General features: G+C 29.8%; 6 protein-coding genes and 1 pseudogene across 6 annotated transcripts in view; 4 read left to right on the plus strand and 3 right to left on the minus strand.

The window, feature by feature from the left end:
• Window positions 1-4,498: 4,498 nt before the first annotated feature.
• LOC111039678 (DET1- and DDB1-associated protein 1-like) lies at window positions 4,499-9,933 on the plus strand. The gene is made up of 4 exons (XM_022323270.1): window positions 4,499-4,817; window positions 7,200-7,329; window positions 7,855-7,916; window positions 9,475-9,933. Exons 1-4 carry the CDS (start codon window positions 4,815-4,817, stop codon window positions 9,553-9,555), a joined length of 276 nt encoding a protein of 91 aa, XP_022178962.1. The 5' UTR covers window positions 4,499-4,814; the 3' UTR covers window positions 9,556-9,933.
• A 4,376-nt stretch (window positions 9,934-14,309) lies between these two features.
• LOC111039681 lies at window positions 14,310-36,667 on the minus strand. Its single transcript, XM_022323272.1, has 9 exons — window positions 36,312-36,667; window positions 35,366-35,651; window positions 33,947-34,097; window positions 27,246-27,375; window positions 16,186-16,352; window positions 15,860-16,121; window positions 15,652-15,794; window positions 15,386-15,569; window positions 14,310-15,204 (listed from the first exon to the last, which is right to left on the minus strand). The coding sequence occupies exons 1-9, from the start codon at window positions 36,328-36,330 to the stop codon at window positions 14,360-14,362; spliced, it is 2,187 nt and encodes a 728-aa protein (XP_022178964.1). The 5' UTR covers window positions 36,331-36,667; the 3' UTR covers window positions 14,310-14,359.
• Window positions 28,954-29,615, plus strand: LOC111039682 (annotated as a pseudogene).
• A 6,323-nt stretch (window positions 36,668-42,990) lies between the features above and the next one.
• Window positions 42,991-43,338, minus strand: LOC111039674 (craniofacial development protein 2-like). Its single transcript, XM_022323267.1, has one exon. It carries the CDS (start codon window positions 43,336-43,338, stop codon window positions 42,991-42,993), a length of 348 nt encoding a protein of 115 aa, XP_022178959.1.
• A 1,591-nt stretch (window positions 43,339-44,929) lies between these two features.
• Window positions 44,930-47,864, plus strand: LOC111039676 (parkin coregulated gene protein homolog). The gene is made up of 2 exons (XM_022323268.1): window positions 44,930-45,725; window positions 47,803-47,864. Exons 1-2 carry the CDS (start codon window positions 44,930-44,932, stop codon window positions 47,862-47,864), a joined length of 858 nt encoding a protein of 285 aa, XP_022178960.1.
• A 638-nt stretch (window positions 47,865-48,502) lies between these two features.
• On the minus strand, window positions 48,503-51,766 carry LOC111039680. The gene is made up of 9 exons (XM_022323271.1): window positions 51,388-51,766; window positions 50,825-51,031; window positions 50,676-50,753; window positions 50,310-50,595; window positions 50,181-50,245; window positions 49,928-50,090; window positions 49,628-49,834; window positions 49,079-49,165; window positions 48,503-48,981 (listed from the first exon to the last, which is right to left on the minus strand). Exons 1-9 carry the CDS (start codon window positions 51,715-51,717, stop codon window positions 48,809-48,811), a joined length of 1,596 nt encoding a protein of 531 aa, XP_022178963.1. The 5' UTR covers window positions 51,718-51,766; the 3' UTR covers window positions 48,503-48,808.
• A 17,062-nt stretch (window positions 51,767-68,828) lies between these two features.
• Window positions 68,829-72,089, plus strand: part of LOC111039677 — a gene marked incomplete at its 3' end in the record, with an annotated part of 7,245 nt that continues 3,984 nt past the window's right edge. Inside the window, exons 1-2 of the mRNA XM_022323269.1 lie at window positions 68,829-69,357; window positions 69,995-70,104. Of these exons, the coding sequence (XP_022178961.1) occupies window positions 68,829-69,357; window positions 69,995-70,104 (639 nt within the window). The remainder of the gene's footprint in view (window positions 69,358-69,994; window positions 70,105-72,089) is intronic.

A 72,089-nucleotide genomic window follows, 5' to 3' on the forward strand; every position in this document is an offset into this window, starting at 1 on the left:
AGGTGAACTCCAGATGCAGTGTCCTGACCAGTGTTACAGGCGTAACGTAAGCTGTTGAGGATGGCCTCCAGATCACACGCCGCCGACTCGTCGCACACTCCCGCCGACAACCGTTCTCGTGGGCGTACCTTAGATAATCCAACTGACCGTCGGCCACGGCGTATTGACACACCGCTTTGTCATAAGAAAAGCCCCGGCGTGTGAATACTGTATATGCACTCGAGGTGTCCACTGGCAGTGGCCTCTTCGTCCAGTGACACGTGGAGTGCCCGAAACATTGTCAAAAACTGTTGTATGAATAGATGATATATATAGACACAAACGTCCGAAATGGTTTTTGAAAACAATACGTTTATGATCTATTATGTATAGTATAAGTATTTCTTTCGTAAAATACGTATGATATAAAATCATAGAGTGATTGGTATTTAGTTTTCTTTTTCCGAAACCCCAAATAGGTATATTATATTGTTTTTGAATAAATCTCGACTATCATTTAATTTTTTACATAATATTAAAATTCATAATAATTACTCGAATCATTTTCGACGTTTGAGGATCCGATTTTTACCATATCGTTTATTGTTTTCGAAATAATAACTCAAACTTGCGAATAAAAACGACAGATGTATATATTTGAATTGGAATTTTGACACACTAACCTTTTACGCTTTTCACATAGAAATCAATGTTAAGTATATTGGTATCAATGTATTTGTAAATTTATTTTTAAATGTATCAAGAAAAGAAACATGTGCCACTATGATGGTCTCACTGCAGTACACGTTATAGAAATGTAGATTAATAAACATAATAAATAATAAAAATTAAATTTTAAATTTTAAAAAATATAGAAATAATTAAATAAATAATAAACAGCTGTTTATAGTACGGATGATTACAAGAAAAAAATAATAACCAATGCTAATTCTATTGTTTTCAATACTTTTTTTGAGTACAATCATAGCTTTAAATTCCAGAGAATTCTATTCAATTAATATCATGATGGCTTAATTAATTAACTGTTGCTATTATACCTAATATTTAAAATAACGAAAAAATATTTTGTTTATAATTGTTTTTTATTCTTATGTATTCTTATATACATAATATACAAAATAGACCATATATTTTCATATTCTTGTAGTTTATAATAATGATTGGGTTTTATATAATATTTTGTTCATCCGTTATAAACATTTGTTCTGCGACCGTTGTCAATTACGATCTATTAGTTGGTGAAATGTCATTTTACAACCGCACACTGGCTTTTGCATTCACTCAAAATGAAAAACATGGAACAGAGATATTACAGATAATTGAAAATTTTATGGTGCCGTGGCACGGCGGTACTTTAGCTAACGAAAAAAATTCGGTAAATGAATGCATCACAAAGTCCAAAATTTTTACATACTCAGTAATGATAATATGCAAAATCAACCGCTTTGGGATTTTTATCGCTGTTGTGACCATGATTATGAGTTTTCCGTGTTTATTTTATCTGAAGATAAAAAGTACAATAAATAGAAAACAAAAATTGAACAGCATTTGCTAAGAATCTAAATCAAAAACATTTGAAACCATAAGATCATGACACTGTACCTAATGATACATTTATTATTTATGTAACAATATATTCTATGGGCCTTTAAATTTTGTAAGTTTATAAATAAGTATTTATATAGATGATTATTATATGGTATGTTTCTCATTGAAAATCAATTATTATTGTTAATATATGGATTAATCGGTCGTAATTTTATAAACAGAAACATAAGTGGTGATAAATTCAAAACTCAATATTACTTACAACACTTATTTATTGTTGAGATGGAAATTATTTTTCTATTATTGGGCTGCAAAAGAAGATAATTATAAGTATAATACTCTAATGCTTATAATACTATTTTTATTTGAATTAATACTTAGGTACTTTTATATATATTTAGGCTAATTACCTATAACTTACATAAACATAATATGAGTATAGGTATACAGTATACTATAAGTTTAAATATTTCCTCGGGTAAGACATCGTTTAGTTAATAATTTTAAATGGTGGTTATATAACAGTTTGCGGTGGACTTTTTGAACAATTAAAAACACAAATCTCTATATATATAAAGGAAAGAGTACTTAAGCAATAATCAACGCAGAGCCGAACGTATTTGTGTTATAGAATTTAAATTTTGAGGATAGATTAAAATTATAATGTCAAGTACCACTAAGAAAGGATTTTTCAAAATTTTGATTTTAAAGGGTTGAAATCGGCAAAAATAAATTGTTTACGTATAAATATTAAATTGTATATCTGTATACACACTTAGTATTTACCAGCGACCTGTGGGTTTCCATAGAGACTTGCAGCCATAACTTTTTGTCCGTCTAACTATGTGTTTGATCGGCGTGTAGATATGAATTTGTTCCAAGGAGTAAAATTCTACAATATATATATATCTATGAATATAAAAATAAATCCCTATTTCCGTTGGTCAAGGCATCACGCTTATCATTTAAGACAGATCCATCTCTTCTATCTATGATATAAAACAGTTAATTTATACTTTCTTAGTGCTCATTTCACAGTGGAATCAATTGGAAGATTAATGAAAAATTTTTCAGTGAGTGTTTTGATAAGTGTTTGTTCATCGTGGTTAGTTTAAGCAATGTCAAACAAACTTAAGTCACCCGCGGGCCGCCGTGCCATACAATATGCCATATGTATATTATGAGTATACAATTTGCAAGTTTATTTTAATTAATAACTCATTTTCCTCTCAACTTTCTTAATGTTTTTGGTAGAACTTGTTATTTATTTTTATTTTTTGGTTGCCATTGGTTAATCTGGCAGATCAGGTTTAAGAATGCATCAAATCGAACTTAAGTACATTGCCTACCAAGGTGGCTGTTAGTTACACCTAAAGCCGCTCATCGGCATGTACACAATCAAAATAATTAATAAAATTAAAATTAAACATATTATTAATATAGAGTGTGCACCTAGTGGGGTCCGCAAGATTGGTCTACCTGATAATATAGTGCTCACATTATCACAAGCGATGAGTCTCACATAGAGTTGGAATTTTTAAAGGGCAACGAAGTGCAACAGATCAGCTAGAAAAGATATAATAATTATATAATAGATCTTTGTTTCGACAAGACACGATGACAGTTAATTTGTCTACAGACGATCGTAAGTACGAAGCAATGGCTGCATCCGCTATATTTATGACGAAGGAATACTTGCCAAAATTGTAAACTACAAACTAACATAACATTTTTATTAAGTTAAAAGTTGTATGGAAAACACTGAATAGCTCAATTAGTACACCAATTATTATGTTATCGAAAAATAAACTAACTTTTCTTATCGATATGCGATAAACGTGTTTTACTATACAAGTTATAATTATAACTATAGAATCATTTTTTAATAACAACATCAACATGCGTATAGAATCATTAGAATCATTTGTAAACATTATTAAACTATTATTTTTATTTTATTTATAATTCAGCTTCTACTATTTAGAACTTAATAGCATTTAGTAAAATATATTTTTCCTTCTTTAAAACAACAATGTGTGTTTATTTATGAATTTAATTTTGATATTGCAAAGGTTTGCTAAAGTAAGCTAAGTTAAGCTAAAATAATGAAAAATGTTATTTTATTTTAAATTTAGTCAATATTGAATGAGCTACAAATTAAACTTACATACAACAATATACGATAATATTGACAATGTGCTTATAAATTGTCAAATCAGTCACGGTGGTTTTAATTATTGTATGAACTAAACAAAATAAACATTTTAAAAACAAATCATTAAAAAAAAAAATTTTTAATTATTGAGGAACGATTTAGTTCCTTTATATCAAGATGAATGTGAACTAATTTCTTTTCAAAGGGACTTCCCAAATTTCAAGTACTGATTGGGATTTGGAACTCAATTTTTCGGTAAGCTCTAGGTCCGAGTCGAACCGTTCCATCACGTACGACCTGGCACTCCGATGCCGATGACAGTCGACGTATTTCACCCGCGTTCGTTCTCGTGCCCATACACCTGTCCAATCATCCGTGATAGCGCTGGACCTCCACCACGGTAATGCCATGACGTAGTGTCCGCCACATACTTCGCACTTGCACTTGGACCTACCTCCAAACAATCAACTACCTATATATTATATTAAACAATCTAATGTTTATACGAAATACGAATAAAACCGACTAAAAATGTACTGCAACAACTGGTTTGTATCACAAATCTTGTCCAAACCGTTGGCGACACGAGGGAAAGCATTGTATTACGAAATCCTTATAGTAATTAGAACTATACCACTGTTTGATTATCATTTTGATGATACCAAATTATATTGATAATCATATGGTCGTCACCAATGACAAGTGACCATTCACCGCACGGTACCACACAAAGATTGCAGTCAGTTATCAACACTTTTTTAGTTGTTTTTCAGCATTCTCTCCTCCTTATCAAACCTTGGCATTTGGCCCATTCACCTTCATTATCAATAAAATGTTTAATAATTATTGCTATTCCTTCATACCTTAATACCTTATTCAGTAATCCATCAATCATAACCAATCTGCTGACTGACCGCGGGATCGTACTTCATCGGGCGGACGGTGGTGGATACTATTGTTGATTACAAGTATTACTTAACGCTACCTAGGTGTACCTATATTCGCGTTTCTCAGTTTTCCTGGATTATATCAACGTCCCACGTTCTAGAGCAAACGTCCGGTTCCCACACACATTTTAGACTACTTAGATACGTGGCGACTAGCGACCGACATGGTGAGTACTGATATGGTATATACCTCACACAAAATATTGTTACGCATGTTCCGTTGAAGGTTGTATTAGGTTTATATTCTGGTTCAGCAATTCTTGATTGTAGATCGGTTTAAGTGAACTTGAGACAAAATCTGAACCCAGAGCACATAATACGGTATATTTTTTGGCAAAACATTGGTATAATATTGATTAGTCCAGGTCCAGCTCACTTGTTTTCTATTCTTAAATAGAGACTAGAGTTGATATAGAATGTTGCTATTTTTTGTCGTTGTTGTTGTTAGTTAGTAAGTTGTATCTTTCTCATGTAAGAATTAATAAATTTAATAAAATTAAATACATTTATTTATTTATTTCAGCAAAGTCAATATCATTATTTCAATACAATAATCAAATTACAAAAATTAAATTATTACAATAATAGTGATAAGAGCTGATACGTATACCAACTGAGCAAGCTCGTTTCTGGTATACGGAGTTCCTGTACATATTATTTATATAATATAATAAAATAAAAATGTCATGTGTCTTATACAATTGAGAATGATGTATTTTACTTCTCTAAATACCATTATCTTATAATTGCATAACTAAACGATACTAATAGATAATCATTTATATTTACACATAGATACTTTTTAATAATTGATTTTTACACACATTCTCATCAAGGTCATTTACTATTTTAGTAATTTTATTTTTTATACAATTTTTGTTAGTTATATTTTTTACATTTTTTTTATTAGACTGATTTTCACATTCATACTTTATTAGACTCTTTACATATTACATCATTTCCGAAATTGTTGAATATAGTTTTGACCATATAATCGGGAGCACTTTTTGTACTGGATAATGATGTATAAGGTAATTTTATGTTATTACCTGTTCTACTGTCTATTATATCTGTATTATTAAGTATCTGCATTTGAATTGTTTTTATAAGTGTTTGTTTAATGTATAATTTATAGATTGATAGTATGTTAGTATTTTTAAAAATATCTATTGAAGGGTATGTTGGCGGTAACGAGTAGGCTACTTTTATAATAATTTTCTGGGCATTATATACCGATTTTATGTCTGTTCTGCTGGCGCCTTCCCAGCATGTTATACCATATAATAAAAGTAATGTCATATAAATTTGCTGTACAACTGATTTATTTAGAAAGCGAATTTTATAAAATAGAGAAATTAATCTCCGAATTTTATTTTTGATAAATTGTATATGCTCAGACCATTTCAACTCCTGATCCATTATGACTCCTAAATATTTAAATTGTTGTACCATTTTAAGTGGTTTAAAATTGCAGATTGATTGTTTTATTTATAACATTGATGTAATATGAAGTTCACTCCAACTGGAAGCTGTGATCGGTTTGTGACTATCGGCATACTTAACATTTAATAATTAATTATAATGCACCTACCAATACATTATCTATTTTTAAATTCAAACAATCTGAATCTAGAGCATACCATATGATACAGTAGAAGCTTCTAATTAGGAACACGTATGAAGGATACAGTCATGTTTTTGAAACACAATGTCTTGGGTTATACCGGTTATATATTAAAAGATTGTAAATCAATTAGATTATTGGAACAATTAAGGCCATTACATGGTCTTATGTTGTTAAAATCGCTACTGAAACTTATTGGATCAAACCATTTGGCCTAATACTCACCCACTGATGTTTTTTATGCAACCGTGACTGGGCTTTATTTTTGAGCTGTTCGGAACACATACACTCTCGATAGTGACAGAGCCAAAAGGGCAAAGAGCGATTCACAATTATGTGTTGCACCAGTATGAACAAGGAGCAATAACATCGATAAATACATTATATTTTTCATGACATAAAATACCAATATTTTTTAGAAATAATTGGTTAATTGACACACTTCACCTTGATTCAAAAGTGTTTCTAATAAACGGCATCTACCGTTATATATTTTGATGAAATACTGTAGTATCTATACTACCTATCCCAATTCTATTAATGTCTTTGATTTATAATATATGTATATTTTATTACCAAATATGTAACATAATTGTTTATGATGCAATTCAAATACTTAGTATTGAAACAATTATTTTATACAAAGAAATTAAAATCATTTTAATGGTTTTTTTTACTCAAAAAGTAAGATTATATTTAATATACCAGAATGTTTTCCAGTATGCCACTGTGGTGTTGTATCTATATTTTATAGCTATACATCATAAATAATACTTTTAATCATAATTTCATACATAAAGCATTATCTATTTTTTTTCAAAGCACTTGCTATTTTTTATTTTTTAATATTTGCTTGTAATAGAAAATTCATTTCTAATCTTTTAAAGATGAAAACAATATTTAATTATACTTGTATATATTTCAGTCTATAGCCGAATTCTTTGATGGCCTTCCGTCCTTTAAAGAAGGGAATTTTTCCCATTTCAAACCAAGAAATTGTGAAAGCAGGAAAATATCAACATACATAGCAACAAAAGATCAACCTTCCGATCAAAGTTTGTAGTAATTCTATTATTTTATAGTAAATTATACCCTATTCTAAAAGAGAAGGTACTTTAATAAGTACCTGTGCATGAACTTAACCTACCTCCATTCACAGTAAATTCACTCATCAATATGGTCAACGGTTTAAGTCCAACGTAGGAGGGGAGGACTCATGTCACATGCATTTGTGAATGAAATCTATTAATTTATGTGTCTTTTCTTCTTGAATAGAATTTTGGTGTTCTTTGTAAAATTGAATTAGTAGTGTCTTTCTTATATAGTTAATGAATAACATTATGATAATACCTATAATAATTCAAAATATTAAAATATGTATGGATAGATTATATATTTTTTATTTTCACTTTTTTTTCTAATACTTACCTAATAAATATGTGTTGAGAACTGTTAATTTTAACTTAATTTGTATACATTGTAGAAGAAAAAAATAAGAATTTCTGTAATATATGAATGTTATTTAATATAAGCCTACAATATCTTGTTTTAAAATTAAAATTTTTTTTTTTTAATTTCAGTTATTGTTAATGACAATTCTCATAAATTACTCGAGTCTGTGCATAAACATTGGGATAGAAAGGTAAATGTATAATTCAACATACTAACATGCTAACTGGTTTTAAATTATATGATCTTATTTTAACATATTATAATACTATTTGATATATTTATAAAATTAAAAAAAAAATACCTACTGTTCTTACATTAAATTGGATATAATCAATGATAAAATATTCAAACAATAAGAGAACATTATATAATCAATGATTTTTTTACTGGTAGATCTAATTTATGTAAGACTAGTTATTTCAAAAAACTATTTTTTTTTTTTGAAAGTATTTTTTACGTAATTATTAGTGGTAAAAGAAAAAAAATTTCTAATTTCATATTTGAGCACTTTTATGTATAAAATCTGATTTTGAACAAGTAATGAGCTTAAAGTATTTACAATTTAGATGTATCCCTGGTATTCTCAAAAATATCCATTACTTAGCTTATTTTAATTATAAATACTTACAAATTAAGACTCACAAACTAGTTGTCCAAAATTTGATTTGTATAGATCATAATACTCGGAATAATAAGCTGTTTCGGAATATAAAGTTAAAAATATATCATACCATTCAAAGGAGTAGAACACTTTTGAAAATAATAAGACAAATAATTGTTTCTAAAAATGTTCATTTTTAACTCGTGGTTAAGTATATTTTATTTAGCTATGATTAAACTATAAAAAAAAATTTTGAATTTTCTGAAATAAAAAGTGTCTTAAATAATCGTATAATCTATACATTAAGCCATAACAGTATAGGTTATTATTAATAATTTATTAGTAATAACTTATTGCTCATCACTAGAGAATGGATGTTTATGCATTGATCATAGTTTTTTGTAACATCTAAATTAATACAAAGCAAGATAGAAATTTGTTTCATCACTCAAAGAATTCAAAATTATCAATTTAGTTTTGCATATTTGTTCGATTTTTACTTGCTTGATCATATTTTATCTTTATCATGCTCTTAGTGCAGATTTATTGCCGTCAGCAGATTTAACATTGATTTTTATTAATTAGGTGGTGTTATAGCCTATAAAGTATTAGACAAATCTGAGCCCACCCTGCCCGGCCCCCTTAATCCGTGTTTGCTGTTCTAAATGTTTGACAAATAAAATAAGTTGAAATAAAGAATTTTATTGATGCATATTTTTAATTTTTTTGTAGCATAAACATCCACTCTACTTACCACTTGTAAGGATTTCCAAGCATAAATTAATAAACTATTTTCATCAACTTTTAAGTTGTAACAATGTAGACTTTTCAAATGTAATGATTCAATTAATAGCTGCTTGTAATTACTTAACTTTTATATTAATTCAGAATATAATAAATTAACAACAAAATCACAGAAATATTACTTTGTTTTTCAGATAGCCATAGTTATATATTTAATTTTTTTTTTTTTAATTTTAATATGTTAATTTGTACCTTTTATATTAACTAATTATACATAAAATATAAGTTTGTTCTTTTTTTAATTCCGTTATCCTTTTTTATATTATTATAAATAATTGACAAATCTAATGTTAGTTACACTAATATTTATGTTGTTTATCAATATATACTATTTATATTTTAGCATGGATGTATAAAAAGGGCATTAGAAAAAAGTGAAGAATCTGGCTCAACTCGAAAACGTGCAAAACTAACTATCAATTGACTTTTTCTTACGATAAAATGATTCCAATGCAAATACCTAATATTTTTTTTAACTTAAATTCCTGATACGACTCAAATATTTTTATGGAAAACAAAATTCAATACATTTCTAATTATGTTGACATGTCATATAAGTGTATTATGGTATGTTAAGGTGGACTCCTTTTTGAACATTCTAAATGCACAATACAAAAGAATAAAACAAGAGTACATATTTGTATTTAGCTTATACCATGTCATTTTATGTTAAAATTTATAAGCTCAATGTAATTGAATTAGGGTTGCCATTCGTCCCGATTTCGCCGGGACACTACCGGTTTTTACTACAGAGTCCCGATATTTTTCATTTCCCGGCCGGGAAGTGGATAAGTACCGGTTTCTTAAAATAAGTCCCGAATTGTTCACGTGTGAAATGTGAATAACAAATAATAAATAATTGTCGGAAATTTCTGAGATAGCCGAGGACCGATTTAAATCATTTAAACAGAATAATATTGATTATTCTATGTTATTAAAAATTGTAGAATTTGTATTTGCATTGCCTGGATCTAACGCTGCAGTAGAGAGATATTTTCATTGATGAACAGTTGTTGGACAAAGTCACGAGGTAATTTATGCATCAATACAATAGAAGCTACTTTAGTCATTAAGACTAATTTGGAAAATAAACCATGCCAAAAATTTTAAGAAGACATTTAGAAAAATAAAGATTTGCTCATCCGAGTTCATAAAACTGCAAAATATTCAACAACAAATCCAAAATCAGAAGCTTCTGGATCTCATACATGAAAAAAATCGAAAAATGAAGTTAGATGAAATCGATAATGAATAATGATGCATATTTAAACAATACATATATTAGTAAATAAGTAAGACCACTCTGTTTTAAATTAAAAATTGTGTACCTAATTAATTTTTTTAGATAATTTAAAATTATATTTATGAATAATATAATAATAATACTATTATTACATTTTGTGCTATTTCTAATTTTTGGCTTTTTTATTTATTATAAAATATTATAATATAATAAAAATATTAAATAACGTTGGACTAAAAAAGGTATTATTAAAAATTCCAAAGAATGTATTGTGGGGGGGGGGAGGTATTATAGTGTCCCGACTTGTATTTTTGTATAAATGGCAACCCTAAATTGAATGGTTATTCAGTGTTAAAAATAAATAAATTAATGATTTGGGTAAAGAATATTGTACAAAATTCCATATTTTATACATTCTAGTAAAACCAATGTGTGTTGTTTTTTTGTGTTGCAAATTAGATATAAAAGTGAATTTACCTATTATAAAATTTTAAAGAATGAATATATTATTATTATATTATTAAATTAGAATTTATTTTTTAATCATTCCTACTAAAAAGATGGTATTTTTTGGGTTTTTATTGATATTTTAACTTTTAAGTGGTTTATGAGCATTCTAAAATTGTAATTACATTTACTTTTTAAGATAGAAACACAATATTAGTTTTTATTAATAATAATTTGATATATTTTTTATTATTTGATATTTTTACCTTTAAAAGATAGAGACTAGTGTACAACTCTTGTTTGTGTGACGTTTTCATAATAATTAAAACTGTATGGACTACAATAATATTGTACATAACATGTTTGTTTATTGCTTTATAAAGTCTTATTGCTATATCATATAGCCTTAGCCTATATCCATTAAAACTAAAGCATATATTATTATAAGTAACGTCTTGTTATCCTTTAGTGTTATACCAATATAGTGTACTAGCTATCCCATCTGGCATTGTCCAGGCAAATGTTATTTAAAAAAAGATGTATATGCAATATTCATACAAGGAATTGAATGTTTTGGTGCCGTTGCGTATCCGGTGTTTTTTATTGTATGTAAAAGCCAATAAGTGTAAAATTGAAAACCTGATTGAGTTTCTAGCAAGACAGTAACATTAAGTGAAAATCAATTTACCTGCAATTAAGTCACTTAGAAAGGCACTCCGTGGACAATATTCAAACAGTAATCTCCCTTTGGACACACAATGAGGAACTACAATATTCCAAATTTCAAGTTAATAAATTTTGGCATTATGTGAAAAATTAAGTAAATGCGTTAAAACTGGGTTTTTATATAATTTTACTGGACAGACGGTACCACTGTTGTATTCTCACAACTCCTATTTCCTTTAGAGGTTATATTTCCAAAATTCCTTCCTTAGCGGATGTCTTGATAGCCATATCCGTATGCCAAATTTCAGCCTGTTCCATCTAGTGGTTTGAGCTGTGCTTCAAGCCTTCAACTGATCAGTCAGTTAGTCACATTATCGTTTTATTTATACATATAAAGAGATGAAATTTTAAAATCTACTGTAGTTTTTATACTTCTTAGCAAAATTGATTATTTTTAAACTAAATACTTTGCCAAACACTATAAACGAATAGCAACTAGAAAACATACATATTCACTATTCAGATTTGTTTGAAATAAAAATATAAGTCCAATGTATTATGAGGAAAATTTTAATTTGTTTTGGGTTGAAGTCTGGCCTATACCTCGTGGGGTACAATAAGATTGACTTGTATAGACACTGTACGGTAGCACTTCATGGACAAATATTTCACTAATAGAAGGGAACATCAAAACACACTCTTAAGTAACATGTATAGGATACAGTGGTTTCTTTTATTTAACAAAATAAAATAGTAAATTAATATTGCATTTAATGACTAGGTTAGGGATAATTAAATACAGTATTCTACTTGATAATAATTTGTGATCGTAAAAACTGCACACGATAACATATTATTTAATATCAATTATCATCTCTTATTCAGTAGATTTATTCTCTAAATTTTGTTACCTAGCTAAAAGTAATTTGTTCTTATAAGTTTTCATTGCTTAACTTTATTATATTACATACAAATCATAATAAAAAACAAAAAAAATATAAAATGTGTAATGTACCTAGTGGCTAGTGTTGTGTATAGTATCATATTATAAATTATATAAATTATAAAATTAAAGATGAATACAACTTTTTCAGCACTTTGTGTATTCAATTTTTATCATATCACAATCAGCATAATATTTTTTTGATGTACAATACACTCACAGTTTTAGTAAACAAAAGTAGTGAATTATATTTTTTCCCAGTAAAAAAACAATAATATACAGTGAAACCTCTGAATAGCGGACACTCTCGGTCTCCGAAATTTTGTCCGCTATTTAGAGGAAAACATTTTTTTCAATAGATAAATAAATTCAATAATTTTATTTTATATTATTTTTACATTAATTAAATAGGTACACGATAAAAATAAAAACTAACATTTATTTTCTGAATAAAATCTGTTACTTTAGTTTGTTTACTAATGGCAGGCGTAATTAATTCGTGTGTTAGGGCATTTTTTAATTTCACTTTGTTTAAGTACAATGAACTATTCTGTATCTCGATAGAAGAAATATATTTACGTATGCCTTCTACTGCTAGCAATGCCAAAACGTTCGTATATTGGCATCATAAACACAACTAAACGCACATAGAACAATGCATTAGTTACAATATTTCGTTGACGCGATAAAGTGACTGAACGGAAAAAAAAAGATTTTCATATACAGTTTAATAATGTACACATAAGATAATTTAATAATTGAGGTTTTTATTCTGGTATTCCAATATAATTCATGATTTAAGATAAAAATTATTAATATCAGTGTCATAAAAATGTCCGTTATTTAGAGTGTCCGGTATTTAGAGGTTTTCCTATACATAAATAGTAAAAATGTCCCCGTCCCCGAAAAAACGTCCGCTATTTGGAGGTGTCCGCTATTTAGAGGTGTCCGTTTAGGGAGGTTTCACTGTATACAACCTGTACAATTGTGCACAATTAGCATATTTGATAAAGGTTACACAATACATGAAATACGCGATAAGAAGCCACTCACCAGTGGCAATTGACTGGATGTTGTATGAATCTAACTATATATTATATAGGTATAATGATTTTTTATTTATTTATTTTTTTTTCTTCTTTCATATTAGTTCGCGAACAAGTCACGGCACCAGCTCCTTTTTAAATGATGGCTGGGGTTGCCAGGTAATATTTGGATGGATAGGTTTTTAATGAGTGGGTTTTAGTGTTTGGNGAGAGAAATTTTTCTAATCTAAATATCTCAATCATGTGATCTAAATATATTATTTGTATTTTTTTTGTGCTATACCTATAATATTTACCTACTTTATTAATTTATTTTACTTTGTATAATTTAAAAGAGTTAAATTAATACACCATTTGTATTATATTATGGTTTTAATATAAACAGGTTAATTATATTTATTATAATTACTATAATTAAGTCAAATATAAAAATAATTCTCATCCTATAGAAATATAACTAAGTCACAAGTTGTAATGAACTTGGTTTGTCATAACAATGAGTAAAACATTGTTTTTACCTTTCAATGTGTTGTGTATAAATAATAATAGTTTGCAAAATCAACAATAATTTCATTAATTGTTCATACTTGTTTGTACATCAATTTTAAATATAATAAAAGGATTGTGAAATATGGATATAAATAAATCAGTGTGTTGGTTTGTGAAAACTAGAGCGCAGATTTATATGTATTAAAAATCAACTAAATATGAGCTGAAAAATCTTAAATATGCATAAAAAATTAGCAAAAAAAATTTATTTTTTTAACATTTAACTAATTCAATAAATTAAAAAAATTATCAAACATAACAATGATTACTTTTCTTAACTTTCATTATTTTGTACATAGTTATAACAATTTACAAAGGTTGATTTTTCAGTCCTCTAGTCCTGATTCCCTGTACCAGTAGGTCTAGAATACGAAATGAAATTTCTAGGATCTCTTGATGCCCAAATATTAATTCTTCTTTCACATTTTGGCATAAAATCTTCTTTGGGTTGGATTCTCTGACTATGTTGAGGCTGCAGACTGTAAGGATTATTATGTACAATGTTTGAAAACCTTTGATCTTGTTCCCACTGTTTAGGATGTTTCCATTGATCAGATTGTTTTATATTCCACTGGTTTTCATTAAAATTTGGTTTATCATTACTCCACGATTGGGAAGTTTGTTTCCATTGGTATGTAACATATGGTACATTTTGTTGGTAAAAATGCATTGGTAGAAGTGGTGGTGGTAAGAGTACAGGATATTTTTGATCTTGGTGTGATTTAGATTTTTCATCACCTTCACTCAAATCCACATCAACACTTCCTACAGTATCTTTAACATCATTGTCACTCAAATCCATATCAACAATTTCTAAATTATCTTTTAGCGGACTACTGACAGCTTCTATAAGCAAATTTGGTGGTGAAGATGGTACAAGAATATCACAAAATGCTTGGCAATCAGCATCAACAGATACCGTTAATGAATTCATACTAGTAGGATGTGTGGAACTATTGAAGTTTCTGTGTTCAATACAGGAAGTTTCATTTATTGTTTTTGGAGAAACTGTTTCATCACTATCTATTATTTTTGATGGTAAGACACAGTGATCAATTCCTGACTCTCCATCAGTTTTATTGATAATGTGAGTATTTTGATAGGAGATTTTCTCATGAAGAAGCGAAGATGCTGGCGTGTCATTGGTTGTCCAATCACTTTGTAGAGTTACATCGCAAGCTAAAAATGTTGGAAATACTTAATGATTTTTTCATGATTTGAAGCTAAAGTTTTTGCTCAATATTTTATACAAAACAATAAAATAAAAAAAAACTTATTTTTTCTTGCAAACATTTTTAAACATTGAACAACATAAGAAAACAAATATTTAAGAAAAACTATTTTAATGAAATGAAATTACCAGTTTGTGGAACATGAGATCCTGGCATAGTACTTTCATTTACAATTGATGACAAATTAGTAGGAGATACCATATTAATGGAGAATTCAGAAGTTATAAATTGATGAGTAGATGACATTGGAGTATGTTCATAAGCTTCATTACTACTTGCAGAATATGTAGTACTTTTATTATTGTTATTCATCTAAAAAAAATAAAAATAATTATACATATCATAGTACAATAAATGAATCATAAGTATATAAGTATTAATTAGCATACGATACCTTTGTTTGGTTAGGAAATGCAAAATATGATAAAGTCTCATCTGGGGGCAGTGATGGAGCATCATTTAGGAACTGATTGGTTAATGATTGTTTATCTTGATTTTTTATTGCTGGAAAATTCATAGAAGCTGGGCCATAAGGTTCTAAATAAAAGGTAATATTAGAAATAAACCAAATTAACATAATAAAAAAAAGTGATTTTAAGTACCTTGAACCGTAGTGAGCGCAGCAATATCAGTATCATTAATGGTATTTATCATGGAAGAATTCATAGTATATTTATCAGAGTTTAATACAGCATTATTGTTCATATTATGTATGTTTAAGTCTACAATAGAAACAGAAGATGCTGAAGGAGGTTGCCCATTAATGTGAGGTAAAGACATTGGATTTTTTATTGGCAAATAACTAACCAATAATTCCAATACACTTTTTAAAAGTTTTACTCTTTCAGTGTAGTTGAAATATTCCTGAAATAGTTTCTTATATAAGTTTTCTGTTATATCATATTAAAAACAAATATATTGGTTTTACTTGAGCAACAATTTTCATTTCTGTATTTTTTTTTTTATAATAAGATTTAGCAACTTCTATAGCATCTATTAGTTGGGCACGATCAATAATTTCTCGTTTTAAGCATTTAATATAACTTTCAATGTTTGACATATTATCATTAATTAATTCATGGCTCAATGTTCGATCTAAAAAAACATAAGTTTGTACATATTTTTAAAATGGATATTTATACATTTTAAAGAGAATAGGATAAGATTTTAAAGTAGCAGTATTATCATAATGTTATAAGTAGTTTTGAATTAATTAAGCCACTTCATTTAATTTTTAATAAATCTTTAAGTTTAGGTTATTTCCCTGATATTTGGAAAAAATCTTTTATCACACCAATACATAAATCAGGGGATAAACATAATGTTTCAAAATATAGGCCGATTTCTAAATTATCTCATATACCTAAAATATTTGAAGCAATTATAACTAAAAAATAACCAAAATAATGTCTTTATACATATGTAAAAACCAACATGGATTTAGACCAAAAATATCGATTTCGACTAATATATTACTTTTTCAGTCTAAGATACTTGATTCCCTTAATAACCATGCCCAATTAGACTCAATTTATACTGATTTCCAAAAGGCATTTGATAAAATAAACCACAGCCTACTTCTAAATAAATTAGTTTTATTCGGGATCCATGGTAGTTTTTTAGATTGGATAAAATCTTATATTAGCTCTCGTACTCAGGCAGTAAAAGTGTCTTTTAATATTTCAAAAGACTATTTAGTTATTTCTGGAGTGCCTCGAGGTTCTCATCTGGGCCCCCTCTTAATTATATTATTTATAAATGATCTACCTTCCATATTTAATAGCTCAGTGGAAGTTCTCTTTTTGCTGATGATGCAAAGATATTCTCAATAGTTAGAACTCCTGAAGATACTTTAAATTTACAATCAAATTTGGATAGGTTTGCAATTTAGAACCGTCATAATCACCTACCCTTAAATATAAGTAAATGTAGTGTTGTTACTTTTTCTTGATTAGATAATGCAATTTCTTATAATTATAAAATTGATAACTGTGTCAATTCTGTTAGAGACCGAGGAATCGCTATCGAAAGCAATATGTCCTTTTCTATACATATCAATACTATAGTTAAAAAAGCCATTGAAATGTTAGGGTTCATTAATAGAAGTATGAAAAATTTTAAAAATCTTAATACATTTAAAACATTATTCTTTTCTCTTGTCAGATCTCATCTCGAGTTTGGCTCTGTAGTCTGGTCTCCTAGTTATTCTTCATATAAAGAGGCGATTGAAAAAGTTGAGAATAAATGTTTAAAACTTATATGTTATAAATTGAAGATACCTACTTCCACCAGTTTGCAATACTCGGTTTTCGGATTTACAAGTAGTGAACTAAGAAGGAATGTTGCAGATATTATGTTCATATTTGATTTACTGAACGGTCTTATTGATTCCCCGGAATTGCTATCTATGATTGGTTTTATATCACCAAATTAGACTTACCCAAAACAATCTCAAAGTAACGAAACCAATCACTGACTCCCTAGAAGACACTCATTTCCCTCACTCAGACGTTATTAAAAACAGAATCCCTCTGATGGCCCCTTGGATATTCAACAACTATGTAAACAGTGAACTTAGCGAACTCGCTAAGAATGATACCCCACCCATTATCTTCAACCAACACCTACGTCCTACAATCAATCACTTCCGATCTCTGCGACCACACTGAAATATACACCGACGGCTCCAAAACGGATAACGGAGTTGGTGCTTTAGTAGTATTTAGAGACCACGTATCAATGCTGAGACTCCCCAATTTCTGCTCAATATACTCAGCGGAGGCAACGGAAATTTCTTACGCCCTAGACCTCATCAAAACAAGATGCATACTCAAAGCAGCTATACTAAGCGACTCGCTAAGTTCTTTAAGGAGCATCGAAAACTTCTTCGAATGAAATCGGCAGAAAAATTCAGAACCAACTGCATAACCTCACCAATTCCGGATACTCCATCATCTTGATATGGATCCCCAGCCACAGTCAAATCACGTGAAACGAGAGAGCCGACAGTGGCGGATCCAAGGGAGGGGTAAAAGGGTAAATACCCCCCCCCCCTTGAGCTTGTTATATTTAAATTTTATAAATGTATTTAAAAAAAAAATGTCGGTTGAATTTTTTCGTTTTGATAAAAAAAATTGTAAGAAATGTTGATAAACATGATATGGGTTGTCAGAATCAAACCACAACATAATATTTAGGTTATATTCAGCGTTACGTATCATTGCATATCGGTATGAACCGCTAGATTGTATTCCTCTATTATCTATTTACATTGTTCCACTGTGTCTTACCTATACATTTATTAATAGCTTATAACAGTTAACGGTTATAACGATAAAAACGTACCCACTACCCAAATGAATTATGATAAACTGTCAATCGGGATTTGGTATGACGGTTTACTACATGGTAACTACACTCGTTAAATGTTAAAACCACAAGTACACTAATAAATAATAATAAAATTCTATCTTATCTTTTTGTATGTATATCTACGATAAAATATCTTGTAGAGTTGTAGACTGTAGTCTTTAGATTTTCAGATTAGTTGTGTCCTACGCATCAAAGTCAGTGCGTGACGTGTATTATTATATTTCCATTCCGTATTTTCAATTTAATTTTGTCACGTAAAAATGTCCAAACGAAAGTCTAATCCTATTCTAGAAATGTTCAATAAAAAACAAAAAAATAATGAAAATGACGTTAATCACCTAGCCTCACACTCACCTGTAAAATCAGTAATAGATCAAGGTATTAATGAATTACTAAATCCGTAAAAAAAAAATATTGTTTATTAACTTATATTTGATATTAAAACTGTTAATAGAGATGCAATATGAAGATATTATAATTGAGTGTAAAGGTGATGAAGAAGAATTAAATGTAAGTAATTTATTACAACTCCATTCTGACAATCCTGAAAGTGTGAATAATGAATGTAATGATGTTGGTATTTTGTAGGAGTCAAAAACTATTTTCACTGATACCATAAAAAAACACTTGCTTACAAATCCATTTATTCCCCATCAAAATGATCCGCTACCATATTCTGAGCATTTAAAAAAAGGAAATACTGTAAAATATTATTTAAGATTTCATCATTTTCAAAGATTTACATGGATAATATACTCACCATTTAAAAAAGGAATTTATTGTAAATTTTGCACCATATTTGCTTTAAATAAACTAGTAGGATCTTATAAATGTAACAGCGAAGCAGGCTATTTAGTAAAATATCCTCTTATTTCCTTTTCTAAACTTATTGGTAAAGATGGAGCACTTATAAAACATGAAAATGCTATATATCATAAAAATTCAGTTGAAGCTTCAAAAGACTTTTTAAAAATGTACGATCGGCCAGAACTAGAAATAATTAATAGATTAGATGATCATAGATTAAAACAAATCAAGGAAAATCGTTCAAGATTATTACCAATCGTTGATACTATTATTACTATGGGTAAACAAAACATACCATTTAAAGGTCATAGAGATGACGGAAATTTGCTTGATAAACCTGAAAACTCCAGTATTACGAATGAAGGGAATTTTCGTGCTATTTTGAGAATGCATGTTAGAGCTGGAGATAACGAGTTAAAAAATCATTTGCAAAACAGTTCACAAACGGCCACTTATATTTCTAAAACTACACAAAATGAGTTGATTGATATTTGTGGGAAAATCATTTCAAATAAAATATTAAAACAAATTTCTGTTAATAAATTATATTCAATAATGTTTGATGAAACCACCGACATATCCCACATTTCCCAATTAAGTTTAGTATTAAGATATTTCAACAAAGATTCAGTCAGAGAAGATTTCATTTCCTTTGTTGATGTCCATCAAGTTAATTTCGAAAATAATGATGTTGAACCGAAAATAACTGGTACTTTGTTGGGAAAAACTGTTGTTAAAATAATGAACCAAAATGGATTGAACTTAGATTACTGTGTTGGTATTTGTACTGATACTTGTAGTGTCATGGCTTCAGAGCAAGCTGGTGCTGTTTCTGAAATAATGAAGCATACAAAGAATGCAGCCAGAGCTCTTTGCCGAAGTCATGCACTAAATTTGGTATTATCTAAGTCAGCAAATATTTCAAGTGTTAGAAACTGCTTTGGTACAATTAAAGAAATAATTGCTTTCTTCCATAGTTCAGCCAAAAGAAATTTTGTTCTCAAGCAAAAATTAGGTTCCGAGTTGAGTGGCTTATGTGATACAAGATGGGTAGAACGACACGAATCTTTAATGTTTTTTAATGATAATTTATTACAAATACTACAGGCTTTAGAATGTATAAGTACATGGGATGATGTGACTTCTTCTTCAAAATCACATTGCTTTATTCGTTGCTTAACATCTACTGACTTTATCGTCTCTGTAAAAATTACTAATTTAATTTTTACAATAACACATTCCCTAAGTAAAGCACTCCAAAAACAAAGTTTGAATGTGAACACTGCCACTGAGTTAATTAATAATACTAAACAAATTATACAGAATGAAAGATGCCAAGCAAATATTACATTTAATAGAATTTGGAAAACCATTCTAGACATTTCAGAAAAAATTAATATCGTTCCTTGTATGCCAAGACTATCAGTGAAACAAACTTGTAGGTCCAACATCTCATCTGATACAGTTGAAGATTATTATAGAAAAAATACGTTTATCCCATTATTAGATGCCATTATTACAGATTTCAACCAAAGATTTGAAAAAAATACTGTTCCAATAGAAATAGTTTTATCGTCTTTACTTCCAAAAAAAATATCTCAATTAGATACTGAAGAACTACAAAGAGTAACATCACATTTATGGGGAAAATATTCAGAATTACTAAGTACGAACATAAGTACTTACAACAACGAAGATATATTCAAGTCAGAAGTTGAACTATGGAAAGCCAAATGCAACAGTAATAATACAATGTACAACGTATTGGATAATGTAGAACTTTTGAAATTATGTGACGAAGACATCTATCCAAATTGTAATTTTTTAATTAAGATTTTGGTTGTTTTACCTGTGACAGTGTCATCGGCAGAGAGAAGTTTCTCTACCCTCAAAAGGTTAAAAGTCTGGTTGAGAAATAGAATGAGTGAAGAGAGATTAGTTGGATTAGCTCTGCTGAATGTACATAATGATATTGAAATCACGCCTGATGAAGTCATTGACCTGTTTGCCAAAAGTAAAAATAGAAAGCTAGACTTAATTCTGTAATTAAATTTAATATTTTATTTTTATAATTATTTTATTGACATATTATATACTATTGTGTAAAATGTACATTTATATGTAATCTTATTATATTTTTAATTTTTTTTTTGTATTTTTTTTTGTCGCTGTACCTACCAGATCTTTTAAATTAGTGTTTTTTTTAATTATAAAAATGTTGTCATTGATACCAGTTTGTAAGAATAAATTCTAAATGAATATTAAGAAGGAAATAATAAGTAATTAATGTTTATATTAATAAGTATGTTATTAAGTAGGTATGAATAGTATCTGATGGATATATTTTTATTACCCCCCCCTTGATGAATTTCTGGATCCGCCCCTGAGAGCCGATGAAAATGCTCGCTAAGCAATAACATCCCCTGACGCTATAAAACTTAATGGCTTTACTCTACACGACGCCAAATCTTTATCTAAAACAATCACAAGCAACATATGGCTTCGGGCTTGGAGACTAAGGTCACGTGTACATTGGCGAGCGGCGAGCGGCGAGCGTCGAGCGGCGCGTTAAGAAAAAAATTTAAGCCCATGTAATTAAATCGGAGTGTGTACATTGATTACTAGCGGCGAGCGGCAGTTACGAGCGGTAGCGACGTGTCACGTCGCGTCGCGTCACAGATCGAACATGTTCGAATTTTGACGCGCGTTGCTCTTGAAAATATACTATACTTATATCAGTTTACAGTTGTTATTTTACTTGTTAACAAGCAACATCACTCATGTCGAAGAAGACAAGTCAAAATACACGGGAAATTTTAATTTCCGAGGTGCAGACAAAACCAAGTCTTTGGGATGACACACATCCCGGATATAAAAATTGTGAAAGGAATAAAAAAATATGGGCAGAAATTGGAAAAATCGCTGGATTGACTGGTATTATACATTTTATAATATATTATAATATAATAAACTAATATTTATTTTCTTTAAATAATATGTATAATATTACAAATTACAATTAACTCTCGTTATGTCAAAGCTCAAGAGGACAGAAAAAAATAATATTAATTATTTCGGAGCACTACAGTTATTCATATCAATTATACATATTATATCCATCTTACATTTATTTACCTTTACCTCAACATTATTAAAAAGAATATATTTTTATTCTTAATTTCTTGTACACCGATAAAAAAAAAATAAAAATAAATGTACCAACAACATTGGACATGTTTTTTTGGATAATATTTTAATTCCACATATTACTAAAAATAATAATTAAAGCGTATTGGCAATACTACAATAAAAATATTAAATAAGATAAAATATTATAGATATAATATTCAATTTTACATAATAACCTACTGAATTTATATTTAAAAATAATCTACGAACGCATTTCTTATGTCTTTGGCTCTTTGAAGAGCATTTGCGCCTCTCGCTCGTTGAACCATTGTTTCATTTTCCCAAGTATTTCCTGTGCCAAGCATAATGTTGCAGTAATCTAAATCACTATTTCCATCTTTTTCCCTGATAATATTGTGTAATATACACATACATTTTATAATGATAATAGCTTTCTTTGAGCTGACTTCTATGTCTTTTCCAAGTAGTCTCCATTTAGCCCGCCGAAGTATACCAAAAGTGCACTCAATGCATTTGCGTGCTCTCGATAAATGATCGTTAAAATTTTCTGTAGCTGCATTTAAACCTCGAGAAGGAAATGGACGCATTAAGTATGGCTTTAACGGATATGCTTCGTCGCCAATTAACACATGAGGAACTTTAATATTTGTCCCCGGAAAATTTTTTTCTGGAGGCATATTAAATTTATCGTTGTCTATCAAATAAAATAATTCTGAAGATGCAAAAGTTCCACCATCACTCTGTTTTCCTCTTGCGCCAACTTCAATTGTTAAAAATTTTTTATCAGCATCAGCAACTCCTTGCAAAACCAAAGAAAAATATTTAAGATAGTTGAAGTGGCTTGATCCAGAATGGGAAGGACATTTAATTTGGCAATGTTTTCCGTCTATTGACCCAACGCAATTTGGAAATCCCCAACGTTTATAATAATCAATAGCCACTTTTTCCAGGTGTTCTTTTGTTGGTACTGGCATAAATTCATTAACAAGTTCTTCCCATATAGCTTGACAAGTCTCATGAATAATTTTAGCTATTGTGCAAGCACCCATTCGCATCGAAAAAGCCAAGTTTCGAAATGAAAGACCCGTTGATAAATATCTATATAAAACCATAAATTGATATGTTATAATATCTAAATAATAAATATTTTTTTTTTTAAGTAACGAGTTAATTTATTTAAAAGTCACGTTACTTATAGACCAGTCAAATTAGATTATCTTTATATAATTTTATTTTCAAAATATTTCACTTATTTTTAATCTATTTATAGGCATTTTAATTATTCGATTTTTAAAATTTTTTTTTTAAATGTTGAAAAAAAAATTCCGCATCGATAAAATACTTGAGAATTTAATAGAAGACTCCACCCGAGTTGTTCAGTTTTCTTACTGTCACTCAAAAATTATTAAAAAATGTAGGCACAATTTTTTTTATAAGCGTTTGAAGTGCAAATATTTACAAAATCATGATGAATATTTGCTAACTATTTTGTAGTTAAAAATGTATACCTATACATTTTACTATAAAAAGCTAAGAATTTAAATTTAACACTAGGTTGTCCATAAGTTAAGCTTAATTGTAAAAAAATTTGAGGATTATTCCATAAAAAAATTTTACGAGTGTTTACATTTTCGCGTAAAATAACGATTTACTATGCTCTATCAAACGAATTTTAACACACACATTATACTGACCTACTCTATAACTGAGGTCCACCCCACCCCTACTGTATACTTTTAGTACATAGTTCTAAAATAAGTGTATCGTTTAATGTAGGTATTTTACTCAGTCTCGTTTACAATTTTACAATTTACCTAGGTATTAGTAAATAATGAATAATATGTTTTTAAAACAGTGATTTTAAGGACTTAAAATTAAAATTTCAAAAATCAGGCTTCTTATTTCTTATGGAACCAGATATACTTCTCCTCTACAATTTTGTTAAGAGGTGTTTTTATGATAAAACCACTCAGTAACCCATTATTTTTTAGGACATGATGCAAAAGATAAATGGAAAAATTTAAAGGATAAGTTCAGGAAAGAATTGCAAAAAATACCAATAAGTCGTTCGGGTGACGGTGGTAGCGAATACAGAAGCAAATGGCCATTTTTTAATTCGATGATGTTTGTTAAAGACACTATTATACCTAGCAGTATGTCCGGAAACTTAAGCATTGAAGAAAATTCTCAAAAATCATTTTCTGGAGCTTCAGATAATGAAAGTTATATAGAAATAGTGGATACGCCATTAACTGCTGACGCTGAGGCTTTATCACCCTCCACGTCTATTTCTCAAACCACTTCTACTTCAAATTATTATACCAAACACTCAATAAATCCAAATATTAAAAAAAGACGTATTGAAAGAGACAATACTCAAAAAATTATAGAACTTGAAGAACAAAAAATTGCCATTTTACAAAAAGCACAAGAGAGTGAAAAAAAACCTGAAAATCCAGACGCTCAATTTCTATTAAGTCTTTTGCCTTATTTAAATGGATTGCAAGCACTAGAAAAACTGGAACTTAGAAGTGAAATACAAAATGCTGTGCTCAACGTTTATAGAAGAAAAAGCTATTCATCTAATAGTTATGCATGTAATCCAGAAGTATCACTCATACAAACCACATCATCTCAGCAACCAGTCCAAAGACAAATTTATCGGCCATATAATAATGAAGAAAATGTATCTTTACAAACAAGCGAGCAAACCCAATGGAATGTGCCGAACATGAACACAACCGTAGGTGTTGACATACTGAGTGGAAATATGTCATTAGATACTAATCAACATTTGTATAATGTTAATAACACACTAGGTTAACATTTTAAATACAATAGCAACACATATTATATCATAGTTAGTGCCCATTATGGCATTATGAAACAAAAGACTGTTTTTTTTTATTGTTATTAGCAATACATGGTATATAATGTTATAAGTTACTTTTTAATATGTTGTATATTTATAAGTTAAGAAGTTATGAGTCATAACTATTTATAAAGGTTGAATTATAATAATAACACATTTGTGGTGTTACATTGGATCCTTGTTTTATTATTTAAATATTTACTTACCTTATAGTTACGTATAATCTTTCAGCAGGTGATATTGGTTTTTTGAAGTTTGTGGTTTTCTTTTTAATACGATGACTGATTTTACATAAAATAAAATCATACGTCTCAACTGACATTCGTAAGTACTCGAAAAATCTCTCTGGTGATTTCCTTAAGTCATTATACAAGTGATGATACTCTCCATACATTTTTCTTCGGCGATTTATGGGATGAACAGCAACCCTTTTTTTTTTAAGTAACTTTTTACGTAAAAATGGATTATCCAAGATTAACGAGAGACGTTCTACTGTGAGGAACGACATTTTTTCGTAATAACACGCAAAATAATACGGTAATAACACGCACAGAACAGTCAAAATACAACTATGTACTGAAAACAAATTTATAAAAATATAGCATGCTGCTGATGAAAATAACGCGCCTCAATGTACACACGTTGCCGCTGGTCGCTCACCAAGCGTCACCGCCACCGACGCCGGCGCTTAACGCTCGCCGCTCGCCGCTCGCCAATGTACACGTGACCTAAGTTCTACAAAACACAATGAAAACAAACACACCACCCTAGCATGGCCCTCCCCACCGAACATATCAAGGAAAATAGAAACGGCAATCAACGGAATGCGAATTGGGCACTCATCGTTAACACATCAACATCTGATGAAGAGGGAAGACCCCCCCTATTTGTACAAGCAGTGGCACACAGCTCACCATCAAGCATATCAATACAGAATGCCGTCAGTTTGAGAGAGGAAAACGGGAAGCAGCAGTACCACACATTCTCGCCGAAGCCCTTCAGCCAGCCAACATTCAAAACACGATATCATTTATGATCAATTCTAATTTAATCAACCTTCTGTAAAATAATCTGTATATTAATATTAAGCAATTACCTTCCAATGTAACCCCATACATTTGTTGTAGCCAATGGCCCTAGATGCCGAGGCTTTTATTAATAATAAAAAAAAAACTACAAATCGTTATTTAAGAAAATCGAATCTGTTCCATGTACCATTTTATAAAAACAACTACAGTTCCGTATTTTTTTTCCCTAGAGCTCTATCATTATGTAATGCTATAGCCGAATGACATAGATTTCTTCTTTATGTCACGTGATTTATTTAAACAATAGGTATATTTAGGTTTAAATCTAGCAATAAATTAAATACCATTATTATTATTATTATTATTAAGATTAAGGCAAATATTAAAGTTGAAATGTGTTTATCTGTTGACCAAATTGTAAATTATTAAATCGTATAAATTAATTCATGTCATAAATTGTTAATTAATTATTATTCACTATTATTACTATTTTATTTTATTGTATTCATACTCATATTATTACTATCCTAATTATTGTTAACTCTTATATTGTAACTTAGTGTCATATTAAAACTTTATATACTTTCTGTACTATTAATACCAAAGGGTACCTACCCGTTTATAATGTATAAATAAAATAAATAAAAGAATAAAATTACATTTCTTCAAATCATATAAATATAAATCTCTGTAGACAAAAACATAGCATCTAAGGTCTCTATACCAAACTACAGTAATGTCATAGTACAAGAATATTACCTTTTAACATATTCTGTATAGTTTCTTCATTAGTAAAAGACAAGATAGCTTCTGTTAAATTTTTCATCTTCGAGCCATTAATCTGTTCCAGTTTAGCACAATAACGTATTTTAGTTTTTATTGCATCAATCTAAAAACAGTAATATATTTAACAGAACTACTTATTAATAACACTTTTAAGCAACTTCAAAAATTCTAATTTCACATTTTTAAAATGTATGTATAACAGTAAAAACTATTTTAAAATCAGTCATAAGTAATTATTAATAATATATAATATTCTGTAAGAAGTTAATATCAGCAGTACACTGTACACCATCAAATTAATAAAATTGTCAAGTAACTTGGAAGAAAACCATTAAAATACAACATACTTAAAATGGAATATGTTTCTATTTCAAACCAAAATTATATAGTATGCATTAAGAGTGATTAGTATTTTAGTTACCTGTACACAGGATGATAATTTCATTTAAGTAATTGAATTTACATAAAACTACATACTTATGTAAAAACAAAATTGTTATTTATATTTTTTACTAAGGATTTTTATTTTAAATTATGAAGAATTTCATATTATGTATATTTTTACAAAATGTCAACAAGTACAAATTGGAGCAAAAGCATTTTTATTAATAAAAACTGTTTTAAAGGAACTTCAGCTCACATTTGCTGTCTCTATCTTTAGCAAGTTTGCGTGTAGCAAAATCAATTTTGTGTTTTTAACTCTTAAGTTTAAACCCTACTATCAACGATAAGGTCAGATAAAAAACTAATTTGGGAATCTCAAAATATTTTGATGGTATTTAAATTATTATGTTTATATTGTTATGAGAATTTTAAAATTGTAATAGTTTACATTAATAGTTATAAAAATAACACATACTAGTTTAGCAACCTCTTAAGCATACATTTGGAGCAGAAGCAATTTTATGAAATTGTGCTACACTATGACAGTGTATAAACTGAGTGTCAAACTCATATATTTAGAACGCTTATAAACACAAAAAATATCAACTTGATATTTATCTAAGATAAGTATATAATTAAGATATTTCTTATGAAAAATTATAGTATATAGGTAATAAAAGAAAATTTTTAATAATTTTTGATTTTTGATCCAAAAAATTGAATACCTTAATAAATATTATGTACTTAGCCATCTTATAAAGGTTATTAATAGGGCTCGGATGTTTATGAAATTGCATATTTTTTTCTATTTGTCCAATTTAATGCTGACCTGGATACAAATTTTATTCATATTCTACTGAATCAAATAATACTATTTTTATTTTGCATATTTTTGCATATTTATAGTTTTGTATTTTAATTGCATATTTTGGGATTTTAAAAACAAAATTGCTTATTTTATTACATTTTTTTAAAAAATAATTTAAATTAACGAACTACAACATTTTACCAGTCAACATAACTAAATTAGAATCATCAGGACTGACTTTGCTCGAATCAATTGAAGTTGTCAACAAGAGAAACCCTCAAAATGGCTAATGGAAAAGTAGGAAAAGAAATTTACAACAAATTTCAGAACGTAATTGAAAAAATAAAGGATTTAAAACTTTGGTACAAATTTCAAAAATACATTCCGGTGGAGTTGATACTATGGAAGGAATAGAAGAAGATTTGAAGGTTGAGGATCTTGCATTTTTCAAATATGCTCTAATAACATCAGTTGATGTAGAACCACAGATATATAAAACAACTAGATAGCCGACTCGATCTTAATATTGAAGCAAATCCGCCATATGCGAAGCTGGCAATGTTTACATTATACACCTTATCACTGAAAATCATATCATAATTCATAATAACCACAAACAATTCAAAATTTCATACGTTTTTTAGTTTTTACTCGTTTTTGTGAAACCGACATTTTCAGTACGCTTTAATTTGTAATGTTATGAGTTTTAAATATTTTTATAAACTTTAATACCTACTTTTTATATTTATTTAATTATGGTAGCATCGTGTTCTGCACATGGCTGTGTAAACAGACAAACTAAAGACACTAAAAATCATTTTTTCACGTAAGTACTTCTTATATTAAAATAAATTACGTTGTTCAAACTATTTATCACAGACAACTGCTCTTTTACAGATTTCCATTGCGAAATCCTGAGCGCAATGCTAAGTGGATAAAAGCTGTTGAACGAAAAGGCTTTACTCCAACAAAAAATTCAAGATTGTGTGATAAACATTTTTTGAAAACTGATTTTAAAACACCAGTTGGTGGTACATATAAATTGTTATTGTGTGATAATGCTGTACCATCAATATTCAACATGACTGTTATTCAAACACCAACCAAAATATATCGATCAGAAACTTGTGAACCATCTACAAGTCAATTAACTACTTCAGAACTCTCTACATCAGTTCAAGATGAACCATTATGTCATACTCCAAAAAGACATTTGTGTTTTAAAAGTGCTGAAGAAGAATATTCATTAATCTCCACTCCTTCTAAATGTAAAATAACAATATCACCTTATCGAAAAACAACTCATTCAAAATTAGTACTTAAAAATAAAATAATAAAGCAAGCTAATACAATTAAATTATTAAAGCAACAAATCAGACGTAAAGATATTAAAATTAATACTTTAGCAGGTCTTTTAAAGTTACTAAAAGACAAAAAAGTATTAAACATGGAATCTGAAGAACTTATGTTAGACAAATTTGGCGTACTCTCTCAAGAACTATTTTCCAACATTCATAAAAATCAAAATATCGAACCAAAAGGTAGACGTTATAGTAAAACTATAAAAGAATTTTCGCTTACATTGAATTACTATTCTCCTAAAGCTTATGAGTATGCACGGTTAGTTTAGTTCTTATTAGTTCTTTTAATAATGCTTTTACTATAGTAATACTGATACTGATAAGTAAGATATTTATTATGTTAACAGGTCAATATTAATGCTTCCTCATGCAAAATCCATAAGAAACTGGACATCTTCATTAAATTGCGAACCTGGATTTTTGCAAGAAGTACTGGATTCTCTACAAACATTGGATGAAAATGATAAGCATTGTACTATAGCATTTGATGCCATGTCCATCAGAAAACAAATCATTTGGAACGATAAAAATAATAAGTTTCTAGGATATTGTGACTTTGGAAACAATTTAGATATTGAAGGTAATGAAACCCGAGCTACAGAAGTGTTAGTGTTTATGGCTATTAGTATTAATGGCAAATGGAAATTACCTATTGGGTATTTTTTTCAAAATAAAATATCAAATGGAAATTACCTATTGGGTATTTTTTTCAAAATAAAATATCTGCTATTAGTCAGGCTGAATTAGTTAAAACAGCCCTAACTCTAACACATAATGCCGGTCTTAAAGTTTGGGGTGTGGTTTGTGATGGAGCATATACCAATATATCAACAATGAAACATTTAGGATGTGTAGTGGATGGTAGTTACGAAGAATTAAAATGCTGGTTTTCTCACCCAGTAAATGATCAAAAAGTATACTTTATACCAGATACCTGTCACAATTTAAAATTAACGAGGAATACATTAGGAAATTGTAAATTCATCGAGTCAAATAAAGGAAATGTGAAATGGGCACATATTTTATATTTACATAGTGTACAAAATGACATAACTTTTAAATTTAGTAATAAAATTAGTTCAGCTCATGTTCATTGGTATAATAATAAGATGAAGGTAAAAAACGCTGCTCAAACGTTAAGTTCTTCTACTGCTGATGCTTTAGAATATTTAAACAAAATCAATGTAACTGGTTTTGCTGATGTTGAAGCAACTGTTGAGTACTGTCGAGTTGTTGACAGAGTTTTTGATTTCCTTAATTCAAAAAGTTCATTTTCAAAAGGTTTAAAATCTCCAATTTTTAGAAATAATATTAGCTCACTTAAAAATATTATAATCCCCTTAATTAAATATCTGTACTCTTTAAAATTTAATAATACTCATTTACATAAATCAAATAAAAAAACTTTTATAATTGGATTTGCTATTGCTGTTAAATCAGTTTTCAGTATAGCAGAAACAATATTTTCAGAACATTATTCATCATTAAATATGAATTATATTTTAACATATAAATTTTCCCAGGACCACCTTGAGTTATTCTTTGCCCAAATTAGACAACGCTATGGATCAAATAACAACCCTAATGTGGTGCAGTTTAAGACAGCTATAAAACAAATTTTATTTAAAAATTATATAAAGTGTAAATCTAATGGAAACTGTAATGTATTTGATGACGATATTTCAGGAGGGATTTTTGAGTTTAAATGGTACAGAAGGCAAAATGATATTGATGAGATAACATGTATTGAAGAGTTGGATGAGGACATTTGTAACAGATTAGTACTACTAAATACTTTAAATACTGCATTAGCAGAAGCCAAAAATAATATTTTATATTACATTCTAGGATATATCATAAGAGGAATTGTAAATAATTTGAGTTGTAATTCATGTATTACATGTTTATTTCAAAAAATATGTGACCATAGTTATACTCATTCATCTGTTTCTCAATTTCTAAATTTAAAAAACAAAGGGGGGTTAATATCAGGATCAGAAGATGCATTTAAAATTATTATAGAAACTGAAAAATTATTTTTATACTATACTCACAATTTAAAAAGATTAAATTTTCCCAACTTAAATATTATAATATTACGTCAAATCATAAATAAATTTTCTTTAGATCACAGCATTTTTCAGGACTTAAATTGTGAAAATATTTCGATATTAGATAGACCACACAAAATTGTACTTATTACTTTAATTACTAACAGATTTTTAAGTATCCGTCTCAAATCTTATGGAAAAATGTTTTCTTCTAATATCTTGAATCCAAATAGCAAGCGTCATACACTTACTAAACAAATATTATTTTCTCATCAATAATGCATATTAATTATTTATTGTTCTATGCCTTATAGTTAAATGTTGTATGTTATTCTTTTAATTATGTTTAAATATTGTATCTTTTTGTTAAATAAGTAGTTAATCATGTTAATGTATGTTTTTATTAGGTATTATTCATGTTGTACATAAATAACTATAAATAATGATGTTTTTCTATGATATAATTCCAATAAATACCTATTAATTATTAAGTATTTTTTGTAAAGTTTAATAGCACAAATGTATATAATACTGTACAAGTTATAATACTATAATTTTTGTATTGAATTAAACAAAAACTAAGTATTTGATATTTATTTTTAAGTCTATTTACTTTTTGTTACTTTTCTCATCTCAAGTATTAGAAAAAAATTAAAAATGTTTGTTAAACTGCATTATCGTTTATGTTTATTTTATACCCAATGTCACACATAAAATGTTGTTTAGTGGGATATTTATAATATTAATTACATTTTAAAGTCAATGTTTTAAATATTTAATTAAATTTATGTAACTACTGAAGCAAATTGTTATTAATTATTTTAATAATATTTAAAATTAAATAACACGTTATCATTACAATGATAACGTGTAAACAATGTAAACATTGCCAGCTTTGCATATGGCGGCGTTATTCATGCCCTCCTGCGGTGTTGTATAGGAAGTCGGCTATCTAGTTGTTTTATATATCTGTGTGTAGAACAAAGTTTTTCATGCTACAAAAACTTACTTAATGATAACAGACGCAGTCATAAATTTGAGCAAATTAAAAAAACCATAGTAGCACAGTGTAACCCTAATAATGTAATAAATAATAAATAATAATATAAATTAAAGTAAATAAAACACTATGTACATTTGAAAAATATATTTTAAATTTTAGTAAAAAAAAAATAATGTATACAAATAACTACTGGGTAATAAAAATATAATATTTTTATTTTATGAATTGTAATACAATTTTTTGTGCATATTTTGGTGTTTTTATTGACTAAAAATGTATATTTTTTTATAATTTTTAGCTCATATTTTGTTAGAATATTTCATAAAATTTTAGTGTATAAATGCATGCATATTACAGTAGTTTTAAGTGCATAAACATCCGAGCCCTAGTTATTAAGTATCTATCTGTGAAGTATTTATTTTGCTAAAATGTAATGTAAAAAAAAAAGCAGGCAAGTGGATGTCGTTCGGCTATACACTAAGCGACTAGAAGGTTGCTGTAACAAATAGTTATCATTTGATTTCAATGATATAATATTATTGTATTCAAAAAATGATTCTGAGCTGAGATAGTAAGTCAGTCTAGGATAAATTTTGGTTTGTTTTTCCGGTCACTTTTGAAAACTATTGGGAATTTTAAATTTTGACCTTCCATCATATCCACCAACTACATTTACTTTTATACCGGAAAATTTCTGTTGAAAAAAATCAAAGCACATTTACTGCTTACTCAAGCCGTGTTGAAACACAAAAAAAAAATAAAAATAACAGCCGTCATTGTAAAATCAATACATTCATCTCTCCGCTCCAAATCAAAACTATATATTTTGAAACCCTAAGAATTAATTGTGACAATACCTATAAGTGTCTTATAAAATAAAAAATATAATATTAGAATATTATGAGCTATTTTATGCACATACGTAGATGAGCAAAATATGGCAATGTTGTAATTTTGTGAAATATATAAACTTAGTAGGTACATAAAGTTTTAAATAATTTTTTTAGGTAATATGATGTTGATTCATTTGTTAAATTATTATAATAAAATATTCAAACAGTTCTTACTTGAATCTCTTGTACAGAATTAGTTGATTTAAATTTATGAATTGGTGTAGTTAATAAACGAGTTAAATCAGCTAAATAGCTAACATCATATACATCTCGTTCTTCCCAGATTTTAATAATTCTTGAAATTTGAAATTGTATTGTTTCATCTCTAAAAAAAAACAGTGAAATTAAAATATGAAATAAAAGTTCATTTTAAAATGTGATTGCATTTATTTTGTGAGAAAAACTTTAAACCAAATTAAGCCAAAGATGGATGATTGCAATAAACAAAAAAATAAAATAACATGGATGGCATCGCATAAATGAATCTATAGTCCAGTCTGTAGAAGAAATACTAAATAGGAAAAAACCAGCATCGTAATGCAAATGGATAATAATGGGAATAGTTCAAGGCAGAAAGATGGAAAACGCATTTATTGTGAACAATTTGTTAAAAACCAATCTTCAGGTTGATAAACTAAAAAAAAATTTGATGTATTAACTTCATGATAGGTATTCCAAATCCTTCAAACTTTCAACTGGAAATGTTTGTTGACAATGCAAAAATAATAACCCAAGATAACTCCCTGAAATCTTCAATTATCTCTAAACAGCAAACATAGTAACCATCTGGTTCAAAAAACAAAAACTTAATCTGAATCTAAAAGTGTAACAAAAATCTTTACCCTTAAACAGTACAAAGATCTCCAGCTCATTCACATAGAAAATCAAGCCATAGAATGGAATATTTAAGATGACTCAACACTACCTGGACAAAAAAAATGAATAGTGAAATTAATTTAAATAAAAAACTTGCATAATACTATGCAAGAATGGGTATCCTTTATCCATTAGTCAAGTATAATTTGGAGTATAAATCAATGCTTCTAATAAAATCATCTAGCTTACTTTAGGTACACCTTAATAAGTTGTCCACTTATCACATACTTATGGATGCCCAGTGCTTAAAATCCAAATCTTAATCCTCCAAAGCAAGGTTTTGAAGATATGAATAAAGGCCCCATTGTTTATGAAGAATAGGCAAATTTACAACGGCATGAGAATACTTCTCCTCTAAGACTGAATAAGAACTCAATTTAAAAATTACCACACAAGTCTTAGAGCCTTCACATTTCCAATAACACAGTCTTAACACAGTTCTACAAGTAGGAACTAAAAAAAACAGAACCTTCTCTTATCAGATGATAAAGAAGACGAAGAATAAATTTAACTAATTACAACTACAAAATAAATTTAAATAACTTTTAAAGTATATTGTACATATTATTGCAATTATTGATAATTAAATTGTGAAACTAATAAGAACATGCAATATATAGCTATGCTGACACATTTCTAATAAATTAATTTAAAAAAAGCATAATATTCTTACTTGTTATTGATATAGAAATGTAGTAACTACGTAACATAACTTACCGGACATAGGGGATTGCTTTTTGAATAGCAATTTTCCATCTAACAAAAAATTTGTAATTTTTTTTCTTGCTGTATTGTATGACATGGTTGGCTAAGTAAAACAAAGTCAAACGTCTCTTGATCTTCACCTTCCTTATAGTATTCAACCAGATAATGATTATGCTTTTGTAATGTTTATGATGTATAAGGCACCAAGTAGACAATGATTGTATTGCACTCTGAGAGTTTTGTAAGAGCTTTAGCATTGTAGCAAATTCTGAATTTGAATATTCTACCATTTTTACGTCTGTTGTACAAAAATATATTTATTAAATTAATAACATGTTTGGCTAATGAACATCAATCATTGGAAATTACTTATTTACATCCCTAATACCAAAATTCCCATCTTATTGGTAATTAGTTGAACAAGAAACCAATATTATTAAAACACTCAAATCATAATCGAGGTTGCAATACTGAAGTTATTAAGCTACGAAAAGCTATAAATCATATAAATAAACCAATTTTATTATGTAGTACCAAAATTAAAGGTTAAACATCTAGCTCAATAGAAATATTTGAATAACACGAGTAAAAAGTGAGAAATTCAAGTGTTGGATAATAAGTGTAGAGGTGATGAAAGTACTATAATTTACAGCATCCAACACTTATGCAAATGAGGTAGGTTACCTATAACAAGTACCTAGTCACTCCTAGACCCATCAGCTCCAGTTGCCTAACTCAAAGTTCTAACATCTTATTAACATACGAACCAATTTCTGATTGCTCTATCGCCTTCGGCATAAGGAGTACACAATATATTTTATTCAATACAGAAAATTGGTTAAATACCTTACTTTTATCACAAATGTAAGTACAGTACGCCATAGTCATTTGCTTAACACATGGTATATGAGTGAAATTTAATTGGATAACGTACAACAATAATTGGTAGGTAACTTACTTAAATCACTATAAGTCATACACAAATACTAACATATATTAGTTAATGGTCATACAATTGCACACTGCTCGCGATTATCACAACGATGAAAAGGCACAATAATGTGTCGACGTTTATTCTACTGCGTACGCCGGAAAGTCACTCTCACTACTCAATATACATTTTTCATAGTCGCTAATTAGAAATATTGTAATCAATTTAACTGACAAAAACGAACTACCGACATGTTGTCGCGTATTGCGTAGGTACTTATCACTATATCGTAGCGACGCATAAAGAGGGATGTTACGGCAAATGATAATAATAGTAATAAACGTCGACGCCACGACTATTGCCACATAAAGCCAGGACGACAGGTTGCGTATCAGACACTATCAATTCTGATGAGGCAGGTAACCGTGATACCACGGCCAATGGCCTATGATTTGCATAGACAGAGAACGGCTGCGATACTGCAGTATGTAATATGTTATGGACCGCTTGCAAGAACAAGGTGATTCGCTTAAGAACTATTGCCATTGTAATATCACGAAATATTCAAAACGAAAAAAGATTTTTCTTAGTAATCACCTAATACCAGAGAACAAACACCACTACCTATTAAAACACGACACTGTAAATACAGTAGATAATATTAATGATTGATTATAAATATTTAACAGTTGAAATTTATCTCAAATAAGTTCATTAAGTCCATTACGATTAAATATAATACTGTTGCTTACCTTAATCCAAATCTTCGCATATAATAATAAAATATTATAGAATAGGTACATCGACCTTTTACGATGTATTGACTATTACCGAAACCGCTGTCCTTACGAAATAGTGTACGAGTTTAATATTAACCTTTCTCAATGCAAAAGACTACTTTAAAAACAAGTAATAACTAATGTACTGCTATGTACTGACGTCCCGCCATATACGCATATATTTTAAAGGCTTAAATAGCGAGGGGGACATAATATGAGATTATTCACATTGGGAAGTTGTCGACCTCGGGGATTTAAGAACAACGACGCAATAAGAAATCGAGTGCGTAGTTCTGAGAATCCGACTACCGAAAGTGCGTTGCGAAAATATGAATGAAAAGAGTTAAAACGTGAAACATCTATAAAAATGTTAAAATATAATATTATAATATCTTTACTCTAATCTCTTGACCGACACGACCGGGCAACCGTTTCCTGGAAACCCACGACCACGCACACGTGCAATAGTAAACGGGGTCAGCGCTATCTCATCGCTAGGAGAAGAGTGGAGAGTAGGCCTATAAAACAGGGACACATCCACCCGATATTCAGACGTGATTTACCAGAGCCAGTACGAGCACTTTCACGCCAGTCGACTCTCTGACAAATTTCAGTGTACCAAAAATATTCTATCAGTTTTACATGTCAAAATAAAGTCTATGTTCATAATATTCTACAATTGACTTAGAATTATTTACACCTCATCATCTCTTGTCTTATACACCACGATCTGTGGGCTGGACCACTACAGTACTATTTTTTATAGTAGTGATTAGCCTCTTATTATATCATACATCATCGGACAGGTGAACCAATAAGAAATCATGTAGGCTGTTTTTCTAGGAATTGGCAATAATAACCAAAAACAAGTAACAACACCACACCAGCAAGCCGCACTAGCTGCTACATCAAAAGAGCCGACTGCCGCACCACTCATGAGCTAGCTCGTAGAGCAGCCTGATCAGATGTATTATAGCCACGAAGACCGGAGCAACTTCTCGTCAAGCACACACGTTATTATACACATATAGGTACTTTATTTTTTGCTGATAAACGTTTTCGTCGGTTCACTTGGGACTTGTTGTATTTTGTCTCAAAAGCTTACGGATTTTGAACCTTAAGAATTACGGGCACAACAATACGTAAAACATTCCTGTTATTTAGTATGTATTAAGGTTTGTTGCAGCGCAAGCCACAAAGAAATGCCTTTTTTGATGTTTTTAAAAATGTCTATGAAATAAGAAATTTTTATTTTTAAAATGTCTTACGCTGTGTCTGAAAGCGAAAAACAAAACAGCTTGTATTTCGTCGCTCGCTGGCGCGACGAACAGCATTGTCAGAATATAATTCGCTCGCCTTCGCGGTTCGCCGCGTTCACGATGGGCATAGCGTTAATAGTCCAACTTTTCATTTAAAAAATATTAATTTATAAGTTCTGTAAACATTTTGCGAGCAATGAAATAATACTTGAAAAACGTTTAAAGTACATAGGATTAATATTAAAATTTGGTTGTTTGGTAGGTATTTTAATTTAATCAATATGATACAAAATATATTTTTATGACATTTTAAGGAAAATAGTTAGTGTTCATTTCAATCGCGATTTTTGAGTCGTCTACTTTTTTATGCTATGTCTTACGTGAACGTAGGCGACGCGGCGAAAAATAAAACAGCTTGTATTTCGTTGCTCGCTCGCGAGAAGAACAGCATGGTCAGAATAGAATTCGTTCGCGTTCACCGGGTTCACGTAGGACATAGCGTTATTCAGTTTCGATTTGAAACCAGAAAATCTTTAATCGTGAACAATTAAGTAATTATATGTATTAATAAATGTACTGTAATTTATACTTTATAGATAAATCATATTGTAACGCATTTTTACGAAAAAAAAGTTGAAAACTTCAATACCTAATTTAAATTAAATTAGCATTTAGATCCCCATACGGCCATACAAATACTATCATTTATTATACTCTATAGGGTAAGCAGTATATTGGAGTAAAATTTTCGCTCACTTTATCTTAGACGGGCGGGTGTCACACCCAGGGGAAAATCATTACACCTTATCAATGCACATTGAGAACTAGCCTACTACCTATTGCCTATGCATATCTTACAAAGGATTTTAATAAACATATTTTTTCAGATATATTCAGGATTCAATTTGGTGAATAATAATTAATATTATTGAAACTACACCATTAAATACTAATTAAATTAATAAAACTAAAACAATAGTGTCAGGTTGCATAACAAATGTTTTCATTTATAGTTCAATAAAATTTAATGGATCAATCATAGGCCACTAAATCATTTTTAGGGGACATTCGCTTTCTACTGATTTGTTAAATTTGTAGTGGTTGTTTATGCAACTCTGCATAAACATCTGCTATGTACATTATATGTACCTGCCTACCTTAAAAAATTTTTATTCTCAGAAAATATAACAAAATGAAACATTTAAAGTATTTTATTATGCTAAACTAGTATGAATATAGTTGCGCAAAAAATGATTAGATATACAAATACAAGATTATAAAATTCAAATTAACATAATATGATATAATGCTTTTCTGTCAAAAAAACTGTTCACCTATACAATATTTACTAGCTGAATGTGCATACTTTAAGAGGAAGTTTTACTTCAGAACCAATTATACAGAATACAGGCATGATTGCGCAATTCAATATTTTTAAGTATAGAACAGAGATACAAAATATTATTGAGGTACAAAATACTTTTACTTCGGATTTTATCATAACTATTTTTAAATTTTGAGTAACATAACAACTATCACAATAACATTATACAATATATATGTATTTATGCATGAAAACTAAAAACAAATTCATCGCACATTAACCTAAAAATGTCAGTTACTTTTATAGTTATGTTCAACAAATGTAATTTGTATATTTACTGATGTTACGTATTATTCATATCATTTCAATTTTCAATACTACTGTAGTAAACTAGTAACCCCTCATGGAGTTTATCTCAATAAAATAAATTACGAAATAATGTTACAGAATATGTTACATCTTACGTACCATATACAATATCAATACCTAATATTAAATACTATGACCAGTGCTCGATTTCTTTTTTTGTGCAGCGGGACAGAGTATCATTTCTTCTATTTTTTTTTTTTTATTGTATCCTTTCTATTTTTTGAATCGAAACTCTGAGAACGCAACATTTACAAGTGAATTAGTAAATTGTCAGTTTTTCTGATGCAAAATATTACCCATAATATTTGTACTTAATATCTTCGAATCTCTCTCTCTCTGCAGTATTCAATCTAATGATTGGTTTGCAGCAATTTCCATGCTTCTCTATCACTAGCTTTTCTCTTCAATTCATGGTATGAGTTACACCCTTGATCTTCCATTATCTGGCTTATGTATTGCAATCTTGGTCTTCCCCTATGGTTTTTTCCGTCGATTACACCTTCTAAGATTAGTAATAGCAGCCCATCATGTCTTAAAATATGACCTATTAATTCGTTTCGTCTTTTCTGTATACTCTTCCACATTGATTTCCTCTCCGATACCTTTTCTAAAACTTCTTCATTAGTGATTCTATCAGTCCAACTTATCTTTTGCATCCTCCTGTAACACCACATTTCGAACGCCTCTATTCTTCTCATTTCTTCTCTTGCAATAGTCCATGTTTCACATCCATATAACATAATGCTCCAGATGTACGTTTTTAGCAGATTCTTCCTGATATTGAGGTCAATGCTTTTTGAAGTAAAAATATTTCTTTTCTTATTAAATGCCACTTTAGCTTGGCATATTCTTTTTATAATTTCTTTTTTGCATCTCCCATCTGAGCTTATAGTGCTGCCTAAATACATGAAGTCTTCTACTTGTTCAATATTTTCACCATCCTTTAATTTTATACTTGTTCTTATGCTGTTGTATCTACTACATACGAGTACTTTCGTTTTCTTTGTGTTTATTTTCATATGTAAATCTTTTTCCATCACCTGTTCCAATGTTTCTAAAAGTGTTTTTAGATCTTTTTCGTTCTCCGCTATTATTGCAATATCGTCTGCGAATCTCAACATGTCTATTCTGTAACCGTTTACCTTTATTCCTAGTTGTATTCTCTCTCTTATGATATCTATGGCCTCTTGTATATAGGCATTAAATATTAAAGGTGATAATGTACATCCCTGTCTAACACCTTTCTTTATTTTGGACTCTTTTTGAATATCACCTATTTTTATAATTGCTATTTCATTTTTATACAGTTGGTAGAGCAATTTTCTTTCCTTTGTTGCAATTCCTGCTCTTTTCATAATTTTAAACATTATTTCCCAGTTAACGTTGTCGAATGCTTTCTCAATATCAACAAAGGCAATAAACGTTGACTTATCTTTCCTTATTCTTTTCTCCACTATTAATCTTAAAGCCAATATCGCTTCCCTCGTGCCCATATTTTTTCTAAATCCAAATTGGTCCTCTGATAATGTGTCTTCTATTTTCCTTTCCATTCTTTTATACATAATTTTTGTTAGAATCTTTGAGGCGTGCGATAGTAAGCTAATGGTACGATATTGTTCACATTTTATAGCTGATGTCTTTTTTGGTATGGGAATAATTACACTCTTTACAAAGTCGGTAGGTATATCCGCCGTTCTATAAATATCTCTAATGAGTTTAAATAATTCATTCAGCATATTTTCTCCTGCTTCCTTCCAAAGTTCGGCCTGGATCCCATCTATTCCCGGTGCTTTCTTTGGTTTTAAGTCTCTTAGTGCTTTGTCAAATTCTTCTCTTAATACTGGATATTCTACATATTCTTCATCTTGCTCATTGTCGTTTATCTTTTCTAAGTCTGTATCAAACAGTTCTTCTTCTTTGTATAGTGCTTCTATGTATTCTTTCCATCTATCTACAACCTGTTCCTGTTCATAAATTATCTCTCCTTCTTTATTTTCTATTGCTCCACTTTTGAGTGTACGTACTCCGAAGAACCTTTTTACTGTTTTATATGCTTCCTCTATCTTGCCCATTCGCATCAAAATGTCTATTTCCTCGCACTTTCCTTCTAGATATTTTTCTTTTGCTGCTTTTGATTTTCTTATGATCAAGTTTCTTAAAGTCCTGTATCTCTTTTGATATTCATCAGTGTTTAAGTTTTTATACTTTCTTCTCTCTTCTATCATTTCAATAATCTCTGGTGTTATCCATTCTTTCCTCGGTAATGTGCTTTTTGTTACTTTCATTATCTCAGTTGCTGCATTTGTAGTTGTTTCTCTCAAGGAAGTCCACCTGGTGTTAATGTCCTGTTCTTCTTGTGTTTTTATTTTATTTGTGTATTCTTTAAACTTTTCATTTACTTTTCCTTCCTTTAGTTTACTAATTTGCCATCGATTGGTGTTTCCTCTCCTTTTAATTTTTTTAAAATTGAGATTGCATTTCATCATGACCAAATTGTGGTCACTGTCTATATCCGCACCAGGATAACTCCGACTATCTTTGACTTGGTTTTTAAATCTATTTTTTACCATGATGAAATCAATTTGATACCTTCCCACATCTCCTGGCATTTTCCATGTGTACCTTCTCCTTGGGTGATGATCGAAACATGTGTTCGTTATTATCAGATCATGTTTTGCACAAAATTCCACCAGTCTATCACCCCGATCATTCCTTTTTCCCAGACCATATTTTCCCATAATATTTCTTTCTCCTTTTACTTCTCCTACTATTGCGTTCCAGTCTCCCATGATGATCAGATTTTCTTCTCCTTTGATTGTATCAATAGCTTTCTCTATTTGTTCGTATACTTCTTCTATTTGGCTATCATTACTGTTGGAGGTTGGCATATAGACTTGTACTATGATTGTGTCTTTTGGTTTGGTTTCTATTTTAACAAGAATAATCCTTTCAAAATACTGCACATAACATTTCACTTACTTTCCAATGTCCTTTCTAAACATTATGCCAACTCCTCCCCTTCCAGGGTTCTCAACAGATGTGCCTGAGTATATAAATCTATAATATCCACTCCATATATCTCCATTTTCAGGCCATCTTACTTCAGAAATTCCTAGAATATCAATGCTCATCCTTGCCATTTCTATTTTTAGATTATCCAGTTTCCCACATTGTAATAGGGTTCGTACATTCCAGGTTGCTATTTTTCTATCTTGTCTACTTTTCTTGACCATTCTTTCCTCTCTAGTAGTCCCCACCCGGAGATCCGAACGGGGGACTATTTTACCTCCGGAATCTTTTACTTGAGAGAACATCATGTTCATTGCTTTAACTAAGGAATATTAATGCGGTGGTTTCCTATTTGCCTTCCGCATCGCAGTGTAATAACCAGTTATATGGCTGCCATATCTGCTGTTTATTATTTGACGTGTAGCTGTTTCTACCTCTACGAGGTTACCTGCACCTACACTCAATATTATAGAAGCTGCTGCCCTCCTACAAGTCCCATTTGTCGCCTCTTACGACAGGCAGGGACAAACCGGTGGTCTATTCTAACCCCAACCACCAGGGATCTTCGAATAAGTTATTACTTATAAATTGTTACAATTCCTTATAACTTTACAGTGATATGAAGTTGTATTTTGTAAGATTGATCATAATATAAATATTTTCTTTTTGTCTTATATATATTTATAGAACAAATTTAATAGGTATTGTTTTCCTATGTTGTTCCTTGAGGGGTGTAGGTTTAGGGAGTAAAATTAAATGTAATATCGGGTATGAATATACCATTTATAATTGTATAAATATTTCTATGAGATAGGCAACACACGGCTTACAAAACCAACTGTGTCATTTATTCTTACATTGGAAGTAAAAGACAAAGAAGGTATCGAAGAAATAAGCTTTCAATAGTCTTAATATTTAGATCCTTTTTAGGTGCTAATACATTTTCTATAACAGGATTTTTTAGTCGTCTTTTCTACAAACAAAATTAACATTTCTATTACCTACCTAATTGATTATAACACACAAATATGTTACCTATAGGCTAAGTAGGTAACACTATAAATATAATAGTCTCATAAATGTACGAATATACCATAATAGAAGCTAATATTATGTAGAGTAAAATAAACATTAAACACTAACGGTAGCATCAATAAAAATAAATTATAAATACTAAAACTATTAAACACTCAATAATTGAATTATTATTTTATTAGAAAAAATAAAATAATAATGTATTCAGCGTATCAGAAATGCTTAATTTATTATATGAATGTAACAATTTGATATTGTAAAAAAAAAAATGCAATATTGGTTTATTATATTCTTACTTTTATAACACATTTGCAAAGAGTTTTAATTTAATTAAGCTCTAGATGTATTTCACATGTATCTTTTAGGAAAAGTCGTAAACAAGCACCTGTTTGGGTAAATCGATTTTTGTGCGAAGGGGTTCAAGTTTCGAATTCCAAATTTTTGATTATGATTGTTATGAATGATTACGAATTGGTTAAGTAGTATGCTACCAATTTTAAAGCAAATAGTTTCGGTTGAGGTGCCGGGGTACTGATATGGTACTACATAGGTATCGCTGAAAAAGTATCAACTCGTTAAGTTAGAGAAAAAAAATTTTTTACGTAACTTAGTTAAAAGTTATTTAACTTTAACTCATTATGTACTTGATTCGTTAACGCCTAGCCTTGTTGAAAAAACGTTTGAACAGAACTTTCAGAAATAACTAATTGCAAAATTAAGTCTTGATTATTTGAATTTTACTGGTTGATTTGACGTTTAATTACAAATATAGTATACACGAATCGATTAGGTACCTAGTGATAAGTGATCGAAAAAACTTTGGTCACTATGAAACGAGTGGCGCAGTGAGTGTAAACAATGACGATAGTAATGACGACTACTACAAAAACCATTGACGCAATACATGTAACGAAAATGAACGCTCGAGAACAGGAAGAAAATACCCGTCACCGACGATTCCGGTGCAACGAGAAGTTGTTGCCGTTATCCTCGAAGTGGTCACAAAAAAATACGGCGACATCTAGTTCACCTGCTGTGACGGCCGATCGCTCCCCAGCAAGGTCCACGGCATTTGCGATCGCCTATGGCCGGCTAGGATTTCCACTGGCCACGGTTCAAGGGGTGGTGGACGGTCAACGATTAAGGTGGCTGGTGCCACCCGAGTCGGTGGACTACGATGTGTACCTGCCCGTACTGGCTGATGGACTGCGCGAACGGCCCAAGCCGTACGGGGCGTGCGCAACGTTCGGCCTGTGGGAACTGCTGGCCGCGGACTGCCTGGGTGATCGCGTGCTGTCCGCCGTTCCCCAGACCGTGTTACCGATCCGCAAGGCTCTGGACGTAGGTCCACGTGACTGGCCGACTACGGTGCGCGCGCTCAAGTCCCTCCAGAAGCTGTCGTCGGCCGGCCGCAAAGGACTCGTGGGCCCAGCCCTGGTGCCCTATTACCGACACCTGTTGTCACCCATCAACAGATACCAGGACACCAGTGTGATCGCCACGGACGGCCTGGACGCCAACGTAACGTACAACCTGTCTGACCTGTGCCATGACACGCTGTGCGTGCTAGAACGCACCGGCGGTAAGTTTGCGTACAGCAGCATCAAGTCTATCGTACCAACATACCAGAACTGTATTGCGGTGGTTGGATCCTCGGACACGGGTAGCCCGAGATAAACTGTGGGCTACATGGCGCTTTAGCATAACAGTCCTGCAGGACACGGATGCCGTCCGGTTTTTAAAGTTTCTATACGTAATTTTTGACGACAATGGCGAACTATATATGGTATAATATAATAATTATATTATTTTACAAACGATGTGGCGATGTCACGGTGTTTTATATTTAATACCTATTTGATTTACCATTATATAATTATTATATACCTTACACTTTTGTTTTTATCTATATGTCATACTAAACATACTTACCTATTTAAAATTATATTTATTATTTATCAACATTCTACATAGGTTATTAGGGTTCTCTTAAATTATTTATATAAGCGAAAGTTAAATTTTTTTTATGATCAACATTTTGCTTTCATCTGCCAAACACATTAGTACATGCAATTTAGGAGCCGACTCGAGCTATAATCCTGGATTAGATAGATACTTTTAATTCAGGTGATATCAATGTCAAAACTCATTGACTAATATTTGTTAAGACATGTGTTTAAAATATGGATAGTCTGATAGTCATGTGGTTTGTATTAAGTTCTACACAACTAGAGATGTGGAATTTATCGGTAAAATTGTTTTGGTAATTACAGTGAAATTTGTAAAAAATCTATTTAGATGAAATTTTTATCCAATTTTCAGATGAAGTTGTACACGTAGTGTACAGATAAAAATTGTGTTTTTTTCAATGGCAGTAGGAAGTGATCATCTGCAAATTGTTTAAATTAATTAAATGTTTATAATTTACAGTATGATATAATAGTTTTGTGATCAAAAGAGTGTTCTGTTACATTTAACGATGATATCTACATTATTATTATATATGATTTGGTTATTACATTATTAATGATATCTTTGACTGTCATTAGACTCTGAAACTCTATTTTGGGTAATGGATAGAGAAGAACATAATCATATTATAATTTCTAAAGGATACTAAATTATGAATTGCTGAGCAAAGGTTTTAATTCATATCAATATTTGGTAAACACAAATAATTTTTAATTCTTCAATTCTGTATCAAATAAAAAGTGCATATGATAAGCATTATTATGATTAAAGTTAACAATATTTAAATGACTTATGTATAAGTATAAATATTGTAAGTTGTGGATTGGAAGTGATAATTTGTGGATACAGTATAATCTTAAATTGTTCTTTTTGAAGAAATTTAGAAAAAAAAAAAAAAAATTGCAATAGTATATCAGTTATTGAAAGAATATTTAGTATACATTTTGATACAATTGCAAAACATTAAAGATTCTTTTGTTCAAGCCATTCTATTCTGCAGTGTGACAATAATATTGATGACTAAATTTATTGGTAAATAAATAATAATATGCAAAAGAAGAACTTTCTAAAGGGTTAAAATGCATTTACCCTTATAACATATGTATTTCAAGAATTATTAATGTAATATTACCTTAAGAGTTAAGATGACGTTATGTCTCATCATGAATTTAGTATGTGAACTTTTATGCAATCACAAGATGCTTTTATCAGGTAATCAGATGTTGACACTCCATGTATCACTTGAACTATACTTCGACCATATAAGCTAGGTTAGGTTAGGTTATATGGTTATATGGGTATACCTAGCTTATATGGTCGAAGGAACTATAGATGAAACCATAGACCTTATAATATGTTCTGTGATTAAACCATGAACTAAGATAGTTAATATAGTTATATATTAGTTCATAGATTAAACCAAGGTGGATTGATAAGGTGTAAACACCTGGTTTATTAGTTGATTGAAAATCTTACTTGAGTGAGGTTACCCCCTAGCTGGCTACCCCAGAGTCAATTGTTTAATTACAATTAAAAAGATATTCCATCATTTATGAACAATCTATAGAGTCACAATTATTGACCTTTTGATTGGCTTAATTGGTGGTTAACTGGTAAAGCTATATTGTAAAAACATTTCAACTAGTTTTAAAGTAAACGTATTTAAGAACAAATATAAATAATTGACAAACATTTACATACTATTTTAACTGTATAAGTAGCCAAGTAGGTAAGAAAATGAGTTATATTTAGACTTTTAAACAAGCACACAGGTTTAAGTTCAATAAAAATAAATAAACCAGTAAAACCCATGCTGTTAAGAGTTCTATACTAATTTATTCTAGATGTAAATATTATTATTCCATATTAGTAGGTATTTAATATTAAAGCACGAAGATTAATAAGAAAAAGGAGGAAAGTTGGTAACCTTATAGTTAACCTTCTTTATAGTAGGTGTAAATTGTCATTAAGTAAATCATGTAAGGTATGAGTTAAATTTGAATTCAAAAATAAATCATTATTCATTGTATACGGAAAACGATTATAAACAAAGATTGTTTATTATTATACAAATACATTGCTATTAATAATTATACTAATTTATTTAACTATTAGTAATCTGATATACACTATAAATAGGCAATAATCCAAATGATTTGAAAATGTCGTTTTGTTTTTAAAATACAATTATACACGTACAATTTTTAAAACTCACAAAAAATATTTTTAAATTGTAATGTAACAACCAAAATGTTCTGGGTAAAAATGGCTAAACTTAATTTAAATACAAATTAAAATTAAATTGACTATAAAATAAAATTGTGTATATATTTCTTGGTTACAGACTGAATAATTTAAGAGGAACTTGATTTTAAATTGTCGCGCTTTGGATATAAAAATTTAACATTTTATAAATGTTTAACAACAAAAAAATTTTGCTTATAAAATAAATGTACATCTATGTGTCTTTAATATTTTTACATTAATCATGATGTTGTCATTTAAAAGTGTAACTACAATTTTTTGTCTTATATAATTTGTGAAAACTTAGTGAAGAAACCTTTATTGAAAACAGCTGATTGGACATGATCAGTAACTGATCTTGGCTTGCATAATATTTTTAAAGCTATTTGTCACAAAATTATTTACCTCATAGTTTACACATTTTAAATTAAAACAATACATAGTCTAACTTTTTTTTATGAGTTTTTTCTTATACTTAATTCCTTCATTGAAACTTTTGAAAAGCAAAATACAATATATTTATGTATGTTATTTTTATAAATCAATATAATATTGAGTTACCCCGGTACGACAAAGAGGACATGTAGTAATCCAATTAGCTATTAATTGTATTGTACATGCTAGACAAAATTGATGATAGCATGGCCTAAATGTTACAACATCTTGCATATCTTCCAAACATACGGAACAATTCAAAATTGATTCACCTGGAAATATAATAAAAGCTTGTATTTTAAAAATAATTTAAAAATGAAATTTTTCACATGAATATAAAATATAATATACTTAGAAATAGTATAATACCTGCAGCTTCATCTTGTACATTTTCATTCAATTCAATAGTTATATTTTGTTCATTATTTGTAATCAGTAGTGGAACTTGCTCAATATCTGCAAAATAAGTCTAGTAGATTATGTAAACTTTTTATGTCATTAAAAGAATTTAATTGCATTAGTATCATGTATTTGTGATAAATTAATTGTTTATGGTGAATATTACCTCACAAATAATTAACAATAATCATTAAATTACTTTATGTTAACTTCTATAAATAGGTTTGATGTAATATTGCATAGCAATCATCATTTATTAGAAATGTTGGAGAAAAAAATAATGAATAAAATTATAAAGCATTGTAAAACAGGAATATATATATACATATTGTTACTGCATTATTTGAAAGCAAGGGATAATTCTAGTCTTAAAGAGATACTTGTGGTATAATTATTCCACAAAGCTTGACAAAATACAAAAGCAAAATCAATGTTCTGGTGCTACTAAGAATCTATTATAACTTTCATAGTTGTAAGTTATGATTATTATTTATTAAACATGTCTTATATTTTCAATACCACTGTTATTTATTGGCATTTCTTGTTGAGCTCTTGGGATATTATCAACTGAAAGTTCTTGAATAAATTGTCTATCTTGAATAACTCCTTGGACTCTTGCTACTCTTCTATGATGTTCAATTTCTCCTAGACCACGTTGAGGTGCCTCCAGATGAACTGCAGAGGGTAATTGTGAAAGTAGTATATGAGGCTCTGGAATTTCTGGGACTACATGATAAACATATAAAATAATGAATAAACATATATTATTGTAGGTGCATACATTTTTTATAGTTTTATAGTCTATACTCTATAACTCACCAACGGGAAGTGGTCCCAATTGGCTTTCTAAGTAACTGGCATTGGTCAACGAAGCACGATGTAAAAAGTCCATTAGTGTTATTCTATTGCTTCTAACCAACCGCCAAGCCTCCTTTAAAATAGATTGATTTCTATCTCTACAAATGATCATTGAACGATAAATCTAAAAAATAAATTACAATCATTTTTTTATCTAATATTTATATTATTATTATTTAAACTATAATGACTATCTTTAGTTATTGTATCTTACTCTATGACCAGTGAGAATTTGTGTTGATTCCCTACGTACACGATTTTCGACATATTTTAATTGGTCTGTTAAAACAAAATTTGTAATAAGTGCTCCACATTTAAAGATAGTGATTTGTTTAATATTTACCATAAATTGTCCAGCATGGGGGATTAATACCAATCGAGGTACGGATTATGCTATGTAAACTTTCAATAAAGTAATTTGTTCTTATTTCCGCCTTATACACAGACAATTGAATTGTACCTATTGTGTCAAGCCAATATCTTTCTACATAATCAAATAGAATTTGAATAATATTTTTAACTCCTAATGATGTAGCAAACTCAACAATTTCTTCAAAGCCGCTACGGATGTTGAAATCAAGGGGTAGTCCATCAGTATTATTGTGTGGCAAGTATGGAAGAGCCATGATCTATTAAAAAATGTAATAAATAAAAAAATAGCTTTAAAAATACTTTTAACTGGAGTTAGGTGTATAAAAATATTATGTACCAATCTTACTACGCGTATAACATCAAGATTTTCCAAAGTTCCTCTTAATTGGTAACTTTGTATGAATCGTACAATGCTCTGTATTAATATAAAAATTCAAGAATATCAATAACAATAAAATAATCTTTGTCAATATTTAAAGATTTTACTTGAGTAAAATGGAAATGAGATCCCAACAGACGACATCCTGGAGACACTATGTTTATTCCATTCCAGAGCGCTATATCAAAATCTATCTCCACAGTTAATTCTTCCCAACACAAATTAATATTTAATTCATGTCTAACAAACTGCCATAGTCTTTTATAAGCAGCCACATTTTTAAGTTTTAGAAATGCATAGACTATGGGAATAAACTGCACAAAATTAAGATGAATTATCAATGATATAAGTTATACTAATAGACAAGCCTGGGCATATTCAAATTAAAAAGTTTAAATAAAGTTCATTTTCATTTTAATTTACGAAATTTTTAACTTAACTGATTTTTATTGATATAAACTTAATAAAATATGAGCTAAAATGTTCTATATCAACTTAACTAGGTTAAAAATTATCATTAACTTGCCCAGGGTTGCAAATAGGGAAATCTAAAGTATAAATAAATAAATAAATAAATAAATTTAATATTTATAACCACTAGATATTATATCTTTATAAACAGCTTAATAGCAAATTATTTATTAAATTTACAATAATGCACAAAACGTACCATGTCGTCCACAATAATATATACAATAGCTAACTGAGCTATGCAAGTTAGATGGGAAGGGAAGACCTGGAAAGTGCCATCAATTCCCAATACTCTAGTCGCTCGGAAAAAATTTATATTTCTTTCAATGAATTGTCGGTTTGCAAATACCAACCCGTCAAAAATAACATCTCCAACTTCAGAAACATGTTCCAAATTTCCTTGGAAAAAAGGCTCATTAGAACCCTCAACATTCATCAATTGTGGAAATAGAGGACTAGTAATTATGCTTCCCATTTCACTAAGAGTAGCTGGTTGAGGTGGTTTTAAAGTATGCCGAACTGACGCCATTGTACGAAGTGTATATTGAGGATCAATAGATGTTGTCTGATGTGGAAATCTAAAAGCTTTAAGTAATTACTGTTTAAATACTCATACATCACATACTTTTTACACTTGAAGTAATTTAAATAAATTAGCGTAAAATCATAGAAATTAACACTTATAACTTATAAGTTTAATTTAACTATGGTATAATATAAGTACATTTTAAAATTAAAATAAATTTACTCTATTATTATTCTATAATCCATAATTAACTAATGCTTGTTCCATTAAAAGTTATCTATATTTATGACTTGATCCACAAGTGTTTTAAATAAACAGTTTCTTGCTTTTTAAAATAATACTAAAGTATTATCGTTTTGTTAAACATATGAAATCATAAAAATTACCATGATACAAACACTATTATGCATTAAAATGTATTACTTAAAAATCCATCTAACAACAACCACTGTCTAAACTCTGAAGTGAAAAATAAATATTTTTTGAAATTTGTATTAGTTAATTCAAAATCTGACATGTAGTTTTCACAACTTCAATTCTAAATTATTATTTATTACATTAAATGTTATACTGAGTTTTTCAGATGATCAACTTGATCTGCTTGATAAGTTCTTAGATATAGTAAACAGTAAAAAATGTTAGTACCTAGTATCTAATAAATTATATAGTAAAAAACTAATAATGATGTACATATTACTATTGTGTATTAATTGTTTAAGTGTCTAGTCACAAGCCAATATGTAATGAACAGACAATTTCAATTATGTTTAATTCAAAATTCAAAACTAATTTTTTAATGCAAATTTTATGGTAGGCTGATTTCATATAAGAAACTTGATCTGTAAAATTGTTATAAATAATATTTTTGACGAAATCAGTTTGTTTATTTTATTGTAATTCTAAAAAAAAAAGATAGTTTCTGAACCCTAAAGATAGTTCAATACTTCACATTTTCACAAAACATATTTTATTTTATTAATTTCTTGACATGATAAAATTATTTTAAATATTTTTGAAATTGTTGAGCTATTTCTAAGCGTTTGAAATTATCAACAGTTTTCAGTTTGTTTCTGAATGTTAATAAACAAATTACTTTTTTTTTGGCAAAAGTCTTGACAATAAATGAAGTACTAAATTTGTTATAAGTTATGACAATTTAGAAATATATCGTAAGCATAATGTTTTTTTTTCGTTTAATGTGAACATCATATTTGTCACAATAGATAAGTTCCTCTCAACTGAAATGTTGAGACATTGAAAAATTGTCAACTAAACAAATGCACTTTATTTATTTATAAATCATACATTAGAAAATTCCAATGAATAATTAAAATGGTACTTACTGTATGTTAAGGAGATCATATACAGAACAGAAGAGAGTAAGTACATAGAACTGTTTTATACAGTACACAGTAACAAGTTCAAGAAATATGTACCCCTGAGGCCTTGATTACACAGAAAAAAAGTACTAAATATTTGGAAAATTATTTAAAGATTTTAATATACCTAATGTGTACGTGAAATTAATTTCTCTCATATTAATGATACATTATAAATTATAAGGATGATTTACAATTTAAAAAAAACAAGCAGAATGTCAGTTGATACTCATAAAGCTATAACTCATAAGTCTTTTATTACATTTACCTCTTATCAATAGCACTTTACTTAGTAGGACACTAGTATGGAGCAACTGGTCACTCTCTTATCGTCTCATCGTCAGTAGATACCCACTATCCTGAGAGTTTGGCGCACTCTGTGCATATCCTAACCTTGAACACCACATACACACGATACTCAGAATTTTATATTACATTCAACAGATACAAATAAAAACCATGTGGAAAAATCAATCACAGTAAAATAATTATTGATCTCATTAGTAAAGTGTAAATTGATAAAATTATAAAATGTCAATGTGTGTCAATACAAATATAAATGTTTCAACTTGATTATAAAATTTGTATCAATCTAGGATAGTTTATAACTTAAATATACCTGTATAATTATCTATAATATGTATAGGTACTCTGTTAGATAAGAACTTACCAGCTATAGCTGCAACTAGTGGGTTTCTGTAAGAGTTTGCTCTCCAACTTCCCTAAAAAAAATTACTTAAATTAAATCACAGGTCATTAATTCATAAAAAATGTTGTCATTTTTACTCGTTTAAAGTTTTGTAAAGTGAATTCATATTTTCTTGTCAAGCTTTAAACTTAATCATCATAGATAAATCGATTGATACAAAACAAAATTTATCATAGGAACGAATAATTTGTTTAGGTATCAAGTTTTTGAGTTTAATAAAAAGATATGTTATAGTTTGTAGCTTCTCTACTATATAATGCAATTGTAAATGTCATCTTAAGTTGTTATAAACAATAATACATGAATATTTTATTCTTGAAATTTCTTTAATACGTTTACATGTTGAATGTTTTCTTTAAAGTGCAGTATTGTTATTGAATTGACATTTATGAAAATCTTCTTAATGGAAAAATCATAAACATTGTTTTATCATTATTTAGTATAAGGTTCTGTCACAAAGGCATTTATGAACTTAATTCATATCATCAATCGAAAAGCAGACAAGTATCATTAGATCATGTAATTAACCATCCAACTAAAATAGATTACATACTGAGTTTTGTATAATATAAACAAAATAGAAGTCATTACACTACCTTATGTTGATATTAAACAATCATATTTTATAAAACGAAAAATGATTGTTTTTTTTTTTAGTAGGGATTCAATTAAGTACTTACATTTTACTAACAGATACAATTACATGGTCGGAAATTGTGTAAACTTGTTTCTGGTAAAGACACTTCACTCTTTAAAATATTACAACACCAACATATTTATCTTAAACTATGGACTGCACACTAATCGTTTTCTGATTGATAGGTAAAATGTACGTAAGTGTATTATAAACATGATAACTTCACAGAACGTTGCGATATCTACGTCTAGGTAGCGCTCATAGATATAGATAATAAATGTACTAAACGAACCCCGCCGTATAAACATTTGAAGCCGCAAGGGTACCTATCCGCCATTACTACTTATTAGTGGGTCATTTGTATCTTATCATGTTATAATTTTGATAACACAATTACTCACAATTACTGACTGATATACGTAATAATTGTTTAAAAATTTAAACTTTTCAGTACAAGTCTTTTTTCGTTTAGGCAACATTGATTTTATTATATGATGTTTGTTCAATGTTCATAATTTTTTGTTTTCCATGTCATTAATTTAAACTCCTGATAATAATATTTTTAATGATTTATCAAATATCTATGCAGAAATTGTTATACTATAATCCAGCGTTTCCCAACTTCTTTTACTCGCGGAACCTTTGTAAGAGTGTTTGTTTTGTGGAAACCCCATATTTTTTCTATAATAGTAATGCATACATATGTTTTGTACACTTAAATGAGTGGGTAAATAGTGCGTAATGTTATGTAAGATTAAATATTAGAATAAATTTACCTATTATCAATCTTAAATGTGAGAACGTTATCTAAAGCATCCCATAGGATTTTATGTTACTATTACAACTTACTACTACTCACTTTAAAATGAAAATTTCCATAAAATCCTATGAGATGCTTAGATAATGTTCTCACATTTAAGATTGATAATAGGTAAATTTATTCTAATATTTAATCTTACATAACATTACGCACTATTTAAATAGTTCATAATTTTAGAATATTATAACAATGTGATATGACGATGATAATAGTAATAATAATAATAATAATAATAATAATTATGAAACGTATAAATAATAAATTCAAAATATATATAAACTAGGGTATTATAATAAACGGATTATAGCAGTGTTTCCCAACTGGTGTTCCGCGGAAGGTTATTATTTAAGCCAGTGCCAAAGGTTCCGTGAGGAATTTGAGAAATGTAAATGAATTAATAATATTTTTATTTGAATTATGATTCGGATATAGAATAGCTCCTCTTCTCGTTAGGATGTTTCCTTATAATATATTACTGACACTCTTAAGTTGGAAGTATCCGACAACCCACTCATTTAAGTGTATAAAACATGTATGCATAACTATTATAGAAAAAATATGGGGGTTCCACAAAACAAACACTCTTACAAAGGTTACGCGAGTAAAAGAAGTTGGGAAACGATGGATTATAGTATAATAATTTCTGCATAGATGTTCGCTGTGTTTAACATGTCGTAGACAATGTATGAGGGATAAGACTTATGTTTTTTACGTTAGAGGTAGGTACAAACTATACAGAGAATCAAAGTCAAATATTTGAATTATTTTTCTATTTTAACATTAAAATAGTTCTCATATTTAAGATTGATAATAGGTAAATTTATTCTAATATTTAATCTTACATAACATGGATTCTGTTCATATAGTACATTAGTAAGATAACACATGTGAGTGCGATGTTCTCTTTAAATATTAAAATAATTATAATCAATTTCAATACTATGCAAATAAAAATATATATTTCATATATACAATATCTTGATCGCCTATACTTACATTAGGAAACTGACTTTTCTCAAAAATCAAATATTTTTTTGCTAAGAAAAGCTAAGTTCATTACAATTTAAAGATGTTTTGTTTTGAATAGCCAATTGAAATGACATTGACATGAAGACGTTTCCCTGTCTAAATTATAAAATAATCAAAGAATTAATACCTATCGCTGGCCATAGAGCTGGGTTTATTCAAATTTGAAACAGTGGAAATTTATTGTAATTCAAGGATTGCCCAATGTAAATTATAGTATAACTAATAATTTTTTTTTACATTTGAATGTTCATTATTTATATACCTACAATTATAGGTATACATATTTATTGAATTCATTCAAACTTAAAACTTTTAATTAAAAAACATTAGTTGACATTTTTAGGTTATTGAATCTTGCAGAGATATTTTTGTTGAACAAAGTAGTTCATCTGAGGTGAATATAAGTTCTATTTGGTTATTACTTATTAGTTAATACTAACATATATTGAATATACTAGTTTATTATATTATACTATTTATACTATTGTAAGTGTGGTAAAAATTTACATTTTAAATGCAATTTAATGACTTGTTAACAAAACTTCCAAAAAGTGCATTTTAGTATTTTTCAGTATTTATTGTAATGTTTTTATTTCAACTTATTGAACCATTTCATAACATATCTTTATTAACAAGTCATAGTGATATTGTGTCGATACCTAGCACTTCTGTTGTAAGCATAAATAAAGCTATTTAATTTAGTTTTTTTATATACTCTATATTTTGTTCAATTATAAATATATTTTTTTATATTTTAGTAATTGATTGAAACCATTAAATTGTTTTACGAAGATCTTCAAAATGTGACCGATAACATAAAATCAACACTACCCCAAAATACACATATAGCTTCACAACCAACAACAGTAAGCAATGGATATAATTATAGTGTCCTAAATAGTTCTGGTAGCAATACGGTTGTATGTCGCTCCTTTTATATTGGCATTAAAATTTTTATATACATGATTCTTTTACAGGGGGTTATTAGAATGGCTCAAACGTACAAATGAAGGTAGGCCTTTATTAGCCTCCTACCAAGAAATTGGTCTTTTGGACAGTATTGGTCGTAAACGCCTTTGTAATTTAATAATTAGTAACGAACTTAGTGTAGATGTAAATGTCAGGGTATCTTCAGTTAATTACAAGAACTTGCTTATGAAATAACTACAATATTTAACAAATAAAGAACCCCCACTTAATTTATCCTGTGTTTATCATATGGACCTGGTTTAAAAAGGGGCGCAGAATTTAAGCTTTTAGATTGCCTTAATAAACATAGGAGGATCAGTTTTTGATCAAATACCATAGACCACTAAAATAATTTTTAAATTTTATTAACATTTCAGGGGGGGGGCTGCAGCCCCCTCAGCCCCCCTGGCTACGCCACTGTTATAACACATGTAAGAAGTAACTTTGAGGTTCAAGCTACAATTACACATAGAAGAGACAAATTGGTAGGTGTAGGCCATACATTTCAACCATTCATCATAATTGTGGGTCCAACTTTAAAAGAAATTTCCAATTACTTAGTTGTTGTTGATAACATATTCTATCAATTGAATTCAATTGCTACCTCAGTTGATTGTTGTCTTCAGATTATTATAACACTCAATGCAGAGTACTCTGTTGAGTGTGAAATGGTTTGGTATTTTACACAAAAATATTTTTATAATTTGCAGACTCCATTTGATAAAAACTTTACAGCAGTAAGCAGATGTAGCTTTCAGATGTAGGGATTTAAGTTTTTAATTTACCGATTAATTTATAAATATTAAAAAAAAATAAGTATTGTTTTATTTGTGAATTATCAGTCTTCATAATTTACATTAAACATTAGGAAATGACCTAACAAAGTATTTTCTTTTATATTACTTATCAGTCTAAGATTTAATTATTTACTTAAAATAAAAGTTAATTCTATATACATTGAAAAATGCCGAAGTGTTTTTTATGTAAAAAAGAAGTCGATAGTATAAAGAGCCTTTTAAAACATTTTGATTTACAACATTTAAATCATGAATTCCATCATTTTCAATGTAATGAAGAGGATTATTGAAGATCATTCTATTAAAACAATTCCTTTGACAAACATTTGTCAAAACATACTAACCCAATACTACCTTCTATTTCTGAAGGGTTCCATGAAACCAGTTTTAATTTAGATTCTACGCCTATTCTAAATCCAATATCAGATTTTGTTTCTCTAGATGAAATTAAAAGAAGACAGTTTATTGAGCCATCTAAAACTTTGAATCAAATATTATGTAAATTTCTTTCTTGCCTATATGCTAATCCTATCATGCCCCAGAACACTGTACAAATTGTGGTTGATGGGATGGAAACAGTTTTTTCTGAAGGTATTGCAGTTTGTATTAAAACTTATGTTAAACAAATGATATGTGAAGGCCAATTACCTACCCAGGTGGAGTGTTTATATATTTTTAACAATTTTATTAAAGTAGTAGAAGGTTCTTTACTAAATTTCAAAACTGAACACAAACGTTTTAAATACTATTATATAATAAAATATGAAAATCAAGGCCTCAGCCAGAAATTTGGGGAGGGGGGGGTCAAGGTTCAACTTCCCCCTCCCGAAAAATCTGACTAAGGCCTTGGTTCTTATATTCCAACAAAAGAAAAAGTAATTGGCCAACATGGTGGTAAGAGGTTTGTTAGTTTTAAAACCTTACAACTGCACTGAACAAGTAATACTACTAAGGTGTGTTTTACAAAAATAATTTTTCTCTTGAAAATGTTATTTCTGAAACTTTTGACTACATGGCAACTTTAAAAAAGTTAGTACTCTCTCTTTTTATATTTTTTGATGACTATGAGAGTGGAAATGTACTTGGGAGCCATTTTGATATCCATTAACTAGGTGCAGTTTAAGTATCGATACCATGCTCGCCACCTATCCGTTCAACTACATTGTTAAATATTTTTTTAGCATTGCTTTTTCACTCTTCAGGCAGAGTACAGTTTGGTAACAGAGTAATTTTCAATTTTATTATAAACGAAAAATTTTCAATTTTTCAATGAAAACTGGAGTGTACATAGATAGTTTACTATTCAAGGGAACTATGTATTTTGAGTTAGAACTTATTTTAGGTGATAATCTTGACTTACATACCATTACTGGTTTTGTTGAAAGTTTTTCTTCCAATTTCTGCTGTAGAATTTGTACTATGAACAAGGAAAATATTAAAACTGAGTTATGAAGATAAATCATTCTTGAGGTCTACAAAACAATATTTTATTGATGTAGAAAGAAATGACTTGTCTTCTACAGGGATAAAAGAAAAATGTGTGTTTTTGGATATTAACGACTTTAGTTAATTTGATCAAGTTGGTGTAGATGTTATGCACTATATGTTTGAAGGATGTTGTAAATATGTTATGAGTTTTGTTTTGATTTTGGGCCAGAAAGCAATAAACCAAGCACACTATCTATGGAACATATTAATACTGGTAAAGTTAGGAAATCTGCTTCCGAAATGTTAATTTTAATAAGATACTTTGGCCTACTTATTGGGGATTTTGTACCTTTAGGTGAACCGATTTGGGACTTGTATTTGACCAAAGTAATGGATATTACATTGTCAACATCACTTAGGGAAATTAATTGTACATTGCTAGAAAACTTAATAGGTGAAATGAATAATCTGTATTTAAAATACAGTAAAAATAATCTTAAGCTAAAATTCCATTTCTTTACACATTATTCGCCTATGATAAGAAAACATGGTCCTGTTGTACACTTATGGTTAATGCGATTTGAAGTTAAACACAGGGTTTCAAAAATATCAGCTAGATCATCCTCTGACAGGCGCAATATTTGCTTAACTTTGAACTACTCTTCTTGAAGTTGTGATGGTAATATGTTAGTCGCTCCCCTGGTTTTAATATTATTTTTATTTTTGACGTGTCTCCAAAGAGTTTCTATAGTTTGGGTCTCAGCACCAGTTATTGGATCAATGAAATTTTCTGAATGATTAACCGTTTTATGGATAAACCCATGTTCATTTAAAGTAGAATACGCACGCCATGTATCGGAATATATAATAGTACCTTGTTCAACATCATTTAATATAATTGGTAGTAAGGTATTTCGTACACGCTTTTCAACTTTAAAAAAACGTCTTAAAATAAATTTCAAGCTCGTTACAAAAACCAAATGAAGACCTCTTCGAATCATTCCTCGGAGCGACCAGAAATACGTATACATAACTACGCAGTATACAAAAATGACAAAGAAGAAATTCTGCATCCTAATTTACATTTTATACGTGTTGATAACATTATTCACCAACATAAAATGACGGTAAATAAAATTATAAAAATATAAAATATTTACAGTAGATAGCATATAAAACCATCAAACGTGCGGTAGATAGCATATTGAACGAGTACTGGGTGGATACTGATGTCAGGAACGGCCAAATTGTGTTCTTCCAGCACTGTAATATAACGTCAAACTTCGTTATTATTTTTACTGTGTTTTTATTAATACATTAGTAGTTGTAGAGCGGTCTTGCTAGTGTATTTATGAATCTTTTTCTGCTCTTAATTATGTGAAAATGAGTAAGAATTCATTATTAATAATAATTAAATACATAATTTATTATTTCAGTATAATATGTTGTATACTAAGTATATACTTTAGTACTATACAATCTATACGCAATGGTATCATCTACGCTTAAAGGTATAATATATCAATAATAATGGTGTTTGGATAAATAAGCTGGCACAAAATCCGAACGCTCTCTGATAAGAACAATGGATGCACTTACTGGCTAATAACAAACGACGTTCTACCCATTGTATATGAAATGTTTGAATTTGTTGATAACCTCTTAAGACGGGTTTCTATAGTTGAAATAATGTGCGACTCCTAGTCCCATTCTTTGAAATTTGCGACACATACTGTGAACAAAATATGGCAACAGCAGAAAATATCGAGATATTTGTAAGTGAAGTCACCAAAAATTTATTAATCGCTGTTATTGACAAACATCTTGATGAAGAAGCTAAATCATCTACGACTATCTAGAATGAAAACGATCAATGTATCGGTGATATGGCAAAGGACTTATTGGCTGAAGTGGTTGGCATGGCGTGTGGTGTTGCATTTCCAATCACTGAATCTGTACTGCATTCCTCCGGGACATCCGGGGAAACTGCAAAGGGAGCAGTACCGATAGATGACGTGTTGCCTATCAAATTAGGAGTAGATGTAGAGGAAATGCCGGCTGAAGATGAGACTCAAAAGGGGAATGATACAGAATTGGTCGGACTGTATGACTCATTTCCCTCAAGTCTAAGAACATTTAAGCAAGACTTCAGTGATACAAGGGATTGGTACGTACATGGGAATATCTATGAAAACCAGTTTTAGAAAAATCAATTTTATTTTATGGTGTTACTAAAAAACTAATAACCGCAGACACTTAAAATATTTATCAAATATTTACATTAGCTTTTACATTTAGTATAAGTGAGGGGTTACAATATTTTTTTGAATTCTACCATGCGGACCAAACGAGGGGATTGGACGATTTCATAGACCTGAAATGAAAAAAAATGTTTAAAGCTAAAATAAACTTCGAATTCTGAATCCTAGTCTTCAAATTTTTAAAATTATTTTCAAAATGTTGACACCAGTTTAAAGTCTGTGGGACCAAATTCAAGTTGCCCCCATAAGTTTTTGGGCTATACAAGCCCCACAATTTCGAACAAATAAATCTACATAAAATATGATTGCCCCTTCCCTCTACTTCATGCTTCTACAAAGTAGTACAAACGAACTAATATACATAATGTGACTCCAAATAATGCCACAGGTAACGCTTAAAAGATTTTGTGTCTAGTATGAGGAATCTTTTAGAGGGGGTCACCCGATCCAAATCTACGATGTCGATTCTATTCCAATATACCTCAGTATGTGATTAAAATTATAATTTTTTGTAGAAACAAAATATTGTTTCCTCGGTACAGGTTTGTTATATCCCGCAAATCGACTTTGTTATCTCCCCGACTTGAACCATAGATTCAATTCGTTGTATACACTTTGTTCTAACTTCTAGATCACTAGGGTAAATCCTTGGCTAAATTATCTACAGATTATTTCAATGAATTATTATTACTAAACGAGTCAAAAATCCAAAGGGGTTTGTTATATTGTCATAAGCTGATCTACGTTCTTGTAATTCAACGATAACCAAGAAAATCATGCTTTTAAATTATAATAAATAAATTATAAAATAAAAATTATAGTTATAAGCTCTCTTACAATCGGTTAAAATTATGAAACTAAAAAAAATCTTATGCCATATAGATTTCAAGATATGTGATTATGTCATTTAAGATAAATTTTTATTCTAAAAAAAAAAGAGATTACACATGCGGTCCCCTTTAATTTGTGGCCAAAGGCTCTGGAGACTGTAGAGCGGGGGACTGCAAAGGCGGGAGTTTTACCCCAATTTAATCCAGCCCTGTATGTTCGATGGGCATTAATAATTTTAAAATGGACAAAACTATGACCAAATTTAATGTATGTAAGTTATTTATGTAAGTTGAAAATTGCGATAGAGTGTTTTGTTACATATCTTGTGTGCTCGCTGAGACCGAATGGCGGTGGTCGATGTAGAATCGTCGGTCAGCGTACCCAACGGGTGTGATAAAGTCGAGTACACAATCATGCAACCTTAAAAGAGAGACTCGGTGATCTCGGAAAATGTCACGAACAAAAAGGATCCTCCTCAGTTACGAATCGTCTGAAGGGTCTATTTGAGAAATCCTTACAGGGTCGTTTTTCCGGTACCTCAAGTCCGTCTAAGTAGAAAGTTTTTCCTATGTTACTGTGGGCCCACCGTGCAGCTGCATCTATCTGTCGTCCTGTTTCGGTTCCAGTAATCTATGGATTATACATATTGCCGTTAGGGATGGACAAATCGTGGTCGCTGAGTGACTTTCCGTGCTCTCATATAAGATAACCTATGGCATTCAGCACGCTGAAATTGCTCAGTCGACGTTTTTTAGAGCCAGTGGAAGTTACTCATCAGATTCACTTATCAGGTTTGCTTTTTTTGCCCGGTTCAATGCCAGCATGTTTGAGAGCTAGTAGAATACCAGTATCGCGATGAAGAGAGTTATACCGTGGTGTACCCGAAGCCACTGAATCCGTCAAGCAAGCACTCCACGCTTGGTCATCTTCCAATAGTCCCAGTAAAACGGCTGCAGCCGTAAGAGTTTTGTGCAAACGGAGTAAATAGCTTTAATATTTGGGAGAGATTAAGCACTAGTTACTTACTATAGTGGAATTAAAAATCATTAAAAAAAAGCTCTTAAAGGACATTTTATTTTTATTTTATTTATTTTTTGGAGGGGGGGGGGAGATTAAATAGGTTTGCCTTTTCAGTGCAGAAGTTACAGTCACAAATGGAAATGGTAGTGGCCCATTGAGTTGACGATGTACATCTGATAGATACATCCAACTATCTAACTTTGGGGGAAGTATATCCAGTTTCATGTTCGAGATGTGCTCAAAGCCGTGTACCCCGAGGACTATATGATCCTGAATCTATATAGCTTTGAGTACATTTTCTATAATAAAATTACATGTTATTCTATTATAATATTATGTTATATAACTTATAATACCACACACACAAAACTTGCTCTAATAACAGCGCAATACTAAACAATTCTGAGAAATTACGCATAGCTATTTTTGTTGCTTCACATAATATACAAATACTTACTGAATATTCACTATACTTAATGGGGTTTTGGGGAGCCAATGCGTACCATCATAAGGACAGCGGAGGTGTATTATGTATTTTAAGGTGCTATATATAATTAGATTATCATGTCAAAGGCCTAACCTAAATAACTATGTAACTGTACTGTATATTTAATATGTAATTTGAAATTTTTTCTCATAATAAACGATAGTATTACCGTTCCATTTAAATGCTACGTAAGTACCTACTCTCAAAATACGCAATAATGCAGTACCCTACTAGGTATCTAGGTAGCCATCGATTTACACGTTTACTAAATATTGAATGTATGCACACACTCGCTAAGTTCAAACTCATTTTACATATTCAATACCCACGCCTAAAAGTAAATTCAAAATTTAAAGTATGCCTATTGCACACATACATAGAAACACAAAATATCGTCTTCATTCACACACGACACACGTCTATACAAAAACTCAAATTCACAAAAATTGTGACAAGGATTAATGTGCCCGAATAAACGAGCACAAAAATATGATAAAAGTGCTAAGGTTGAGGTACCAAAACATGCATATACTCAAGTAACTTCAAGAAAACACACACGCAATTGTAGTAGAGTAACGAACCTTGAGATAGGCGCCACTTCGTCGTATACATCGAGCACTTCGAAGTACACAATAAACGAATAAATAATATTATAAGCACATTTAATAAACACTGGTGTCGAGTGGTAACCGAGTCATGCGATCACCATTACTGACCCCACATTTATCTAGTAACTCTAGTACTATGATCTATGACTTGTATAATATTATCGCTTAACTTAGTTTTTGTTACGCTACATCTGCTACAACTTACTGAATAAGACTTAATACTAAACATTGTTACAAACATGCTTACTTAGCCTACTTAATATTTCTTATATTAATAATTTTTTAATTTATACGTGGTACAACAATGGTAAGTACTAACTTTGTTACCTGCAAAGTTAGACGTAAAGTTCACAGGGCCGTATTTAGGGGGGAGCAATGGAGAGATTGGCCCCGGGTGGCCAAATATTGATCTATTTAGGGGGCGACCGGGCACGCTGTAAATCAGTCTAGTATTTCATCAATAAATATTTATTTTTTTTAGAAATAATTTGTACTATGACTCGACCCTTGTGAACTTAGCAGTGCAACGATAACGGATAAGTACTAGAGGCTATCATAGAATAATATTAATACTAGCTGAATTACCCGGAAAAACTCCTTTTAGGTGTAAAACGCTGTGGAAGCGCTGTCGAAAAGAAGAATGTTTTTTTAAATGTAAATTATATAATATTTAAATTTGTAGCCACATGTGTAATTATATGGGTAATATTGTTGAGTGCTATATATTTGTTATGCTTAGTCAATTGTTTTTGCTTTTTTTTTATAATTATCCGGCTTCATCCATGTGTATATTTTTTTCATATTTACAATATTGTTGTAAAATGTTATGGGTTGTGTGCTAACTATTTTTTTATGCAAAGTCGTTTTCGCATTTTTTATAGTACCTCCTTGTATACAGTATTTTTGGTTCTTCCTTCGGAAGACAGTATTACCAGACTATCAGGAGAGCTTACACGTGAACAGGATACGTATAATTGGCCATGGGAGAAACAGTCATTCCTTAAATCCACTTCTGCTACTTTCAAAGACTGTCCTTGCGCTTTGTTAATTGTCATGGCAAAACATACCTTTACGGGAAACTGTAGCCGTTTGAATTGAAAGTGGAAGTCAAATGGAATTTAAGGTAGTCTTGGTAGAAAAACTGTTTCTCCCATACCGTAGCCTGTAAAGATAGTTGCTTCAATTACATTTTTATGCAAGGTCTTAACCCGAGATCGTGTGCCATTACAAAGTTTTGGAGGTATAAGGCTACGCAATAGCATTATTGGAGCTCCAATTTTCAAACATAGATTGTGAAGTGGAATTCCTGGTGCGTTTAAAGTGTGAAGGTTAATATTATTTGTTAATATTTTATATGTTACGCAAGTCCGAACTGCATGGTAGTGTGGAGTGCAAATGAAATTAACGTGTTTAATGTTCAGGCACCGTGGTAAGGCAATGGAGAGATAATCAATGTATAATACCAAAGCATTTTTACTGCTCCAAATGATGATAACAGTTCCAAAATTAAAATTTATAAACCATGTATCATTGTAAAAATTATACTGCATTCATCGTTCCAGTCAGAACCCAAAATAAATAAATTACCAACATAATATTGTTAGTTAAAAAAAAAATTATTCCTGTTATACTCCACTTGAAATCAACAATATTTAAAAAATCTAATTAAATTAAAATTACAACAATAATAATGAAAAATATTTGTAGGTTAGGTTAGATTATTAATCTAGAAATAGCCGCTGTGTGAAAAAAAATATTTATCAATGCATTTCCGACTATGTATTCCCTTAAAATACCGAGATGGAGTGAGGGGGTCCATTGAGGAGTCATATAACCCTTTACTTCAACCTCGAACAATAAACACAAAAAACATACAATGTAACAGTAAAAAATATTCTAAACAGTGAACAACGATATTTTCGATGTTTATCTCGAGAAGCTTGCAAGCAAATGTCCGTCCGTACACTTAACGTATAAGATTGTTGATGGACAATAACATAACTCCAAAGTAATATATAATATTATACAAATGAAATAATAATATAGTATAAATGCATCGAGAAGTGAGGACGATCCACCATTTCATTGTATATGCACTGAAGGTTTGTATATAAAATTATAAACGTTGAAAAAGTATAAAAAAAAAGTTCAACAATACATTTTCAATTTTGTAATATTTAAAATTTTAAAACCGTGATAAGGGAATATACATAATATTATATTGCAAAGTATATAATTAATATTTAAGTACTTGAATAAGACGTATAATAAATTGTGCAAAACCTAATATTTATGTCTGGGTTTACTTTATTATACTACTCGTATATTGATTATTTTACCTAAGGTAAAAAATGTCAAAATAATACGTTACCGGAGAAATAAATATTGTATCCTCGGCCTGTGCCATCCCTGTACCAGAATTGCCTATTCTACACACCACGTTATATTAATATATAATATTATTGTTTAATTGAAATATAATAAATAATAATGCATACTGCCCATCCTGTGGTGTAAATCTATCGATCAAACACATCATGACCGAGTGCAACACCTACAGTGATGCAAGGGAACACAATCATCTTCCGGAAGACATATTTGAAAGCCTCAGACCTAACCTACCAGTCTCCAATATAATAGCCTTCCTTCAACAGTCTGGTTTGCTCAAACTTATCTAATAACCATACACATTAAATAATTATTTTTTATTCTTTTGTCTTTTTTTTTTGTTTTTTTTGTTTTGTTTTCTAACACATAACATGTAGTAACATTATTATAATATATTATATATCCCAATGGCCTTGCTGCCAAGGTTTTCTATTTTTTCTTAATAAAAAAAAAAAAAAAATAATGCATACATCATACATATGAGATATCGGGCGAATGGCCCATACTGGGACTAAATAAAATAAAATGTATATAGAAAGCGTCCACCGAGCATAACAAAATAGAATATTATGAATATAATATTATACAAAATAAGATGATAATCTTTTAAAATGTTGAAGTGAAAACTTCTTTAGGCGCTTTTAGCACTTTTTGTGGGTACTGAATTGAACTGAGCCCGCCACGCTCGGCTATGTAACGCTTATTCGGGCATTGATTAAATACAAATGTATTTAATCAATGATTCGGGTGAAGTCAGCTCGAGTCACGGACAGTCAGCAAAGCGAGAGAGGACGATAGTCGAAGCGTCACTGCCATACTCACTTGGCAGAATTGGTTAGGTGCGCGCGCCTAACTTTATACAAATTGATAGGCATCTATTTACTTAAAGTAAAAATAACAACAAGACAAAGGAGCCTGCGGAGACGTCTCTCCGACTCGGAGAACACTAATATAAGCTACATCAGATGTATAATTCTAGTGATATAATAATAAATATGAGACATGATTAGTATCAGTACGATACACTGTTCTTGCCGGTGACTGTGTGGGCGTGTGTGGTGGCAACGTCCTTGACCAACAGGCAATACGCCGATCTAATCGTGTGCGGTGAGCGGCAATGACGACCTTGGTTGCTAATGCTGATCCATCCCGGTCGTCTGGGCGGCCCACAACTTCAGCCGCGATAGCTTTCGAACACCAATAACGAACCGGCTAAGGAAGTGACTATACAAATTAGAGAGCCCACGAAAGGAAATGGCCCTACACAGCCGAACCAATATAAATGCGTCGACCCCTTCCAACCGGGTTGCAAGTGCACGACACGCTCGGGCACAGAGCAGCAGCTTATGCGCTTCCTACGCACAAGCACAACACTAATAGTGCCAAGTGGCTGGAAACAGCGGGTGCTCTTATCGGAGTTTACGACGACTGCAGCGCATTCTCTCGTTGCGGCGGCGGCACGAGTCAGCACGTAAAGGCGACGAGTTTTGAACAACAATTGTGGCATATTTCTATGGGCCTATTTAAGAAATTAAAGACGTGAGTGTAAAATAAATTATTATTTATTTAGTAGGTACGTTATAGTTGGCTCCATTGACAATTTTAATAGCTACATATAGCAACAGTTGTTTAAAAAAAACATTATTCAGTTTTAATAAAAACTAATCTTATATTTATTTATATTAAACTGTAGAAACTGGATTAAATATCTACATAAAATTAACAGATTTAAATTATCTGAAATTCTCGAAATGAAGAATGGTGAAATGTTTTTAACTAATGTGGAGAAGCGGAAAGCGATAATCAAGCAACAATTTGAATACAAACAAAAACTCATATCGTCAAATATAAAATTACTGGATAAACATATTCAGAATTTTAAAAACCATCGGATGAATGAACAAATTTTAAAAATTGCTAAAAATAAAGAGAAATCGGATAAAACCAAACTTCGGATAAATAAGTTGAAGGACTTAGCATTTTATACAAGTTTGGAGTGGAAGAATAAAAGAAAAAATAGAGATCGAAAAACTGTGGAAAATATAAATAATCTTAAACGTTCTTCATTGTCTACGAAACAAGATAAAGAATTGAACCAATATTGGGCCAAATACGACAGTCAAATACGAACAAGGGAAATCAACAAGAGTTTGATACAGAAATATGTTGAAAACAAAGAACCATCAGTGGAAGAAGAGGAGGCGATTGTAAGTAGTAATGGAAATGAAGATATAGAAATGGAAGCGGAATCTTCAGATAATTGTGCCTACATTCCAGTGAGTGATAATGAATAACCTTAGCCAATATTCACATAATGTATATTTTTTAATTAATTATTTTCGAAAAATCATGGAAATGCAATATTATCTAATTTTTAACACACATGTGCTTACATTTCTTAACTATTTATTCTTTATAAAAAAACCTTACTTAGACACTAATCGTTTTTTTAAGTAAGGACATTTTTTTTTCTAATAACTTTTTATTAGTAGTTCACTGATATAGTATTTTCATTAATTGTGTATTGTTAATGTAATTAATAATTTTTTTGTACTTGAGAAGAAGGAGGGTTATTTCAATGTTCAACGCTGTACTGCAATACTTCTTCTAAAATACTGGGTTCAAAAACACAAAACATAAGTGTTCAGAAGAATAATAAAACATAATTAATTTGTTTATGTATATTATTTACTTTTAATTTCTATGGAATTTGCATACATTTTGTATTGTAATTATTATTAATCGTTTTATAACTTATAAAAATAAAATAATAGTATGCTGTGTTATAAGAATTTTTTTACTTACCCCCCCCTCCATAGCTGATATTTTTACGGGCACCCTTGGCTTCATCGTTTTCACTTTTTCGTGTTGCAAAGTGTACATCTCTTTCTGGTGGATCTTTCTGGTTGGTGCATAGATTTCTCAGTTTTAAAAGATGGTGATATGGTTGGTTTTTCTTTCTTGATACTCGTTTGTGATGGTGATGATAGTTCATTAGATTTGCAATGCTTTTCTATTAATGATTTTGTAACAAAATCGCTTAAAATGTCACGTCGAAACGGTTTTATCGGTTTTTTTTTTTTTACCCAATTGGTTGTAAATTACATAAACATTTACAATTAACGCACCAAGAAAAAAAATAAGTTGATGCCATTTGTGACTTTTCTTGTCTATTTGATACTATTTTCATTTTTATCGAAATTGTGGATGTAATTTATATCTTTATAATTCTAAAGTATTATAGAGCAAAAAATCATGATTATAGTTTTATATTTTGATTTTCTTTATACTTAAGCCACATTTCGTAGCTCATGGAAATTGAACTGAACAAATTGTATTTCTGAATTGTAATTAATTGACACAAGTTTGTAAATACCTATGTTAGAAAAATCTAACAAAAATATACATTTTCACACACAATCAAAAATATGACACATACTAATGGCATGTATAGTCGTATATAGGTTTATAAGTATAGAACCATATCATATAACATTATTTTCTGTGAAACAAGCTAGGTAATATTAAAATTGTTTGTTATAATTTGGACCACTATTCAAATACGGATTTTTATTTTGATGGGTTATTATATAAACACTCTTGGCCCAAATATTAGTAGACATTTGAGTACCTATAAAGTTTCCAAAGGTTATATATGTATAAATATTTCATAAAAATATTCGATATGAATTATTGCATAATAATTAAACTTGAGTTTAGTGATAATACAAATATTATAAATTGATATAATACAACTAGTGAATTAGATTAATTGATTGATAACGTTCAATTGATTGAATTATTAATTAAACTATAGACAAACATTAATATTCCTTCTTTAATTATTCTCCTGGTTTCGTATTTATCCGAATAGTGTAACACACTTTTATCTTTATGTAGTGCTCACATTCGCAACCGTCATCGATAAATAGTATCTTGTACATGTTCTTTGAAATACTTATTAAACTGTTACGGGCAAAAGTCGAAATCGGACAAACCTCAGAAATGACCGGGCAAAACGCGAACTGCCCACAATCCTTGGGCAAAATGTCATATTTCGGCTTTTGACAAGGCAAACCTAGTTATGACCAACCTAATTTGAGCAAAACCGTATACTGACTTTTATCTTAATGGTAAAACCGTAGTGTCTTATATACTTTCGATAATATTAAATATAAATAATTTTAAAATAAATATTACTATACAAATATAATTGAATAAACTTAACTAATACATTTAAACCTCACTTGAGCCAAACCGTAGCGTTTATAATCCTGGTTAGCTCGCTCAACACCCCCCTGGCTTTGCGAATGACGTGGCTTCTCGTGTACAATTTTTAAACCATCCCTGTGACAAAAATCACTATTTATATTTAATATTATCGAATGTGTATAAGACACTACGGTTTTGCCATTACGATAAAAGTCAGTATACGGTTTTGCCCAAATTAGGTTGGTCATAACTAGGTTTGCCAGGTCAAAAGCCGAAATATGACATTTTGCCCAAGGATTGTGGGCGGTTCGAGTTTTGCTCGGGCATTTCTGAGGTTTGCCCGATTTTGACTTTTTCCCGTAACTATTTTTTTTTTTTTTTTTTTTATAGCATTATAGGCCATTTAGGCCCTTTGCTGCCAATATCAAATTCTTCCACTCTTCTCTATTATATGCATGCATTAGGTCTCCATGCCAATCTGGTCTTAACTCCTGGATATCTCTTTTGACTGCATCTATCCAACGCTGCTTCGGTCTGCCGCGAGGTCTTTTCCTGTTTAAGTTGTTTACAATTACCTTCTTGACAATACTATTATCCGCTCTACAAACGTGACCAGCCCACTCCATCCTAATGCCTTTTACAAATTGTACTATATTTCCTTTTCCATATAATTGTTGTATTTGTTCGTTTGACCTTCTCTCCCAAACTTGGGTATCAGGATTATATACGGGACCATAGATTTTTCTTAACACCTTCCTTTCAAATATATTAAGTTTATTCTCATCTCCTGCTGTTGTAGC

The sequence above is a fragment of the Myzus persicae genome, unplaced genomic scaffold, assembly GCF_001856785.1.
Source record: "Myzus persicae strain clone G006 unplaced genomic scaffold, MPER_G0061.0, whole genome shotgun sequence".
In the NCBI taxonomy this organism is placed as follows: domain Eukaryota; kingdom Metazoa; phylum Arthropoda; class Insecta; order Hemiptera; family Aphididae; genus Myzus; species Myzus persicae.

Excerpts from the sequence above, each read along its gene's own strand:
- LOC111039680 (XM_022323271.1), bottom strand. The coding sequence starts at position 51,717 with ATGGCGTCAGTTCGGCATACTTTAAAACCACCTCAACCAGCTACTCTT. Across the intron at positions 50,754-50,824 it reads CTCATTTCCATTTTACTCAA|AGCATTGTACGATTCATACA; the intron begins GTAAAATCTTTA and ends ATATTAATACAG. Across the intron at positions 49,835-49,927 it reads ATTGGGACCACTTCCCGTTG|TCCCAGAAATTCCAGAGCCT; the intron begins GTGAGTTATAGA and ends TTTATCATGTAG.
- LOC111039678 (XM_022323270.1), top strand. Across the intron at positions 7,330-7,854 it reads AGATCAACCTTCCGATCAAA|TTATTGTTAATGACAATTCT; the intron begins GTTTGTAGTAAT and ends TTTTAATTTCAG. Across the intron at positions 7,917-9,474 it reads ATAAACATTGGGATAGAAAG|CATGGATGTATAAAAAGGGC; the intron begins GTAAATGTATAA and ends TTTATATTTTAG.
- LOC111039681 (XM_022323272.1), bottom strand. Across the intron at positions 34,098-35,365 it reads AAAGCAATCCCCTATGTCCG|AGATGAAACAATACAATTTC; the intron begins GTAAGTTATGTT and ends GTTTTTTTTTAG. Across the intron at positions 16,353-27,245 it reads TATACAGAATATGTTAAAAG|ATCGAACATTGAGCCATGAA; the intron begins GTAATATTCTTG and ends ATGTTTTTTTAG.
- LOC111039676 (XM_022323268.1), top strand. The coding sequence starts at position 44,930 with ATGACGACTACTACAAAAACCATTGACGCAATACATGTAACGAAAATG. Across the intron at positions 45,726-47,802 it reads TGGATCCTCGGACACGGGTA|GTTTAAGTTCAATAAAAATA; the intron begins GCCCGAGATAAA and ends ACAAGCACACAG.
- LOC111039674 (XM_022323267.1), bottom strand. The coding sequence starts at position 43,338 with ATGAACATGATGTTCTCTCAAGTAAAAGATTCCGGAGGTAAAATAGTC.